Source organism: Melanerpes formicivorus, unplaced genomic scaffold (assembly GCF_026170545.1).
Source record: "Melanerpes formicivorus ecotype bairdi unplaced genomic scaffold, bMelFor1.0.p_v2 SCAF_5, whole genome shotgun sequence".
Lineage (NCBI taxonomy): Eukaryota > Metazoa > Chordata > Aves > Piciformes > Picidae > Melanerpes > Melanerpes formicivorus.
This window is the reverse complement of record NW_027142357.1, coordinates 3,454,779-3,526,867: the sequence shown is the minus strand read 5'-3', so window position 1 is coordinate 3,526,867 and position 72,089 is coordinate 3,454,779.

The following is a 72,089-nucleotide window of genomic DNA, read 5'->3' as shown; positions in this document are numbered from 1 at the left end:
TCCAGGCAAGTTTTGAATACATGTAGTTAGAAGAAGCTGAGGTTGTTAGTTTATGAAATCTTCATTTTTATTGGCTTCAGATGAGAAAAAAATGTGCACATATCGGACTAAATAAATGACAAGATACTGGTTCACAGAGTGATCACAAGATATTTGGTGAATCAACTCAGAAGGGCAAGGGACACAGGAAAGCAAAGTTTCATTTTGCATTTGGGAGGCTGAAGAAACTTTGAGTCATTATACTGAATATTATTTACCAGATTCCTTGTTAGTATATATTGACCTTGATACGATGAAGTCAATAAACTGTTCTTAACACTAACCCAAGATCTAACCATCTGAAGGAAAAAAAGATTCATCTGTAGAATTATACAGCATCAAACTGCTTTTTCACATTTGTCCTCTGTTCCTAAGGTCTCTTCCCACTTTCTGTCTTACAATGTTAACTGCCTATCCACTTTATTTTTAGCCTTTTATTATTTTCATCTATGTTTACGTGGAAAATCTGAAGATTTTCTGTCTTGGATGATGGGTGAAACCCAAATACAATTTTCATTAAGAGGCAGAATCCCACAAAGCCCTAAATGGAAATCACAACAGCTAAACATATCTATTTAACAAAACAACAATTCCCCAAGCTCATACTGTTGGCTTAATTCTCCCATCAGAATTCAGGACAATGACTTCACCAACTAAGACCACAGTAAGTGCTTCTAACATAAGTCTTTAAACTGACGATACCAAACTGGGAGGCTTGGCTGATATGCTGGAAGGCTGTGTGGCCATTCAGAGACTTCAGAGCAGGGCGGAGAGGAACCTAAAGAGGTTCAACAAGAATAAGACTGAGAGAGGATTTATTAAGTGTTTATAAATACCTGAGGGCTGGGTGACATGAGGGAGGGGACAGGCTCTGTTCACTTGCACCCTGGGATAGGACAAGGGGCAATAGATATAAACTACAGTACAGGAGGTTTCATCTCAACAGGAGGAGGAACTTCTTCACTATAAGAGTCACAGAGCACTGGAACAGGATAGCCAGAGAAATTGTGGAGTCTCCTCTGGAGACTTTCAAGACCCACCTGGATGCATTCTGGGTGGCCTGTGCTAGTTTCTTTGGTCTTGCTCTGGCAGGGGGGTTGGTTTCAATGATCTCTGGAGGCCCCTTCCAACCCCTAACATCCTGTGATCCTGTGACTGAACACAGAGGAGCCTATTCTGTCTGTGTTTATCCCATGGCTTTGCCACCTTATTTTCTCTTTATCTGTTCTTTTTCTCATTAAGTTTAGTTTTTTTACAGCAACCAGTACTCTACACCTCAAGATGTATTTCCATACCAATGGTTGACATATTAGCCCTGCTACTATTTCTTAGATTTTTCAGAGAAATTAAGAGGCTGTCTTAATTTTCTTTAAAAAAAAAAAACAAAGGCAGCTGCTGTTCTGGGTGGTGGAACACTGGAACAGGTTGCCCAGTAGTGGTTGAAGCCCCTTCCCTGAAGATATTCAAGGTGAGGCTCGACGAGGCCCTGGGCAGCCTGATCTAGTTGGGGATGTCCCTGCTGACTGCAGGGAGGTCAGACTGGAGGACCTTTGGGGGTCCCTTCCAGCCTGGACCATTCTATGATATGAAACAGGTAAAGCATAGAAGAGAAAGCAACTACAGAGACTTCAGGATAGCTGGAACCTAGCCTTTGCTTCAAAATCAGAGTTACATAACAAAAAACCAACCCAAATGTTTCATGTGCTATAATGCTGTAAATTCAAAGTGATTGCACCATTCCTTATTCATTAGCTCTCTCTGAGCTACTAATGCCCAATTAGTTACTCCTATAAAGAGTTATCATCTAAGACTTCATGGGCTCATTGATCACCTATTTGTTATTGAGCCATTAATGGAAATGATTGCAGCAATAGTCTCCTGCAGCTGCTGGTGGATGTGCAAGAAAATGCCACATCAACAAGAACGTGACTGAAAATAGGAAGCATTACAAAATGTTTGCCTTAGAACTTAGTGCTTAAGAACTTTTCATCATTGGGTAGGTTAAAAGACAGCTGTAAACTTCTGGGTTTCCTAAGCTTAAGCATCCTTTTTGAAGCAAAGAAAACACTGGGGCTGCTGACCCTGTAGGAAAGTGAAGTCACAACTACAGTAGTAGGTTCCTTTAGTACACAGAGTACTGTCCATTCTCCATAATCTTTTGAGGTTTCTTGAACACTGTTGATAGAAGGGACTAGGATACTGTTGTGCAATTCAGAACACAATAGCAGACTACAGTATCCATACAGATAAACTGAAGCCTAACCAGGATTCAGAGAGTTTATACATGTTGTGGTTTTGAAAATGCTACTTATATGATAATGGAATTCTATTCATCAAGGTGCTGAGCCCTCACAAATACAAGAGTTGTGGTGTTACTTCAGAAACAAAGTTTCTTGCTTAGTTCTTACCTGAAATTAAAATTCTGACATTAAAATGTAACCATGAAACACTAATCCTTCTTAAACAAATACTTCTTGACAAGGTGTATTTACATTAGTCACTGTAAGAGTCATTCTCTGTTATCTGTAAGAGATGACAAATGCTTTGCTAATAACCATGCCAAAGAAAATTATTCCTGTAAAACGTTTCAAAGTACCACAGTATACCAATGTGGAATTCTCACATCACATAGGATCCCTCACATCCCTCCCTTGAACAACACCTGGGAAGGAATAACCCCCTGCACCAGTACAGTTTAGGTATTCACTGGATGGAAAGCAGCTCCACAGAAAAGTACCTGAGGGTTCTTGGGAAATTACAAGCTCACCACAAGCCAGCAATCACAGCATCACAGAATCACAGAATTATTGAGGCTGGAAAAGACCTCTGAGATCATCATGCCCAGCCTGTGACCTAAGACCATGACATCAGCTAAACCATGCCACCAAGTGCCACATCTAAACATTTCTTAGAGACCTCCAGTGAGGGCGACTCCACCACCTCCCTGGGCAGTCCATCCCAGTGCCTAATCAGCCTTTCTGTGAGGAAGTGCTTCCTAAGATCCAACCTAAACCTGCCCTTGCACAACTTCATACGATAACCTCTTGTCCTGTCACTAGTTGCCTGGGAGAAGAGCCTGGCTTCCCCCTGACTACAACTTCCTTTTAGGTAGTTGTAGAGAGTGATAACTTCCCCTCTAAGTCTCCTCTTCTCCAGGCTGAACACCCCCAGCTCCTTCAGTCTTTCCTCCTTTCCTCATACAACTTTCCCTCCAGCCTGCTCACCATTCTGCCCCTCTACACTGCACTGGTTAGGCCACACCTTGAGTACTGTGTCCAGTTCTGGGCCCCTCAGTTTAGGAAGGAGGTTGACTTGCTGGAGCGTGTCCAAAGAAGGGTAACAAAGTTGGTGAGGGGTTTGGAGCACAAGCCCTATGAGGAGAGACTGAGGGAGCTGGGGTTGCTTTTTCTGGAGAAGAGGAGGCTCAGGGGAGCCTGAAGGGAGGTTGTAGACAGGCGGAGGTTGGTCTCTTCTCCCAGGCAACCAGCACCAGAACAAGAGGACACAGTCTCAAGCTGCACCAGGGGAGGTTAGGAAGAAATTCTACACAGAGAGAGTGATTGGCCATTGAAATGGGCTGCCTGTGGAGGTGGTGGAGTCACCATCACTGGAGGTGTTCAGGAGGAGACTTGATAGGGTGCTTGGTTGCATGGTTTAGTTGATTAGGTGGGTTAGATAATAGGTTGGACGCGATGGTCTTGAAGGTCTCTTCCAACCTGGTCTGGTCTATTCTATTCTATTCTATTCATTCTTGTCCTGCGGCCAAGTAGAGCAATGATGTCCTGGGATACATTAAGAATAGTCTGACTGCAATTGTTCTCCCCCTCTACTCTGCCCTAGTGTGACCACATCCAAAGTATTGTGCCAAGTTCTAGGCTCCCCAGTTCAACAGTGACAGGGAACTACTGGTGTGAGTCCAACAGAGGCTGCAAAGATGATGAGGGGACTGGAGTATCTCTCTGATGGGAGGAGACTGAAAGACCTGGTTGCACTGCTCCAAATTCAGTGACTGTGCAATACATTTACCAGGCTGACACAACCATAATGCAGTCTCCGACTGAACTTGGGGCGGAGAGAGACCCTGCTGCAGCACAGTCAGCTGCAACAAAATACAGCCATCTGGCCTTGGAGATGGCTGTGCTGGACCCATTAAGAATGTTCAATTGCTGCAGATTATTTCCTTCCTTTTTAGAGGTTTCATTAGTCAAAACTTCATCAGAGATAAATACACAGACTGCATGTCCAAAGCGATGACATCTGGAATACCAGAGATTTTATTTCTGGACAGAGGGACATGAAAGAAGAGCACATTAAAATGCTGATTGTTTTTACCCTTGGTGTGGGGCTCTATTCCTCATGCTAAAATGTTTATTGATGAATAGGTTGCCTCCCTTGTTACTTTCCTTCTGACTTTTAGCAGTTTGAATATACACCCCTGAATTTCTTATGACACTGTGCATCCAAAATTACTTCCAAAATCTAATATTAGTGAGATGCTTCCAGTTTGAATAACCTTCTTTAATTAAAGACTTATTTCCTCAAGGACAGACAAGGCAATCTTAATACATGGAGAGAAACTAACTGAAGAGACAAGGAGCTTGATAATGTATTTGAAGAAAATAAGTTTTGAATTACTGAACCAAATGGGTATCAAGGAAAGAATAAATGACTATGAAAAACTTACAATGATCATTTACTTATACATAGGCAAAAGGAGAAGAGTAAAAACGAGTATAAAATCAGGTGGCATGAAAGTATGCTTTCCTTCCTTAATTACAACAGCTTTTTTAGTCTCACACATTCTTTTCTTGTTCAGCTATGAAGTTGCTGGAGGAATCATAGAATCATATAATTGTTAGAGTTGGAAGGGACCAAAAGGATGATCTAGCTCCAACCCCTCCTGCCATGGGCAGGGACACCTCACACTAGATCAGGTTGCTCAGAGACACATCTAGCCTGGCCTTAAAAATCTCCAGGGGTGGGAGGTAATCAGTCTTATGGGATGGAATGGAGACTTATGGGTGGGATGGAATCAATCTTATTTGTGGGGGTAGTCCTGATTTACAGGTGAGGTAATACTGGAGTTCTGTTACCATGAAAAAAAATGTTTCAAAGCATGCAAGAAGTTCTTTCTGCATCTTTAGACCCGGACAAAACTGGTCTCACAATCTTGCTCACTACTGATGCAATATAATACAGATTTTGATTTGGTTTAGTGGAGTAGAGGGTTTGGAGTGAAAGAATCACAGAATGGTAGAGGTTGGAAGGGGCCTCCAGAGATCATCCAGTCCAACCCTCCTGCCAAATCAGGATCACCTAGAGCAGTCTGCACGGAAATGCACCCAGGCAGGTTTTGAAAGTCTCCAGAGAAGGAGACTCCACAACCTCTCTGGGCAGCCTGTTCCAGTGCTCTGTCACTCTCACTGTAAAGAAGATTCTCCTCATGTTGAGGTGAAACCTTCTATGTTCAAGTTTGTATTCATTGTTCTTTGCCTTATTAATGCACACCACCAAAGAGATTGGCCCCCTCCACTTGACACCCACCCCTCAGATATTCATAGACATTGATCAGATCCCCTCTCTCTTCTCTTCTCACAACTAAACAGCGCCAGGTCTCTCTCTGTCTTCACAGGGGAGATGCTCAAGTCCCCCTAATCATCCTTGTGGCTCTGAGTCGGACTCTCTCAGTAATGTTAATGTTTCTTGAACCATTACTAGCACAATATTGTGTCATTTTCTATTTAAAGGGAACATTGTGCCTAAGTTCTCTGCTATGTTTGTAAGTTACTAGATTGCTAATTGCTAAGTCTTTACAGTATGATTTAAAGACATACACTAAAGCAGGACTTGGAGACATACACTTCACTTTGGGGTCTGGCTTCATTTGTATAAGTACAAACCCCACGTAATTTAGGTTGGTGGAAGAATTGTTAACCATAACAAAGAACATGTATAAGGCAAACTAGAATGAACATCTGGGCTTTTTTGTTGTTGTGTTTTTTGTGGTTGGTTGGATTTTTTTTGATCCATAAGGATAGCTGAGCTGTCATTGTGCTGTATTTATGTTGTTACTCCAGCTGCTAGTAATTTTGGAAAGTATAAGCAAAAGTAATGTGATAAGAAAGAGAATGAGGAAATATTTGAGACTATATAAGGAGAGAAAAGAGTATTTAAAGTTTAGAGGAGAAGAAAGTGAGTCAAATTAATATAGTATCACTGCAGATTATCAAGATCTCACTAAAATACATTTTAAATCAATTATTTTGTATTGAGGCAATGCAAGGCAATTCACTTTCAATATAAATAATATATATATTATTTAGTATACCTTCAGTATAAATAATCAGGTCACTAAGGGTACTGTGGTGGGTTAACGCCCTTTTCTGAAAACAAAAAAAACAAAGCAGGGTGGAGGGCTTGTGGGTACTTTACCCTCCCTGCAGGGCGTTTCCCCCTGGGAAAGCTGAGTCTGTTCCACACCCCGCTCCCTGCCCAGCCAGGATGTAAAAAGCAGAACATCATAGCTGTTGGATCTCCTTTTGGCTCCTGCCTCTGCTGGATGAGAGCTACTACAGCTGCCCTCCTGCTCCTCAGCCACGTGGCCGGACCTGATCCTTTTCCCTGCTGCCTCCGCGTCTCCTCAGAGAAAGACTGGTTTTGTATTGTTCTTTTCTGTCCCACTCCCATCCACTCTTGTTCCTTGTCCTTGTGAACTTTTCCTGTTATTGTCATATATATATATAGTTTAAAGAAAAATTCTTTGCCTCTCTACTTCCGACTCCAGATTGTTGTTTAGTGGATTTGCTCCTTACCCCTTTTTTTTTTCTTTCCCTCTCTGTTTGGAGGGAGGAGGTGGGGGGGGGGGGAGTGGGGAAGAGATTGTCAGCCTTTTCCCATTTGAGCTTTTAACTCCCAGTTAATGCTCAAACCACTACAGGTACCAAAATATTAATATTAAAGATTTTGGAGACTAAGTAAAAGCAATTAAAAGTTAAAAAAAAAAAAAAAATTCCTTGTGAAGATGATGGAACACTGGAACAGGCTCCCCAGGGGGGGTGTGGAGTTTCTCTCTCCAGAGGTATTCAAGACCTGCCTGGATGTGTTCCTGTGTGATCTGCTCTAGGTGATCCTGCTCTGGCAGGCAGGTTGGACTAAATGATTTTTCAAGGTCCCTTCCAGCCCCTGAAATTCTGTGGTTCACACACCAATTGTGTCATTTGGGAATTGAGTGAGTTCAATAGCAACAGCTTCCTGATTACTATCACTATCCAAGGTCTGACTAAGTAGTCAGATAAAATAGGATGATTTTTTTCTATAATATGTGCGTTTAGAAAGGCTAATTTAAAAAAATCCATTGTCTGTTCTCATCACTTCAGGACTACTGGTTTCTTTGGCTTCCCCCTCCAAGGAAGAAGAGTAAAAATAAACTTTATTGAGCTACACTGATGCATCTGATTCCTCGGAAAGCATATATCATCCTAGCTTTGGCATCCACAAAGACAACTCTCTGAAAACAGGCAGCTAAAGTACATAAGTTAAACAAATATATATATAACATTCACTGAAATCATTTGGGGATGTTTCCGTTAACAGTTAAAACATACCTAAGTCTATGCTGTGACTAATTGCAGAGGAAGAATTCCTATTGTAGTCCCAAGAGTAGCTCACATAATGCCATTTTAGAGAAAAAGCATGCATGAGGGGAGCTCACATCACATCAAATGTTGATACACAATGCTAGCTGGTCACATACTCCTTATTGCTCACATGTCAACAGTCCTAAATGATGAATAGGAGACATTAATGTTTATAGCATGTATCCAGAAAGGAGATATCAAAATACATTAATTCTGTGAATTTCTAGGTTAACTTGATGCTGTGATCACAGAATTATTGAGGCCAGAAAAGATCTCTGATATCGTCAAGTCCAGCCTGTGACTTAAGATCATGACATCAGCTAAACCATGCCACCAAGTGCCACATCTAAACATTTCTTAGAGACCTCCAGTGAGGGCGACTCCACCACCTCCCTGGGCAATCCATCCCAGTGCCTAATCAGCCTTTCTGTGAGGAAGTGCTTCCTAAGATCCAACCTAAACCTCCCCTGGCACAACGTCATACCATGCCCTCTTGTCCTGTCACTAGTTGCCTGGGAGAAGAGCCTGACTTCCACTTGACTACAACTTCCTTTTAGGTAGTTGTAGAGAGTGATAACTTCCCCTCTAAGTCTCCTCTTCTCCAGGCTGAACACCCCCAGCTCCTTCAGTCTTTCCTCCTTTTCTCATACAACTTTCCCTCCAGCCTGGTCACCATTCTTGTCCTATGGTCAAGAAAAGCAATGGTGTCCTGGGATACATTAAGAAGAGTCTGACTGTGGTTGTCCTCTCCCTCTACTCTGCCCTAGTGTGACCACATCCAAAGTATTGTGTCAAGCTCTAGGCTCCCCAGTTCAACAGTGACAGGGAACTACTGGAGTGAGTCCCCAGTCTGGTCACTCTCCTCTGGACCTGCTCCAGCACCTCAAGATCCTTCCTGAAATGAGGGGCCCAGAGCTGCACACAGCTCTAGAGGTGAGTGATGCCACAATGTCTTGAAATTCACAGCATTTCTCATTTTCAAAGTCTGCTTGCTATCTGTGGACTACCTGTTCCACATAAACACTATGCAAACAGATGTGGAAGGGTATGTTTCACATAACCTAACTACCAGAAAAAAATGTAAATGTAAGCTTGTTTTACATCTCTCATTTAGTCAGATTCACTTTCCTTGAGGGAAGAAAGTGAGCAGGCAGGGCTGTTTTTTTTCCCCATTGTGAACGTATTGTGAATCTAGGTGCTGTAAAAGAAAAGGCTTTTCTCTATGAATTTTGAGGTCAAAGGCAAATTTTGCCATTTCTTCTGTCAGCTCTATGGGTTTCAAAGCCAGATAGCAAACTCCATTAGAACCATGCTGAAGAAAGTTTTAGTTAGATTTATTAACAAAGCCTTGAACTTATGAATGATTTATAACATGCTAATATTAAATCATACAACACTATTGAAAGAAAAGAGAAGAACTGAACTTTGATATAGAATCACAGAATCAATAAGGTTGGAAAAGACCTCAAAGATCATCAAGTCCAGCCTGTCACCCAACACCTCATGCCTACTAGACCATGGCACCAAGTGCCACATCCAATCCTCTCTTGAACACCTCCAGGGACAGTGACTCCACCACCTCCCTGGGCAGCACATTCCAATGGCTAACAACTCTCTCTGTGAAGAACTTTCTCCTCAGCTCAAGTCTAAACTTCCCCTGGCACAACTTGAGACTGTGTCCTCTACGATGTGGCTGACCTTTCTTCCTCTACTCTGAGCTGTGGAAGAGGAAAAAATATTGCAGTAATAGGACAGCAAAAACTGCAAATCAGAGCCAATTACAAAGATGCCATTCAGGATGACAGTAGATTAGCACCTGGCAATGTAATGACCAGAGAAGAGCAACAAGGCTGGGGAGGGGTCTGGAGCAAGAGCTACATGACAAGCAACTGAGGGCACTGGGATTGTTTAGCCTGGAGAAGAGGAGGCTCATGGGAGACCTTATTGCTGTCCACAACAACCTGAAAGGAGGTGGTAGCCAAGTAGGTTTTGATCTCTTCTCCCAGGCAACCAGTGATAGAATGAGAGGACACAGTCACAAGTTGTGCCAGGAGAGGTTTCGGTTCTCAGAAAGAGTGATTGGCCATTGGAATGGGCTGGACAGAGAGGTGGTGGAGTCACAATCCCTGGAAGTTTGCAAAAAAAGTCTGGATGAGGCACTCAGTGCCATGGATTAGTTGATTAGATGGTGTTGTGTGATAGGTTGGACTTGATGAGCTCGAAGGTCTTTTCCAATCTGGTTAATCCTGTGACAATATCTGACAATTGTCAAGCAGAATAGAAATAGATCAACAGGACATTTTATTTTCTTTTTTCTTTCTTCTTTTTTTTTTTTTTTTTTTTTTTTTAAATCTCTGTTGGCCCAGTTCAGATGGATTTATTCAGGACAAATAGCACTTTACAGTCCAGAGAGTCCTTCTAAAACTACATTTGTAACAGCACTCAGTTCTGCTCATCAGGAACAGAGAGGTCCTTCACCAAAGAATAAAAAGAGGAAACAAGAGATTGCCTTGTGGAAGATCTCCAGCTCTCTGAAGTAAACATAAGCATCTCAATCTTTATAACAGGTTTGTTATTTGGTAGGTATTGTTGGGGGCTTTTTGTTGTTTTTGGTTTCTTAAAACAGTATTTGCACAGAGATGTTAGACTATGAGTGGAATTCTTGTCCTGGCAGTTTTGCAGGCCATCTCGTGGCCATGGCATTCCATTGTTGTGCCTCAAAACAGTTTGTTTTGACCAAGGGACAAATTTTGACCTCACAGCTGTATTGGTCAATCCTGACACCATGGCAGACAGCAGCGCAATTTGGTTCAATTGAGGTAAGCAGCCAAATTCTACGAAACAAATTCCCACTCAAGCTGTACACGTCTGCTCACATTTAAAATTGAATACAGGATTATTTTATTGGTAAATAGGGATTTGATTATGCATGTAAAGAAGGCAGGCTTCAAAGCAGAAGGAATTCCCACCAGTAACCAAGTGCTGGCTCCCTCACAAGGCTAAGGTGACAATTCCAGCTGTTGTGCACCCATTAAACCAGCCCAGCACTCAGGGTTAATCAGACATCAGGTTATCAAATGAGGCAGATTTTGGTAATTCTAATGAAATCTCTGAAGAAACAGGGCTGCCATTTGCAACAGAATGTTATTATTGCCTTAAGAAAGGACATGAAGAACTTTATCCAAATTCTCAAGGTATCTTTTCCTGTATTGCATATGCAATCCCACAGAAGTCACTGAGAATTCAGTCGGGGGGGGTGAGGATAGATAGACAAGAACAATAAAACAAAAACACAGAGTAGAAAAGGGGGGGGGGGGGAACTTTAAAAAGAATCATAGAATCATTATGATTGCAAAAGACTTCTAAGATCATCAAGTTTAACCTTCTACCAAACACCTCCACGATCATTAGACCTTGTCCTGAAGTGCCACATCTATTCTGTTTCTGAACACCTCCAGGTATGGTGACTCTACCACCTCCCTGAGCAGCCTGGTCCAATGCCTGACCACTCTTTCAGTAAAGAAATACTTAATAATATTCAACCTAAACTTCCCCTAGCACAACTTGAGGCCATTACCTCATGTGCTTCAATTAGTTACCTGTGAGAAGAGGCCAATACTGGCCTCACTATGACCTCCTTCCAGGTATCTGTAGAGAGCAATTAAGTCTCCCCTCAGCCTTTTTTTCAGGCTGAACAATCCTGTCTCCCTCAGCTACTCCTCATAAAACGTGCTTTCCAAACCCCTCACCACTCTCATTGCCCTTCTCTGTACCCAATCCAGCACCTCCAATGTCTTTCATATACTGCAATGCCCAAAACTGGACACAGTAGTCAAGGTGTGGTCTCACCAGTGCCAAGCACAGGGGCACAATCATTTCTATCCTCCTGCTGGCCATCCTACTTCTGATACAGGCCATGATGCTGTCAGCCTTTTTGGCCAGCTAGGTACACTGGTGGCTCATGTTCAGCTGGCTGTTGACTGATAAAAGCATTGCTAGGTGCATATTGGGATGCTTCTAAAACACCAACTTCATGGCACAACTCTGTGAAGGATTTTAGATGTACTTTAAGATGACAGTCCTTTTACAACAAGCACACAAGTCCCTGAATGGTGGGGGTTAGAAGGGTCCTCTGGGGATCATCTAGTCCAAATCCTCTGCTAAAGCAGGTTCACCTAGATCAAGTTGCCCAGGTGGGTTTGGAATCTCTCCAGAGAAGGAGACTCCACAACCCATCTGGGCAGCCCATTCCAATGCTCCAGTACTCTCCTTGCAAAGACATTTTTCCTTACGTTCATATGAAACTGTGTTCCAGTTCGTGCCCCTTGTCCCTGGTCCCTTCAGTGGCCATCACTGAAAAGGGTTTGGCCCCATCTTCTTGACCTCATCCTTTAGGTATTGATAAGCATTCGTAAGATTTCCTCTCAGCCTTTTCTTCTCCAGGCTAAACAAACTCAGTACACTAAGTACAGTGATAGTTTTCACGGTTTTGTGGCTGAGCCATTTTTTTGTTTGTTTGTTTACAGATTCTTAGTTGCAATTCACATCATAACATCCTTTTAATCTGACTTATTTTGACTGCTTTAAACAATTTTTAGGTTCTCAGTGGAATGCTATATTGTTGAAGGCCCATGTGAAATCACATTCAATACCTCATTTTCTTCAGTAAAAACTGATCTTGACAAGAAAGAAACTTCACCTATTCACTGTGGTGTATCTTTGGAAACAACAGGTGATATAACTTCTTTTTGAGTATAAGCTTCTTGGTCACCAATTATTTTTCCAATGACTAAAGAAAATTATGCTATGAATCTTAAAAATACCAAACATTTCCAAAAGGTGAATTCCATGTTATACACACTGGCCTAACCCCTTTAGCTGTGAGCAGAAGCATTTATTGTTACAGGATCTAGTACAGTAGGACAGTGGCTAAGGGGTGATGTCCTTAGCAGATATTGCAATAGAAATAATGACCAGCTGACTCTGTCAAAGGCAGTATCAAAATAAAAGCAACTTCAGAAAATAATAAAACCTTTATATCATCATTCTAAAAATGCTAATGAAGAAATAATATACTTTCAATCTTGGGAATAAATGAAAATAGTACATCTTAATATTTATGTCAGTCTTCCTCAGAGCTCACTGAAGCATCGCATTAAGTGGGGGCCTTACTTTGCAGTGACAATATGTGGATGTGGAAAAGAAACTTGCTACAAGTCCAAATGTAAGTGGGTGGACAAGAGCATCTCTTCTGGCAAGCCTGGTGCTCACAGTGGTTGAGAGAGTTTCTCCTCCCCCTCTACTCTGCCCTGCTGAGACTGCATCTGGAGTATTGTGTCCAGTTCTAGGCCCCTCAGTTCAAGAAGGACCTCAAGGAACTACTTGAAAAACTTCAGTGCAGAGCCACAAAAATGCTGAAGGGAGTGGAATATCTTCCTGATGAGAGACCGAGGGAGCTAGGGCTCTTTAGCTTGGAGAAGAAGAGACTGAGAGGTGACCTCATTCATGTTTATAAAGATGTGAAGGGTGAGTGCCAAGAGGATGGAGTCAGGCTCTGCTGGGTGATGCCCAATGACAGCACAAGGGGCAATGGTGGAAGTTGAGGCATACAAATCACAGAAAAATTCAGGTTGGAAAAGACCCTCAGGATCACCAAGTCTAACTGATAACCCTACTTGACAAGGTTCACCCCTAAACCACCTCCCCAAGCACCACATCCAAACAACTTCTAAATACATCCAGGGTTGGCATAGGAAGTTCCATGGAAACATGAGGAAACATTTTTTCACTGTGAGGGTGCCAGAACACTGGAACAGGCTGCCCAGGGGTTTGTGGAGTCACCCTCTCTGGAGATACTAAAAACCCACCTGAATGCATTCCTGTGTGATGTGCTCTAGATGACCCTGATCTGGCAGGGGGGTTGGACTGGGTGATCTTTTGAGGTCCCTTCCATGCCCTAACATTCTGTGATTCTGTGAAAACCTGGCACCTCTGCTCTCTCTCTGTACCCTCTGGTGTGTCTTTCCCATTGCCAGAAGACTGGCCACATTTTTGTCTATATCCAGCCGGCAGCTCCAAGCCTTGCTTCTGTCACATCATAAGAGAGATTCTATTTGTGTCCCCAGCAGTGAACCACAAACTTTGGGAAGTAGCAACGTCTCCACAGCGGAACACGAGGCGCCTCTGATGAAATCACATTGTAATACATTTAGAAACCCACCGAGATTGATTGAAAATGCATGTGAGTGAGTGAAACAAGGGGGAAGGGAAAGAAGTTCTTTGTCACCTGGAACTGATTTACAAGACACTGCTGTGCTTGGTAACAAAACTAAGGTTTCTCAAACATGTAAACATTTCTCTGTGAACTGCTAAAGTCATAGGTTCCATTGTTTGCCGCTTTTTTGAGGGGCAATCAGGAGAAAGAAAGCTGCTCATCATCATGTCTGGGGAGACCTTATAGATGCCTTCCAGGACCTGAGAGGGGTCTGCAAAAAAGTGGAGGAGGGACTTTTTACAAGGGTTTGTAGGATGAGAGGGAATGGATTAAAGCTGGAAGAAGGCACATTTAGACTGGAGATTAAGAAGAAATTCTTTACAGTGAGGGTGGCAAGACACTGGAACAGGTTGCCCAGGGTGGTGGTGGATGCCACCTCCCTGCAGGTGTTTAAGGCCAGGCTGCACAGTGCCTTGAGCAACCTGGTCTAGTGGAATGTGTCCCTGCCCGTGGAACTTGGGTGATGTTTATGGTCCCTTCCAACTCAAACCATTCTATGATTCTATGTCATTGCAGAATAGAAAGTTTTTTGTCTTGGGCAGTGACCTACTTGAGCAGGTCAGCTACCCACTGCTTTCAGTAGGAACTCTCCAGGATACCCAATACATCATTAAACAGGCATTTCCCCCCTGTCATTCAAAATCCAGGAGTTTGCAAAACAGATTTTTTTTCCTTGATTGGGTACATTTAACTTCATGGCTGTTTTTTACAGCAGTAAAAAATGCTCAAAGCTAGATGCCAAAGGCAGAAAGCTGCTTGTTTATAGCTACAAGAAATGTATTTCAGCATGAGAAGTGAAGGGCCAAGTTGCATAATAATAGACTGTCAGTGATATTTCTAGATTCACTCAAACTAACTCCTTCCATACACAGGATCTCAGAGCATCACAGGATGTTACGGGTTGGAAGGGTCCTCAGGAAATCATCAAGTCCAGCCCTCCTGCCAGAGCAGGACCATAGAATCCAGTGCAGGTCTCACAGGAACCTAGTCAGATGGGTCTTGAAAGTTTCCAGAGAAGAAGACTTTGCAACCTCTCTGGGGAGCCTGTTCCAGTACCCTCATAGCGAAGAAGTTCCTCATGTTGAGGTGGAACCTCCTGTGCTGTAGTTAATATCCATTGCCCCTTGTCCTATCACAGGGTGCAACTGAGAAGAGATTGTTCTTTCCCTCTTGACACCCAGCCCTCAGATATTTATAAACATTTATTAAATCCCTTCTCAGTTTTGTCTTCTCCAGACTGAACACAGTTCTCTCAGCCTTTCCTCATAGGGCAGTGCTTCAGTCCCTTTAATCATCCTTATAGCCCTCTCTTGGACTCTCTCGAGTAGATCCCAGTCTCTCTTGAGCTGGGGAGCCCAGAACTGGACATAGTATTCCAGGTGAGGTCTCACCAGAGCAGTACTGTGTTGGAGTAATTCTACTGCAACTGCACTGAGAAATATCACTTGCATGAATTGCAGCTGTTGTAGTAGTGAAAGGGATATTTTGAAGTCTGGTTTACAGCCTAATGAATAGACCAGTGTTAAACAGCAAAGGGCAACTTTCATAGAAGCTTGAAGATGTGACCATGATCACTGTGGCATTGATGCCTACCCTTTCTCTCTATGTGTAATTGTGATCTGCCACATCTTTGTTATTTCCAATTTTGCTTGAACCTTCAATTTGGTTTCACTTGGTTTTATCATTTTTACTTGTGAGGCTGTGAGAAAGTAACTATATTCCAGTAAGACTGCCCAAGCTCATGCAAAAGTGTTTATCAATGCATGCAAAGACTCATCTGAAAACAGCTCTGCAATACCCACTAAACAAATGCCGTGTTTGCAGTCAAAGTTTGAGTGTTAGAGTCTTCAAAGGAGGACATAAAAATGATGGTTTGCAGAAATATAGGCAGAGTTCTGGCAGTCAAGGACAAGCATTAATTGTGAGAGGCTAAGAGAAAATAGTCCCTCTTCTTTCTCTGAAAAGCAGCAGCAAAAGCCTACCCTTGCTATTCAGTCCCTCAGGAAACATCCTTGTTGAACAACAGCTACAAATGCCTGGAGTTAAGTACCCAAATTTACTTACCAAGACTTGAATTTGGGTGGTGGAATGGCATAGGCTGCCCAGGGGGGCTGTGGAATCTCTCTCTTTGGAGATATTCAAGACCTGCCTGTATGTGTTCCTGTGTGGCTCTAGGTGATCCTGCTCTGGCAGGGGGCTTGGACTGGATGATTTTTCAAGGTTCCTCCCAACTCCTAACATTCTGTGATTCCATAAGCCACTAGTAAGTTTACTCCTGGCATAGACATTTTTGCTGTGTTGTTGTACTGAATCTGGTTGGCATGGAGTTAATTCTTTTCATAAGAGCTTGCAGAGCCTATTTTGTGACCAAAGCATTGTTGACAGCACAGCAGTGTTTCAGTTATTACTAAATAGTGCTTGCACAGCATCAAGTATCAGTGTTTCTCATCTTGCCCCACCAGCAAATAGATTGAGGGTGGACAACAGGTTGGGAGAGAACACAGCCAGGAGAGCTGACCCCAACTGACCAAAAGGATATTACATGCCATAACATGCTCAGCAATAACACCTGGGAGTGAGAAAGGGAGGAATCCTCCCAAAGCAACTGTTGCTGTCAGCAAGTTTCCCTTGCACAGAGCTGTGACAAACTCTTTGGACAGACACAAGCTGCATTCAGGAACCTGCTCCACTATGTATTTCTTTTTATGACTTCAATTATGTCACATAAGCAAAGCTTTATTAACTCAAAAGCACCAAGGACTGGAAAATTAAAAAAACCAAACAAACCTCTAATTAAAGCAGACTGGCCAAAGCATTTGAACACACAGTAATTTCCATTTTCATATAATTTCTTTCGGGGGAGAGACCCAAAGGAAATCTTCTGTCATCATACACAAGACACCTTCTCAATGCTGGTGGTGTCTTACTCTTTCTGGCTAAATATATACTGTCCTGCTATGATTAGTCTGTCCACACCCAGGTGGGAGGCATCCCAGCAGTCTATAAACCATCCAATTTTTTCCCCATGAGCAATTGTACATATTCTGTTTACCCCATCCATCCTTATGGCATCCTCACAAATCCTTCCAGAACTTACAGCACACAAAACTCCACTTACATCAAGTACATTGCCTGCCTTGAACTGCTTTGTAAGAAAGGGGTGTGGGGGGAAAGAATAAAAAGGGGGAGGAAAGTGAGCTGCATGACATGCAGGTCAACCTCTGCACCTGACAAGGACAGGAGCCAGCAACTAGGACTTGAATTTGCTGCTCAGAGGCAGCTAATGCCTTGGAAAGAGATTCCACCTCATGGATCACCCTCTTTAGTTAGCAGACAGGCAAATAAAATTTTCTTTGGAAAGGCTTTGAGCTAAGGGCACCAATATGAGCCTGTTTTGATAATATTGTCACAGGCACTCTACCAGATAAATTAAACAGCTGAGAAAATCCCAATCAGCTTCACACAAACACTGAACTCAAGCTGAAGAGCACACAGCCTGCTTAGCTATTCCAAATTACTTCCTAAACCAAGATTAAAGGCTAAGGATTATGACAATAGAGGATAAGTTACTCTCAAAGGAAAATCCCAGAGAAAGTCTTTTCAAGCCTCCTGTTAGAATCTGCAGACCTGGCCTTAAGGTAGGGCCTTTAGATAACCTATTTTAGGAAAAATTCCCACAGAGATTAAGAATAGGCTGTTCTTAGATCTATGTCTCTTCTAAAAACTCTGGACTACCCCTTCACTCATTTCTACAGCTTTTGAGCTGAACTAGTAAGACAGAAGAAACACATCCTCCAGGAAGACCTAATAACGACCTTTTGGTACCTGAGGGGGCCTACAAGAAGGATGGAGAGAGACTGTCTACAAAGGCCTGCAGTGATAGGACAAGGGGCAATGGCTTCAAACTAGAGAAGAGTATATTTAGACTGGATGTTAGGAACAAGTTCTTTACCATGAAGGTAGTGGAACACTGGAACAGGTTGCCCAGGAAGGTGGCTGGGGCCCCATCCCTGAAGATATTCAAGGTGAGGCTTGACAGAGCCCTGGGCAACCTGATCTAGTTGAGGATGTCCCTGCTTACTGCAGAGGGGGTTGGACTAGATGAGCTTTGGAGGTCTCCTCCAAGCCAAATCATCCTATGATTGTATGATTGCTTTCAACTTCAAGCTAGCTTTGTCTTTAGCCATACCTTTCTGTAACAACTTTGTACCAAGTCCAATGCTACTATGACCATCTGAATCCACAACTAAAGCATTTTCATGTGTAATATCTCCTCATCAAATACCAAAGCTAGGCTGCAGAAGCTGCTGTAGGAAGTTTGTACATCTCCCTCAGGCTATGATTACAATTTTGTATTGACAAAATAATTGCTATGCAGTGCAATTCCAGGATTCAGTTTATGTTTTCATACTATAATGAAAACACCAAACCAAACTGCGTCACTTTGTCCATCAAATCACATACAAGTATTTTCAGTTCATACCTGAAATCAATAGATTCACTTGTCAGGTTACCTTAACACTGAGCACCTGGATTGGGATCACATCTAACCCTTACAGGATGACATCTTTCCTGCCTTTTGTTCAGTGTATATTTCTTAATACAGAGCAACTTTAAAGAAAAATCAATGTGCAAATACAAGTAGTAAACAAGATGGGGAAAAAAAACAAGGCACAAGCAGGATTTAGTTCTTTCCAGGAAGATCTTGAATGCCTCTGTGCTAGAAAGCAAGGAGCAGAAGAGAGATAGTCTTTAGAAAGCTGAGTCTGTTTTCTCCCTGCTGCTTCTTGGAGTTTCTAGGCACTAACAACATTCCTCTTGCTGAGCTCATTATTTTTACTTAGGGTGCGACATGTTACAGCCTGAAGTAGGAGCTTCCAAGTGTGGTGCGAGTTTCTCAGTTATATTAGTACTGTAAGCTCTTTTTTGATGTCATTGAGAGAAAGAATGAAATCAGGATAGTACTAAGACTTTGTTAAAACTATGTATTTTGTCTTCTGGAGCAATTTTCACAGAATCACACAGAATTACAGAACCTTAGGAGTTGGAAGGGACCTCAAAAGATCATCCAGTCTATCCCCCCTGCCAGAGCAAGATCACCTAGACCAGATCACACAGGAATGCATCCAGGCAGGTCTTGAACATCTCCAGAGAGGGAGACTCCACAGCCACCCTGGGCAGCCTGTTCCAGTGTTCTGTCACCCTCACAGTGAAAAATTTTTCCTTATATTTCCATGGACCTTCCTGTGATCACGAGATGATTGAGTTCCTTGGGGACACAAGGAGAGGGGTTAGTAAAACTGCCACCTTGAATTTCCGTAGGGGAAACTTTGGCCTATTCAGGAGGCTGATTGATAAAGTCCCTTGGGATGCCACCTTGAAGGATGTAGGAGTCCAGGAAGGCTGGGCATACTTCAAGCTGGGCATACTTCAGGAGGGAAGTCTTAAAGGCACAGGAGCAGGCTGTCCCTGTGTGCCAAAAAATCAGGGAAGGCATCTGGCCTGGCTGAATAGGGACCTTTGGCTGGACCTCAAGAACAAAAGGAGACTCTATAGCCCTTGGAAGAGGGGACAGGTCTCTCATCAGGACTGTAAAGATGTGGCGAAGCTATGCAGGGAGAAAATTAGGAGAGCCAAAGCACAGTTAGAGCTCAACCTAGCTATATCTGTTAAGGATAATAAAAAAATATTTCTATACATTCATTAACAACACAAGGAAGAGTAGGGAAAATCTCCAGCCTTTGTTGGATGCAGAGGGAAACATAGCGACTAAGGATGAGGAGAAGGCTGAGGCTCTCAATGCCTGCTTTGCCTCTGTCTTTAGCACTAGGTCCAGCAGTTCCCTGGACACCCAGCCTCATGAACTAGAAGTCAGGGAGGGGAATCAGAATGAGGTCATCACAATAAATGAGGAAGTGGTCAGTGAGCTGCTATGTTGCTTAGATCGAGTGGAAAGTGTCCCTGCTCATGGCAGGGGGGTTGAAACTAGAGGATCCTTGTGGTCCTTTCCAATGCTGACAATTCTGTGATACATACATGGACATATGGCTAAAAGTCTCCCAAAGACCACTAGGTTTTGAGAGAGGGTTTAGTTGATTCATCATTCTTATGATGGCTGCAAAACACCAAAGGTTGTCTGTCTTATAAGAATGCTTTCTACTGGCATTTGGGGGACTGATTATTGATTTCTGCATCATAAATATGTCATTTGAAGATTAGCAAGCATTTCCTGCAGTAGAACAGTGATTTTGGTGATAGTCTTTACTTCCAGATTTATTATGGTGTGATGATACCTGAAGGGTGGTTGTAGCCAGGAGGGTCTCTTCTCTCAGGCAACCAGCACCAGAACAAGAGGACACAGTCTCAAGCTGCACCAGGGGAAGTTTAGGCTGGAGGTGAGGAGAAAGTTCTTCACTGAGAGAGTTGTTAGCCATTGGAATGTGCTGCCCAGGGAGGTGGTGGAGTCCCCATCCCTGGAGGTGTTCAAGAGGGGATTGGATGTGGCACTTGGTGCCATGCTTTAGTCATGAGGTCTGTGGTGACAGGTTGGACTTGATGATCTTTGAGGTCTCTTCCAACCTTGGTGATTCTGTGAATTCAGAGTATATAGGACTGAAGAGCAAACAGTTCATTTTTACTAAAACTGTTGATTTTCACAGATTTCAATGTCTCCTTTCTTGGGCAGGAAATATTTAATGAAAGCATGACAAACAGCACTGAGGCATTTGCTATCTAAAAAATAATAATTTCTGTGCCCTGTTTTATCATCTTTGCTTACTTTGGATAGGTTTGTTTCCTTGCTGATTCCATAAACAAGAGAGTTCCATAAGCAAGAAAGGAGAGGAGAGGATGTCACGACCTGGTATCCTGAGCCAGCCCTGGGTATCAGGGCAAGACATGCAAAGATTCAATAATTCCCTTGGAATAAATTAAAGTGAATTGCACCAAAAGGCTTGTTAGAGCCGGTGAAGATTCTCAGTAATGGCATGCAGCAGAGTGGACATGGGACATAAAAGGAAAGGAAAAATAGAAACACAGAGAGAGGAAAAGAGAGTTAAGAAGTCAGAGAAAAAGAAAGCTACCACCACTCCTTGGATCCAGTGATGTTTTCACAGGCATAGTCCAAGTCTTTCAGGGTGGGTGTACACCTGGCAAGCAGGTGGGGGGGACACACAGTCACACAATAAGAGGTGTGCATGAGTGAGGTGTGCACAGAGGGGTGAGCCCTCCAGTGCAACGTTTGCCATTGGCCTCTTCCTTGACACTGTTGCAGTGGGTTTTAAATATTTTAAATGGCTATTAAAGGCTATCAAAAGCACCATCCTGTCTCTTCAGATCAGGTAATGTCATACAGAAACAGAATCACACAGAAATATTCAGGTTGGAAAAGACCCTCAAGATCACCAAGTCCAACTGAGAACCTTACTCTACAAGGTTCACTCCTAAACCACATCCACAAACATCACATCCACACCACCTTTAAACACATCCAGGGCTGGTGACTTAACCACCTCCTTGGGCAGCACATTCCAATGTCTAATTTTCTTCTTGCATAGCTTCACTACATCTTTGTAGTCCTCATGAGAGACCTGTTTCCTCTTCCAAAGGCCATAGACACTCCAGCCAAAAGTTTCTATTCAGCCACACTGGATGCCTTGCCCGACAGGTCATTTTTCAGCACACAGGGACAGCCTGCTGCTGTGCCTTTAAGACTTCCCTCTTGAAGTATGCCCAGCCTTCCTGCACTAGTCACACTTGCTTTAAGACAACAGAGTCATTATGGGCATTCAGCTCTGCCCTCCCACATGCCTTGTTTTGAGATAATAGAAGATTGGGCTATAGTGAAGAACAACGTAACTTCTTCCCTCTGAAATCTTCCTTTTTTCATTTTTTCTCTTTCACACCTACTTTGTTCTCTTGGAAACCTTCTCACTGAGGATGGGATGGGGGGCAGGCACTCATCCTTTGCCAGGTTGATTACACAGTACTTCAGATCTGAAAGATTCTACTTGTAAGGACAAACAAATATCTGCAAAGGGGTTGCAGAATTGGAAGCCATTTAGCTTGAAATTGTGTGGGATGATCAATGAGATTAACTTTCCCAAACCTTGGGGGCGGGGGGGTGTGGAGGAGGGGGCAGCATTCCACTGATCGCACTAATAGTTGTTTTTAGACTACAGTTACCTCATTTTATTAATGCCTTACTAGGGTAACTAAGTTGACAAAGGGGGGAAATAAAGCATTAGAAACAGAAGCAACTGGAGAAGACTGGTATCTAGAAGTGACTATGTAATGGGTTGGGGCAAACTCCCTCCCCACCACAGGCAGAAACAACGACTCAGACAAACGGATTGCAAAAGTGATGGAAAGTTTAAATAGAAAAACAATTGAAAAACAAACACCAATGAAAGCTTTACAGAGAACCACAAGCACCGTGACAAAGAGAGAAATCCCAGAATATGCCCAAGAACATCCCATCCCCACCTGGGGGTACACCCAAACGCCCCCAGGGCTCTTTCCTCCCTCCCAACCCAGCCTTGGGCCTGGGCAGGCCCAAGGGAGGCGGCTCACACCATTTTACCTAGGCTGCAGCTGGGGACGAAAGAGGAAGTGAAGACCCCGCATGGACATTTTATAGGGGAGCAGGGCACTATGGGAATGGAATACCTGCCTGTGACCACCCCCTGGGCTGGGCCCACCCCTTGGGACCTCCCAGGTGTGTTCTGTGCAGTGGCATCCAGGCCAGCACCCAGCCTAAACCACCACAGACTACTACTGCAATCTGAAACAAACATAGAATCATAGAATTGTCAGGGCTGGAAGGAACCTCGAGGATCACCTAGCTCCACCGCCTCTGCCATGGGCAGGGACACCTCACACTAGCTCAGATTGCTCAGAGCCACATCCAGCCTGGCCTTAAAAACCTCCAGGGATGAGGCTTCTACCACCTCCCTGGACAACCTGTTCCAATATCTCACCACCCTCATGGTGAAGAACTTCTTCCTAACATCCAATCTCAATCTACCCACTTCTAGTTTTGCTCCATTCCCCTTAGTCCTATCACTATCTGACACCCTAAAAAGTCCCTCATCAACTTTCCTGTAGGCCCCCTTCAGATACTTGGAAGGCCACAATAAGGTCTCCTTGGAGCTGTCTCTTCTCCAGACTGAACAGCCCCAGTCCCTCAGTCTGTCCTCATAGGAGAGGTGCTCCAGCCCTCTGATCATCTTCACGTCCCTTTTCTGGACACCTTCCGGCACCTCCAGATCCTTCCTGTAATAGGGGCTCCAGAACCAGACACAGTACTCCAGGTGGGGTCTCACCAGAGTGGAGTAGAAGGGGAGAATCACCTCCCTCGACCTGCTGGCCACACTTCTCTTGCTGCAGCCCAGGATGTGATTGGCTTTCTGGGCTGCAAGTGTACACTGGTGGCTCATGTTGAGCTTCTCACCAACTAGCACCCCCAAGTACTTTTCTTCAGGGCTGTTCTCAAGCCAGTCCCTGCCCAGCCTATATCGGTGTTTGGGATTGCCCCAACCCAGGCTTAACTGAATTAACAAAACAAAACACAAAACCCCACCAAAAAAAACCTCAGAGGACACCTGTAACTGTATTTCAAGGTAAGGATAATATTCTCACAGAAATACTGATCTTTTCCAATCAATTCATTTCTATTAACTTATTTCCATTTATTCAGTAGTTCCAGGTAGCATGAACTACTCAAGCATGTAACTTCCTAAACATTTTTTGATGTTGCTGCTCCCATTCCCTGGAAAAATGCCATCAGCTTATCCAGCAAAGCTTACCAAAGTGTGAATGCTGTATTTTTTCCACACCTAAACACACTTCATAGAATCGCAGAATCAAAGAATCGTTTTGGCTGGAAAAGATATTTAAGATCATTGAGTCCAACGGTTATCTAACTCTGCCAAGTCTGGTGCTAAACCATATCACTTAGCACCACATCTAAGCATCTTTTAATCACATCCACAATATTTTTTTTTTAAGGGAAACATCATCAGAAAAGCAACATACTCTTTCACGTCCTGCAAATGTATAGGACATAAAGTGGACCTCTTGATTTGCAGATGAGAGGAGTATAACTGGGGAACATTCTGCAGCATCAGACTTCCATCTTCAAGGGATGCTAAACACACTGAAGTAGTTAAGTAATCAGGTGTTTGTTATGTTGACCACTCATTTCCAGGAAATTAATTCACAAAGACACCCTAACCCACACTATTACCCTTGGTGAAAACCTGAGTCTTGCTTAGAGAGTTAACTGCTGGTGGCATAATGAAACACATCCATGACATACCACTTCTTACCCTAAAAGCAAACACACTGAGCAAGAATTATCTAGCATATCTAGCATGCTCAGGTGGCCAGGAGGGCCAATAGCATTCTGGCCTGCATTAGGAATAGTGTGGCCAGCAGGAGCAGGGAGGTCATAGTGCCCCTGTACTCTGCTCTGGTTAGGCCGCACCTTGAGTACTGTGTCCAGTTCTGGGCTCCTCAGTTTAAGAAGGACATTGAGACACTTGAGCGTGTCCAGAGAAGGGCAACAAGGCTGGTGAGAGGCCTTGAACACAAGCCCTATGAGGAGAGGCTGAGGGAGCCGGGATTGTTTAGCCTGGAGAAGAGGAGGCTCAGGGGTGACCTTATTGCCCTCTACAACTACCTGAAGGGTGGTTGTAGCCAGGAGGGAGTTGGCCTCTTCTCCCAGGCAACCAGCACCAGAACAAGGGGACACAGTCTCAAGCTGCGCCAGGGGAGGTTCAGACTCGAGGTGAGGAGGAAGTTCTTCACCAAGCGAGTCATTCGGCATTGGAACGGGTTGCCCAGGGAGGTGGTTGAGTCATCGACCCTGGAAGCGTTCAAGGGGAGATTGGACGTGGCACTTGGTGCCATGGTCTAGTCATGGGGTCTGCGGTGTCAGGTTGGACTCGATGATCCTCGAGGTCCTTTCCAACCTAAGTGATACTGTGATACTGTGATACAAGCTGGTAGAAAGACTCTTTAAGAGTACAGCAATCACAGGCTTCTCTAATACACTGTAGAGAACATTGGCAGCACTTTAGGTGTTAGAGGGTTAGACTGTTGAGGATATTTTTACTGTGGTGAAACTGGGTTCAATATTGCATTTTGGTAAGGGCAGACACTTTGCATCACCACTATTCTGACCATCCCAGATGTTTGTTCAGAGATATTCAAACTCTTGCCCTACCAAAACTTTGACTCTTTGGGAAAAAAAGTTCAGCACTAAACCTTCACTTGTTAAAAAAAATAAATAAATAAACTAAAATAAAATTAATTGGCTCCAGAAAGATGTACTAGGACTAAGTTTCCTGAGCTGCTGATTCATCTTGGTGGAGCTCCATGCATGTGTTGCAAGTTCCAAAAACATCTTTCCTGTGTATACAAACCCTGGCCAAAGGCATTACAGAATCCAAACTTCAGCTAACAGCATTCAGAAGTGTTTTGCAAGCCTGAAACACTGCACTGCAAACTTGCCATAAGACAACATGCTTTGCCCACAATGCAAAGAGGAATCTGTAGTTTGAAAACATAAGCATGACTCTCCCCCCCTACCCCCACCCCCTGCCTTTTTGTGCCTCTTTGGGCACCACAACCATCTTCTCTAACAAGGATTTCCTGATGTTGTCTGCGGAAAATTCTTACAACATGCCAGTGCCACAACCCCTAGGGACAGAGCAAGGCTTAGCACACTGCTTCCAGACTGTCTGCAAAGACCAGATGGTTTTAGGGGAACATTTCCCACTGCACAGGCTACAGCCAACCCAAAGTTATATTAATGTATATGGAAGCAAGAGCAGAGCTCAGCTAGGCCCAGCTCTAGGACATGACAGTGACTCCTCCAAGTTTCCTCTCAAGTTCTCTCTAGAATAACTGAGTGTATGCTGCTGCCAAGATCTCAACTCTGCTACCTGGTTTTCAACTGTCTGTTGTTTTGTTCAGTTTTGTAGACTGAGGAACAACTTCACTTGAATGAGATCCCTTCCAACCCCGACCATTCTGTGATACTTGGAGCATGGCAAAAAAAAGGAGGGAAAGGAAAAAAAAAGGAGGGAAAGGAAAAAAAAAAGGAGGGAAAGGAAAAAAAAAAGGAGGGAAAGGAAAAAAAAAGGAGGGAAAGGAAAAAAAAAGGAGGGAAAGGAAAAAAAAAGGAGGGAAAGGAAAAAAAAAGGAGGGAAAGGAAAAAAAAAGGAGGGAAAGGAAAAAAAAAGGAGGGAAAGGAAAAAAAAGGAGGGAAAGGAAAAAAAAGGAGGGAAAGGAAAAAAAAAGGAGGGAAAGGAAAAAAAAAGGAGGGAAAGGAAAAAAAAGGAGGGAAAGGAAAAAAAAGGAGGGAAAGGAAAAAAAAAGGAGGGAAAGGAAAAAAAAAGGAGGGAAAGGAAAAAAAAAGGAGGGAAAGGAAAAAAAAAGGAGGGAAAGGAAAAAAAAAGGAGGGAAAGAAAAAAAAAGGAGGGAAAGGAAAAAAAAGGAGGGAAAGGAAAAAAAAAAGGAGGGAAAGGAAAAAAAAAGGAGGGAAAGGAAAAAAAAAGGAGGGAAAGGAAAAAATTAAGTTTGCATAACTGTACCTTGGTGATGGAAATAGCAGAGTTAGAAATTTCATGTGTAGAAAACTACCCACAGTTAGGTATTGAAAGACAGGTTAAGTCAGTGCAGTATTTTAATACTGTAAAAGTCTGAACTCAATACATATTTTAATGAGACATGCAAGAAAATTTCTGCAGTGAAACTAAGCTGTGGTTAAACTGAACGCTTCTGAACAGATTATTATGTATAGGCCTTTTATAAAATGTCACATAGTTTTCAGGGCCTTTTTCCTTGGTCAATAGGTCTTTTGACTACAAAAAAGGTTGTGACTGGGAAAGAAGTTTGTCTCATTCTTCTAAGCAGAAATCACTTATTCCATCATTCAGGCTATGCACTCGGGTCAGACCCAGAAGAAAATCTTTGCATTTAAATGGCTGCATGCGGAAAAGGAGAGTTCCCAGTGAGTGTGCCCAGTCCTCTGCCATAGTTAATTCAGTCACTGAGAAGAGCATTTTGTAGTAGTAAAGCAAACATAACTAAGCAGAATTAAAGTGAGGACCTCGTATACCATTTAGCTCTTAATCATCCTCTACCAGGGTTTGGATTTGACATAGAGCTGACTAAAGAGATGGATCATTAAAAGATGCAGGGGAGGTTGGCTTTAAGAAAATAACAGTAATAAGGCATGGAGAGATACTTATTACTCCCTCTCTGGAGATATTAAAAACCTGCCTGGATGTGTTCCTGTGTAATCTGCTCTAGATAATCCTGCTCTGCTAGGGGGCTTGGATTGGATGATCATTCAAGGTCCCTTCCAGCCCCTAACATTCTGTGATTACTAAATATATGTATTTGCATCTGATTAATTCTGGATGTTACCATTTAATGTTTAAATAATGTTTAAAATGGGCAGTCTCTCTCCACATTCTTTCTTATCTGTTAACCACAGTTTTATTTTTCAGAATCATGGAGTTGTTTAGGCTGAAAAAGACCTTTAAGATCATTGAGTCCAACCATTAGCTTAACACCTGCTGCTGTTAAACCATGTCCCTCAGCACTATGTACACATCTTTTGAATCCCTTCAGGGATGATGATTCAGACATTTCCCTGGGCAGCCTGTTCCAGGGCTTGACAACCCTTTTGAGGAAGAGTTTTTTCCTACTGTCCAAACTAAACCTCCCCTGGTGCAACTTCAGGCCATTTCCTTTCACCCTATCACTTGTCACTAGGGAGAAGAGACCAACACCCACCTTGCTCCACCTCCTTTCAGGTACTTGTAGGGAGCAAAAAGGTTTCTTTTCAAGCTCTTTTTCTCCAGACTAACCACCTCAGTTCCCTCAGTCACTCCTCACAGGACTTATGCTCTAGACCTCTCACCAGCTTTGTTGCCTTTCTATGGACCCACTCCAGCATCTCAATGCCTTTCTTGTAACGAATAGCCCAAAACAAGAAGATAACTTCGCTGTGTAAGTAAATTTTGAATATTTCTTTTCCAAGGTATGAAAGCTGCACACCAGATTTTTGCCACAGATTATCTTCTGAAGCTTGCAGCAATGTTGTTTTAGGCATCTTAAAACACGATGGGCATTTTTTACTCTAGTTTTTCTGAGCACTGTATGCAACCTATGACTTAATTCTCCTTTTTTTTTTTTTTTTTTTTTTTTTTTTATTAATGCAACTAACTCAGCCAGAATGTTATGTGAATAAAGTGTTTTTAATGCAATTTCTCTTAGCTAAAGAACCTATGTCTTTTTGTGCTAGTGTTTTGTTTGGCTGCATTATTCACCCTATACCTAGGAATACTTCATTACTTGGATTGCCTACGTATAACCTTCTGTCCCTTGGCTACTTTCCTTGTTTGGAAATACCTTGTCAAGACATCTGGGCTCATGGCAGATATTTTAGCCATCTGATACATAAGGATAAATTCAGATTTTGTAACCTCTTAGTGGCTGAGGATAACACTTTTTTTTTTCTTTACTGCAGCAGACAATTAAAATGCAGAACTGTTTGAAACAGAAAATAAGTCAATTTTTCATCCCTTGGTATTTTCCATTGCTGTGTTTCTGCCCTATGGAAACTGGAAACCTTTCTTTGTAAAGCAGAACAGAGTAACACTCATAAAATATACTATGCCAGCAAGACAGTTCTCAGTGTAATGTTTAATTGATGACTGAATGCCAACAGTTGAAAACTGTTTTTGCAGCAGAGTTTACCATGGGCTGGACGTTAAATATTACCTAGAGTGATTCCCGCTCCCCACCCCCTGCTGAAGAAACACAGACAGAGATAGCCAAAGCATTGCTACACAGATCATGCCTCCATCCTTGAGCACAAAATTATGTTTAGAGTAAAATTCTGATCAAAGTCACCTAAAACCCTCCAGAATTATAAAAACCCCTTTCCCATACTTCATTTTTTTCCATTTTGAAGCAAATGCATATGGCTAGAGCATGCCTTTAGTGCACAGTATTGTAGCGGCACCTTCTGAACTGACAAAAGGAAGAGCTCTCACCCACAAGAAAGGAAGGGGTTCACCAAAAAGTGAAGAGCAAATCATAGTGCATGTAAGGATGATTATTAAATATGACCAACTGATAATTATGTAGACTTAGCATGATACAGAAGGGAAAAAAATGCAGTACACTTATCACTCATTATTGTATATAATTAAGAAGATTTTCTTTTAAACGACTGATTAGTCTAGTGCTGTCAAACAGAGATGACTCACAGAAATGTAAGTGGTTACAAGAATATTGCAGGAAGATAAGTTCAGTGTCATCTACTGATAGCAAATCACCCAAACTCCTAGAATATGTAATGTGAAAGAAGATAAATCATGCATCTGGACCCATCTCACATACTAATCTACTCTCATCTGGCCTAGTAATTGAATTACTTCACTCCTCAGAGACCCACAGCATTCTTCAGGTCAAGAATAGTACAGGGTTTTCAAACTGGTTTGTTGCAGCACTACGTAAGATTGACACAAGACTCAGATTCAGGGTTTTTTGTTTATTGGTTTCTTAATAATTTTGAATATATATATACACACACACATACACACTCAGGAAATTTAAGTACAAGAAGAGACCCTGAAAAATGGAACTGCTCATAGCAGCAAGCTTGAGGCACTAAAGTGGATCACCCAAACACAGCCTTAAGAGTACATTTACATTTTAATTTCTCAGTACTTAAAATGAAATTATAATTTTATTTAACAGAAAACTAGCTGGGAGCTCCCCTTACACCCTGTTTCATAACTGTGCCAGAAAATAAATACAAGATATTTAATGTGATAAACAGAGCAGTGCCACTTGCATGATGGATTAAACAACAGCTTGACTTCTAGGTAAAACTGGTTATTGTTCCAGCAAGTTTATGTCACTCTTAGTGAGAACAGTAGAGTTCCCCAAAAACCAGTTAGCAGGTAAAGATCTTCCAAACTGTAATAGGAACCGGTAACTTGCCTGGTTTGTTGGGAAGTTGCCTTTTGAACTCCAACTAAAACTCTATAAAGAACTATGAAGAACTTCTTCCTAGCATCCAGCCTAAACTTCCCCTGGCACTGCTTGAGACTGTGTCCTCTTGTTCTGTTGCTGGGTGCCTGGGAGAAAAGACCAACCCCCACCTAGCTACAACCTCCCTTCAGGTAGTTGTAGACAGCAAGGTCTCCCCGAGCCGCCTCTTCTCCAGGATAAACAACCCCAGCTCCCTCAGCTGCTCCTCCTAGGGCTTGGGCTCCAAACCAGCTTTGTTGCCCTTCTCTGGACAGGTTCCAGCAACTCAACATCTTTCTTAAACTGAGGGGCCCAGAACTGGACACAGGACTCAAGGTGAGGCTTAACCAGTGCTGGGTACAGCGGCAGAATGACCTCCCTGCTCCTGCTGGCCACACTGTTTCTGATGCAGGCCAGGATGCCTTTGGCCTTCTTGGCCACCTGGGCACACTGCTGGCTCATGTTCAGCTGCTGTCAACCAGTACCTCCAGGTCCCTTTCTGCCTGGCTGCTCTCCTGCTACTCTGTCCCCAGCCTGTAGCACTGCATGGAGTTGTTGTGGCCAATGTGTAGAACCTGGCACTTAGATGTCTTAAATCTCATGCCCATGGACTCTGCCCATCTGTCCAGCGTGTCAATGTCTCTCTGCAGAGCTCTCCTACCCTTTACTACCTTTTAACAGATCAAGACCTGCCCCCAGCTTGGTGTCATCTGCAAATTTACTGATGATGGACTCAATCCTCTCATCTAGATGATCAATAAAGAAGCTTACCTCCAGAAGCAGGCAAGCCCTGGAGAAATCCAAGAAAGCTTAAAGAAATATTTGCAAAAATTTGAAGCAGAAGTGTTAACATGAATATAGATTACATGGACAGCATTCCCATGAAAACACCCAGGTCAAGTGAGGTTCCTTGGTTTGGGCTCACAGATTAAAAGCAGGGCGTGAACCATTTCATATTCCTGGACTTACAAACTCCCTCCTTCCCTTCCCAACCAAGCCTTCCAAATTTATCTGGAGAGCAGATATTTTTCAGAAGTTAGTTTTATATAAGACATTAACAAACAAACAAGAAAGACCAACAAGTGATCTTGAGGCTGGAGGAAATACATATACCACAAAGAGAATTTGGCAACCCTTCTGTTGTCTGGGTCTTGTTAAACGCTTGCTGGCATTCATGCCTGTGTTGTACAGAGTCAGGTGCATCCTTCAACAAAAGCAAAGCCAAAGTTTCTTTCAGATAAATTTATGGCCAGAGGCTCATGCACAGAATTTGCTTGTTGAGCTTTTTCTCAGAACTGTTGGAATTAGATGCCTGTTATATAAATGATGCAAACAAAAAATAAATTTGTTTGTGTGTATACAGCAGAGGATTCAGACAAATAGCTCTCCGTGCTGCAGAGGCATTCCTCATACTCTGCACTCAGGATTTTAAGGACAAGGTCATCTTTGTTCTTGTTATTTTGGCAATAATAACCCTGTAACCTGACATTGATTTCTTATTGCACAAATAACCAGGTTTTGTGCTTAGACTTCTAGTATTCTTATTGGTAGACTGCTCCAGAAAGGTTTTAAAGCTTCCTTCTATTCTCCAGATTAAAAGAACTTTGATGCAGTTTATACACTTCTGTGCCAAACTTCACTGATAGCGGGGGGGGAAAAAAAAGGGTCCTTTAACAAAAAGCTGGCAACAACAGTTGCCAGGAGGGACCTTCTCAATCTTCAGTTTTGTAGCTGGAGAACTGCAGAATCAATCAGGTTGGAAAAGACCTCAGAGATCATCAAGTCCAACCTATTACTTAATACCTAACACCTCACGACAACTAAACCATGGCTTCAAGTGCCACATCCAATCTTTTTTTGAACACCTCCAGGGACAGCGACTCCACCACCTCCCTGGGCAGCACATTCCAATGGCAAATTACTCTTTCTATGAAGAACTTTCTCCTCATCTCGAGCCTAAACTTCCCTTGGTGCAGCTTCCCACTGGCTGCCTGGGAGAAGAGACCAACCCCCACTTGGCTACAACTTCCCATCAGGTAGTTGTAGAGAGCAATAAGGTCCCCTCTGAGCCTCCTCTTCTCCAGGCTAAACAACCCCAGCTCCCTCAGCCTCTCTTCATGAGGCTTGTGCTCCAAACCCCTCACCAGCTTTTTTGCCCTTCTCTGGACACGTTCAAGTATCTCAGCATCTTTGTTAAATTGAGGGGTCCAGAACTAGACAAAGTACTCAAGGTGTGGCCTAACCAATGCTGAGTACAGGGGCACAATGACCTTCCTGCTCCTGGTGGCCACACTATTTCTGATGCAGGCCAGGATGCCATTGGCCTTCTTGGCCACCTGGGCACACTGCTGGCTCATGTTCAAAATCCCAAGGTCTTTCCAGCCTCTCCCAGCCTCCCTTAACATCTCTGTAATCCTTCACTGCGTGTATTTAATAATAATTCTTCGTTAAGGTCTGTGTCAAAATGGTCTGAGGGCACTAACGTTCTAGGTAATTTCCAAAAGACACTTTGTACAATTCCACTCGTACATCTCCATCAAACCCCTGCTTTCACAGGCTGCAGCAGGTGTGCCTGAGGAGAGCAGCAGGAGAGGAGTAAGGAGAACGTCTGATGCCTCAGCTTCGAGGCAGAAGAGAAACTTTATCAGATGAGGCAAAGAGCAACCTTCTCCTTCAGCCCTTGCTCATCCCCCCTTACCTCCCCACCCGAGATCTCCAAATTGATTTTGGACTGTGAATCGCCGAGGTGAGCAGCTGCATTGCCGTGTACGGGGAGTTCCCCTCCGAACCCAGGAAACTGAGGGATGCCCGCGGCTGAGGGCACAGGAGCAGCGGCAAGCGACCTACCCAGCACGTACGGAAGCCGCCTCCGGGGAGCGGTAGCAGCCAAGGCGCGCAGGGAGGGAGCCGTCACTCTGCCAGCTCGACCAGGGAGCGATGGCATCCGCCCGGCAGGAAGCCAGGGACGGCCTCGACGCCCTGCGGCCGCTGCAGCTGCTCAGCGAGAGCTCCGTCGGGAACATGCTGTCTCCCCCGCAGCCAGACTGTGCCCAGCTCTTGCAGCAGCGAGCACAGTTGCGGGAGGTGCGCCCAGGTACAGAAACTCCCCTGCATAGTGACAGAGCTCTGGGAGAAGCGTCAGGGAGTCAGCCAGAGAGATTATTGGAATTACAGCCTGTCTTTCCTGGAGTTAAGAAAAAAACATAGGCAACACCTTCCTGGTACATCTTAACCTTGCATTGCATCTATAGAAGGACTAGACTTGAAGTTGCTCTAGCACCAACATCCTGCTTTCCCAGCAAATACCACTGTTGCAGCCACTGTTCTGAGGGAAGCTGCTGGATGCATGCAGAGGTCATGATTCCTTAGCTGACCAATCCCTTAGCACGCTGCCTAGAGCACAACAGCAACATTCCACATGAGCCAAGAACAACATCCTCACGTTGGCACCCTTGGATTGGAACATGGTGCAGAAGTCACCTCCTTGACATGCTGGCACCTCTTATTGGTAAAAGATTTTATCTTACAGAGGTGGTTGGGTTTTACTGGTTAAGGGATTGATAAAGTATAAAAGACAGCCATTGTGAGCAATAGTCATGCTCTCAGGTTAAGGACTTAGGTAGGAATGGCTTTGGTTAGGGCTGCTAGGGTCTTCTGCTTTTGTAAGTTAGCTAACTTCTGGCTAGGGCTTCAGTGCAGGGATGCTGTTAGGGATATGCTCAGGACTTCTATTAGCTGCTTTGTCTGTTAAGGGCTTCCAGGACTACTGTAAGTGGGACTCTCAAAAGAAACCTCTCCAGCTGCTGGGCTCTGCTTTTGTCTTCTTTAGGCAAGCACTGCTTTCCCAACAGGCCCTGCTGGGCAGATGGGGAGCACTCAGCAGAGTTCAGTACTGTGGTCAGATTGGACCAAAGACACTGTAACCTGGAGGTGTTCCCAGCAGAGCAGTGCTAGGACCCATCCAGCACAGAGACCAAAGCAAGAGACAGCCCAAGAGCACAAGCATGATGAAAGACAAAAACACTGCCTCCCTCTGACCGTCCCTTCTGATGGAACTTTGGGATGAATGTTTCATCTAATGACCCTGGCCCTGCTCTGCACAGCAGAGTTCCCATTCTCCCACTGGAGCTAAGGGTGGCAGCTGCATGGAGGAGAACCCACAGCCAAACTTCCTCCCCTGGCACACGCGGAGCTGCAGCAGGGGCTGGCTCCCTCCAGCAGACACATCCCTCACAGGAAGGGCACAGCTCTGGGGAGGCACAGGCAGGTAATACTTGAATTTTCTTCCTGCAGCAGAATACTACAAAACTTTATCTGCTTTGAGAGACCATTCCAGCATCACACTCCATACACTGCTGCCTAGGTGCCTAAGTGGGCAAGGATCAGGATCTCAGGTAGTGATAGGACTAGGGGGAATGGAATGAAGCTGGAGGTGGGGAGATTCAGGCTAGATGTGAGGAGGAGGTTCTTCCCCATGAGAGTGGTGAAACCCTGGAATGGGTTGTCCAGGGAGGTGGTCGAGGCCCCGTCCCTGAGGGTGTTTAAGAGCAGGCTGGATGAGGCTCTGTCCAGCCTGATCTAGTGTGGGGTGTCCCTGCCCATGGCAGGGGGGTTGGAACTAGATGATCCTTGTGGTCCCTTCCAACCCTGAATGAAACTATGAAACTATGAAACTATGAGACTCTCTAATTCTGGGGATTCTATAATGCATAATAAAGGACTTCTGGGAGGACTTCTGAGATTCTTTGCATTTTTGGAATGTCATTGCTATTTGGCAATGTAGTTTGTGCCTTCATTCATCACCCAATGTATCCTGATTAGCTAGAAGAAAAACAACATACCACTTATATTGATCTTCTGCTAGGATTTACTTTTACTGTGTTTTGTAGACAAAAAGGGCATATTCATGACAGATAAGACATGAAAGCAGTTATTCCTTAAAGCCACATCACTACAGCAACAACTGAGCTTTGAACCTTGGTGTTGAGTTCTGCACACATTGTCACCAGACTTTCTCAAAGGGATAAACTAGACCATTAAAGCACCAACGAAGTGCACACAGAATCAGGGAATTATTAAAGGAATTATTGGAAGGAACCTTAGAGATCATCTACTTCAACCACCCTGCTGTGGACAGGGACAACTCTCAACTAGACTTGGTTGCTCAAGAACTCATCCAGCCTGGCCTTGAACACCTCCAGGAAGAGGACATGCACAACCTCTCTGGACAACCTGTTCCAGAGTCTCACCACCCTTGTACTGAAGAACTTCTTCCTAAAATCTAGTCTAAGCCTACTCTACCTCATCTTAAAATCATTCCCCCTTGTCCTATCACTAGACACCCTCATGAAAAGTCCCACTTTATCCTTCCTGCAAGTTCCCTTCAGGTATTGGAAGGCATCTAAAAGATTCCCCCAGCAGCTTCTCTTCTCCAGGCTGAACAACCCCAGCTCCCCTCAGCCTATCCTCATACCAGAGGTTTTCCAGACCTTGGATCATCTTTGTGGCCCTTCTCTGGACTTGCTCTCATAATTCCATGTCCTTCTTATGATGGAGGCACCAGAACTGGATATGGTATTTGTGGTGGGGCCTCACAAGAGCAGAGTAAAGGGAGAGAATCCCCTCTCTTGACCTGCTGGCCACACTCCTCTTGATACAGCCCAGGACACAATTTGCCTTCTGGGCTGCATGAGCTCACTGCCAGCTCATGTTGAGCTTCTCATCAACCAACACTCCTAATTATTTTTCTTCAGGGCTGCTCTCAACCCACTTTGCACTCAGCCTGGATTTGTGCCTAGGATTAGCCTGCCCGAGATGTAGGACCTTGGACTTTGCATTTGTGCAAAGTGAAATGGTATTTTCAATTCAACTCAGTGGAAGCTAGATTATTGAATTCAGTAAGTCCAGAGACTGCATCTTAAAGGATGCATTTAATCTAAAAGCATGCGCTGAATCATATTGAAGTGTTTGAAGTGATGGACACTGCCTGGCACAAACACAGCAGATTGTGGATGCTTCTAAATCAGCATTATCAATGTCTTGTCTCTTACATTCAGACCTTGCCTTAGCAGAACCACTTGCAAATTTCAGTTGGTAAGTGGTCAAACAAATGTGGTTTAAATCTGTTCAACAGTACTGTGAAGACACTTGTTCAGAAGATAAGCAGCCTTTCATCTCCCTTAGCTGAAGGATGTTGAGCTATGGAAAATTTAAGGCAGCACATACTTTTGGTCATGGTTTGTGTGTTTAGAAGATGTGGGTGGGGGGGATAAAAAAATACTTATTTCCAAAATAAAAATCCATCTTTTGGGATGTCTGCTTAGCCCTAATTCAGGACAGACTCTTGATTTCACAAATTACCTTAAACAACCTAGAAAGACATTGGTTTCTCCGAAATGAAACTGTGTCAAATCCATTTGTGTGAAGAACAACATTTGGCGCTTCTTTCTTTTCTTCTGTTCCAGAAGTAAGACCAGCTGCTTTTCAGAACTGGTATGCCAGCAGACAACAGAGGTTTTCTAAAGTATTTTATAGTTCTACTTTTCCTATAAATAAAACCAGAATCAAATGTGGAATACATACCTAACATACAAAACATAGCATTTTGGTGGGAAATTCCTTAATATTTTTTACAGATTCTGTCCCACATGGTTATGAAGAACTTCTCCTTTGTGATAGGACAAGGCACAATGGCTTCAAACTAGAAAAGAACATATTTAGATTGGATGTAAGGAATATGTTGCCCAAGGAGGTGGTTGAGGCCCCTTGCCTGGAGATATTCAAGGCAACCTGATCTAGTTGAGGATGTCCCTGCTGACTGCAGAGGGGGTTGGACTAGATGACCTTCAGAGGTCACTTCCAACCCAGACCATTCTATGACTTTGAAGCTGGTGTGACAGCAGCATGGTATTGATTATCAGCAGCAGATTTAACTCAAGCTGTTTGGCAGCAGTGTTTAGATAAAATTTTGTTGATGTTCGGACTCCAAGGCAAAAAGAATTAATCAGGATTCAAACATTCTTCTCCTTCCCAAACATGTACTAAAGTAAAAAGCTCCCAGAAGTTTGAGCTGCTGCTTTCTCTGCAAGTTGATGCCTCCCTTTCCATGTCTTGACCATATGGGGACATCACAAGGGTGACGACCTGGTAGAAAGCAAAGGTCAGTAAAGTTTTTTGAGGACTTGAGTTGCTAATAGAGGGCAGGGATGTAGGACTCCACTTAAGCAAAAAAAAAAACTAAAAAACAAAAAACAAACAAACAACCAACACACAACACCAAAAACTCTGACAATGATGTCTTGTGTTGCATGGAATTGTTTCCAGGAGGCATTTAAGAAGAATATTCTGTGTGTTTACGCTCTACTGGTCTCCATTAAGGAGCTTGCTGTAGTTCTGATTTGTAGCATGTTCATATCACTGGTATTTAACTTCAAGCACAGACCTTGTTCACAGAAGAGAGGATGAACAGAAGGGCAATCTTTTCTAATGCTGCAAAACCATATACGCTTGTCCAAACATCCGGAAATTAAAAGAAATCAGAACTGAAATGTGTGTAGCAGCTGCTCTGTGCATTCTCAGAGCATGTGGGGGATAGCTTCATGAAGAATGTTACAAGTTGGCACTTTGGCCTATAATGGTCACAAGCTGCAAACTTCAAAAAGAAAATGGAGAAAGAGGAGCATCGAAGTAAATGTAACTGATCTCTAGAAGGCAGGCTTTGGTAAGCCTAGAGAGCTGGCATGTGTGCTCTGACAGAAAGTATCACAGTATAACTAAGGTTGGAAGAGACTTCGAGGATCATCGAGTCCAACCTATCAACACAGACCCCATGACTAGACCATGGCACCAAGTGCCACATCCAATCCCCTCTTGAACGCCTCCAGGGATGGTGACTCCACCACCTCCCCGGGCAGCACATTCCAATGACGAATGACTCACTCGGTGAAGAACTTCCTCCTCACCTTGAGCCTAAACTTCCCCTGGCGCAGCTTGAGACTGTGCCCCCTTGTTCCGGTGCTGGTTGCCTGGGAGAAGAGACCAACCTCTTCCCGGCTACAACCACCTTTCAGGTAGTTGTAGAGGGCAATGAGGTCACCCCTGAGGCTCCTCTTCTCCAGGCTAAACAATTCCAGCTCCCTCAGCCTCTCCTCATAGGGCTTGTGTTCAAGGCCTCTCCCCAGCCTTGTTGCCCTTCTCTGGACACGTTCAAGTGTTTCGATGTCCTTCTTAAACTGAGGGGCCCAGAACTGGGGACAGTACTCAAGGCGTGGCATAACCAAAGCAGAGTACAGAGGCACAATGACTTCCCTGCTCCTGCTGGCCACGCTATTCCTAATGCAGGCCAGGATGTCATTGGCCTTCTTGGCCACCTGGGCACACTGTTGGCTCATATTCAGGTGGCTGTCGATCAGTACCCCCAGGTCCCTCTCTGTTTACACAAACCCAGGAAGAAACAGAGTTGGATTTGATGATCTTTGAGGTCTCTTCCAACTTTGGTGATTCTCAGTAAGGTAGACAAGAAAACAGAAGGCTGAAATAATTGAGCATCCAAGTAACAAACTGGGATAAAACCTCCAGGGAGTCAGTTACAAGAAGACTATTGAAGCCTGGTCCAATATTCCACCTCCTTCTGTCAATCTTCTCTTAAGAAAAAAGATATTTAAAAAATCAGGAACAAGTAGGTAGCTAAAAATCAATCCCAGTACAGAGAAGGTGCTATACTGAGGTAAGCAGAATGTAGCAGTTTAAATAATACTTAACTACAACAAATGTTTTCAAAAAAGGAAATATCAGGTATTTGGAGAATTGGCTCATTATCTCAAAACCATTAACAATTACCTTTGAGAGCTGGTAGGAAACATGGAAGGCTGAAAAAAGGGCAAATAGAGTGCTAAGCACTTAATATGATGCATGTGAGAACTCAGTTCCAGGAAAAACAAGCAAGTCTTTTAAGCCTATATGCACAAAAGGAGCTGAATAATATCTAACCTGGAATTGTCAAGAATGGGGTGTAGCCAGTCCAGCATTTGAGAATAGTCAAATATGCTTTGTGGATAATGGAGAAATCTTGATTTTGATCAGGTTTGCCTGTATTTCAAAGAAGGGAAAAAAAAATCTTTGACAAAAATTACCTGAGAAAAGGACTGGAAAAGCAGAATCTCATTCTGCAGGAAGAAGGGCAAAGTATTCCACCTAGGAAGTCATACTTCTTTCAGACAAGCATATGTGAGCTCTGTCCTCTGAAGAAGGGATGCATGGGTGTTATTTTCCATCAAAAATGGAATGGATCTCATTGATATCATACTACCAAGAGAGGACAAGGAGAGAAACAAAAGAATCACAGAAGGTTAGGGCTGCAAGGGACCTCTAAAGATCATCCAGTCCAATCTCCCTGCCAGAGCAGGATCACCTAGAGCAGATCACACAGGAACACAGCCAGGTGGGTCTTGAATATCAAGAGGGACACTCCATAGCCCCCCTGAGCAGCCTGTTCCAGGGCTCTGGCACCCTCACAGTGAAAAACTTTTTCCTCCTGTTTCCATGGAACTTCCTATGTCTCAACTTCCACCATTGCCCCTTGTCCTGTCAGCGGGCATCAAGCAGAGCTTGATTCCATCCTCTTGGCATTCAGGCTTTACATCTTTATAAAGATGAATGATGTCACCCCTTAATCTCCTCTTCTCCAAACTAAAGCGCCCCAGCTCACTCAGTCTCCAGAAGGAATATGCTCTACTTCTTTAATAATTTTTGTGGCTCTGCTCTGGACTCTCTCAAGCAGTTCCCTGAGGTCATCCTTGAATTCAGGCGCTCAGAACTGAACACACTATTCCAGATGTGGCCTCATGAGGGCAGAGTAGAGGGAGAGGAGAAACTCTCTTGACCTACTAACTACACCCCTCCTAATCCAGCCCTGAATGGCATTGGCTGAAAGACATCAAGATGTTTAAAGGAAAGAAAACTTTTATAGGGGGCACGTGCTGGGTTGAAGTTTCCATGGAAATGGAAATTAAATGTGAGGAATAGTTATGATACAGCTTCTCTTATCCTAGACGTTTATCCAATTAATCTGTTTAGAATAATCTTTTGTTTTCCTTTTTATACCCAAGAGTAGTTTATTTATATTTTTTCCTGCTCAAAATCTGCAGCTAAATTTTAAAGGCATAGCCTAAAACTACCACAACACAGAAATGGTCTTTAAAGACAGGAAGACAAAGTAGAACACATTTTCCATGTTCACTGTGAACAGAGCAAGAAATGGCAGGCTTAAAGAGGGGGAAAACTGGACTAGATAACATCATCTCATAATAAAGACAGCAAAGTCATGGAAGAGATTGCTTGGAAAGATGGTATAGACTTCAACACCAGTAAGACCCCTTGGGGAAAACAAAACCAAACATGAATCTGTCCAAAGTGACTCAAAAGTGTTAGATGATCTGTAAAGTGCCTCCTTTTTATCCCCCCTGGCATTCAGAGAAAGTTGTGTTAGGGACTATCTAATCACACATATTATAAGTTAATGATGATAATTTAAATTGATGATAATTTAAATTGATGATAATTTAAACCTACACTACCAAAAGTACTCCAGGATGAAAAGGGATTTTCCTGTTGGATTTATTTAGCTACTAAAACAGAGCAAACAGAACCATCACCAAACTGACCAGTGTGTTGAAAGTATATACGTGCAAACAAACCCACTAAGGTTTTCTTTCTTCCCTTTGAATGTAGCAAAAAACATGTGGAAAGCTATCAAACCAGGCTGGTGCTGATCTCTTCTTACAGCTCATTAGTGATAGAACAAGAGGGAATGGTCTCAAGTTGCAACTGGGTAGGTTTAGACTGGGCATTAGGAAAAAATTTTCACAGCAAGAGCAGTCAGGCATTGGAATGGGCTGCTCAGAGAGGTGATTGAGTCACCAACACTGGATGTGTTGAAGGGTCATTTGGATGTGGTGCTTGGGCATATGGTCTAGGGGTGAACCTTGTAGAGTAATCAGTTGAACTTGGCGATTCTGAGGGTCTCTTCCAACCTGAATGCTTCTGTGATTCTGTAAGCAGATGCTATGAGCACACCAGTAAGTAATTTACAGCAAGTTGTATTCCCTCCAAATATACAGACTTCTACTCTAATTCCTTAGAGCTGAAATCTTCCAACCATAAATTCATTGATCCTGTAGGATATTAAGAGCTAAATATTTTCTGCAGTCTCTTCCACGTTATTTGGAAGTAACCCTGTTTTGGAGAAAAGCACTGGAAAAAATATAAATGTTTTTAGTGTAGACTTGGGAACCTCCTTCCTTCCTTGGGCTCTTTCTCTAGCCAGTTCTCCCAAATTGTGCTGAAAGCTAAAAATATCATACTGACAACATCAACTGTCCAAATGGAATTAGGTGGTGGGATTTGGCTACACTGAGCAAGAGAATTACCTATGGCCAGAGGAGTTTAAAGGGATTACAGAAGAGTGGGAAATTCTCATAGCACTCCTGTGAAACAGGCACAGTCTTGTGCAAGAAAAATACTGCTTGGGGACTAAGAGAGGCCACAAGGAAATCCATGGGTTTTTAAGAACGTAAGCTAGTAGAAAAACCATTCTGGCTTCTAAATTTGAAAGCCATTAGGCCTTTTGAAAAATCACTCAGTTATGGCTTCTAAAGAGGCTACAGAGACTGTTTAGGAACAGCCATTTTGCTTTGACACCAGATGAGGATTTATTTGGCATATTTTTGCGCTAACATATTTCTTGGATTTCTCTCACGTATAAATATGTCAAGACTTAATTTTACTATAAATGCCTGCGATGAGGACATAGGATTGCAAACACTGTGTCCAAGAAAACAATATGCTCAGCTTCTAACCAGCAAGTCTGATATCAATCTGGAGCTACACCACATGAACAGAAGAGACATTGACACTTTGCTGCTGTTCTTTTTTACTTGAAGCAGAGGTGTTCTTTGCCCTTCAAGTCCCAAAAGGAAGTAAAGGACAAAATTTACTCCACACACTATTGGGAACAAATGGAAAACATGGACAAAAGGAATATATTTTGACCTGAAAATTAGAATGTTTTTATATAAACAGTACAAAGTGTCCAGGAATTTTTAGTGCAAATCTTTGTCTGATAAAGCTACTTACCTGTAATTTCCTTCCTTCTCTTGCAGTCTAATCACTCACCCCAGTCTAATCTAATCACCCCAGTGATGATGATGATGATGGTAAAAACAGTTAGACTTTGCAACACAAGTTAGACTGCACCTGCATTGGGCTGCTTGCATTATGGGAGGGAGGTAAGAAAAGTCAAACCCTCAAGCCTGCAACTAATTTAAACTTCTGATGACTGAAACACCATTCTGCTATTTTATCTCCTTGCAGCAGACAGCACTTTAGCCTGGAATATTAACCTCCCAGTGCTGCAACTGCTCCAAATTAATTGGAGAATCAAATCCTTCAGTTGGCATCATAGAAAAATCAAAAACCATTCAGGCTATTTCAATGTCACCATTTTACACTGCTTTTCTTTCATTATCTTGGAAGAGCAAAGTAGTTGATTTGATGTCTGTTTCAAACTTCACTGTGTTCTTCAGCTGCAGTAATAAACATAATAAGGAACATTCACTTTCTTATTGTTTTCAGGATGAGAAATGGTTTGTTCTGTTAATCTTCAGAACTCCAAGGTCTCAACATCAGGAGTGAAAGAAAATGCTACATAACTTCCACAGCTGGCACACAATGACACAAATAAAACTTTCTTTTTTCCTCCAGTTGATTTTTCTGCTGGGGAAGTGTTATGTAGACTACATCATCTATCACCTTATCCCTCCAGGATTCTAGCTAAGGATTTCTATCTTCATTCAAAATTAAGGAAGTAATTTCTTTAACCATATGACTGTACAAATAAATGAAGTGTAATTTTCCCCTTTGAGGAAATCTTAGCTACCAAGGCTGACTTCATTTTAGAAATCTCCCAGATCTGTAACTAAATATATTCCAGACTAGTCCTTCCCTTATATTTTGATCTTTAATCCAAAAAGCACTACAGGCTTGGAGGAGAGGGGCTAGAAAGTTGCCTAGTGGAAAAGGACCTGGGGATGTTGGTCAGTAATTGGTTAAATATGAATCATTGTGTGCCTAGGTGGCTAAGAAGGCCAACAGCATCCTGGCTTAGGTTAGAAATACTGTGGCCAGCAGGACTAGAAAGGTGATTGTCCTCTGGCACTGGTGATTCCACAGCTGAAATACTGGATTAAGTTTTGGGCCAAGAAAGACACCAGGGGAGGTTTAGATTGGGTATTAGGAAAAGTTTCTTCCCCCAACAGTTTGTCAAGCCCTGGAACAGGCTGCCCAGAGAAGTGGTTGAATCATTATCCCTAGGGGGATTTAAAAGTCATGTAGACATGGTGCTGAGGGACATGGTTAATGATGACTTGGCAGTGATGGGTTAACAGTTGCACATGATAACCCTGAAGGTCTCTTTCACCCTAGATGATGCTATGATTCTATTGATGGTGAAAATGTCAATTCACAGTTGACTGAGGAAATCCTAACTCACACCAGGATGAGTTTGCCACCTGCACATGTTGAAGACACTGTATTCTTGCACTTAATAGCTACTGTGAAGTCAGAGTGAACTTCTACCTTAGCTACAATTTTCAGGTATTCTCAAATGCTTGTAATAAACAAGTCTCTAACTGTAGACAGGGCATTAACCTTACTAACTAATGAAGCAAATTTCCTTCCCCCTGCTCTTCCCCATCAGGTCTTTAATCAGACTGGGTTTGCAATATGGACTTGGTCCCTGATTTCCATTCTCAGATGTTAATTTTACAGACACTACTGAGCACACGGAGAGAATGGTTGGGATCAAACCAGAAAACACTTCTTCTGCTGACACAAAAAGCCATTCATTTTTAATTGACTGAGAAATCCAATCATTTCTAAACCTCTTGTTATGCTTAAAGTCCCCTTTAATTTTGTGTGCAAGGGTCCTAGCCATATTTTTTTCCCCTCATGGCATGGAGAGCTGAAAGCTTTCAATGATCAGTATAATATGAGCCATATTCAGTCTTCCTGGCTTAAAACCTTACCTGACTCGATATCAAGAAAAAGAAGATAAACCCCCACAAAGCTGCTTCAGAATTCAGAAAATATTAGAAAATTAATAACTGAAGGGGAAGAGTCATCTGTGATTGATCCCAGTGTATTCTTCTGCAGAAACAGAACGCCTCTTACTTTCCAGAACTCAGAGACTGAAGTGCAAAGTTCATAATTTTGCTTTTGACCTCATTCCCTCAGCGCTGATTCTCACTAATGACTGTCCCAGTGTTATGCTCAACAGATGAATAGTCATCCTTGTGCCAAAAATATTCCACTGGGGGTTGTGGTATGAGCTACAACACTGACTTGTGCACTAACCAACTCTCATGCATACACTTCCAGAATGCCTCCACCACACATGCAGCATTCCTGTGCTCTGGTTCAAACCACACCCCTCTAAGCATCAACAATGATACAAAAATCCACGTAGACCACAGTAAGTATTACAGGATTGCTGCATAGTCATAAGAAGGAACCATAAATAAGATTTAAGAGCTACAGTTACATTTACCCCTGTGTACGAGGACATTATGTAACCTGATGCAAAGCAAAGTCTTATTTGTGTACGGGGAAAACTTCCTAATTCAGGGGGCTGAGGATTTGGATGGAAGAATCCTACAGGGCTAAGAAGCACACAAAATCCAGGCTATGTCTGGAAACATGATGCTAATGGTTGCTGTACACCATTTAAGCATAGAAAAGTGGCAGGAAAACATGTGATTTCCATCTCTATCATGCTCCAAATCCTAAAGGGAGAAGTGCTGGAGGAAGAAATCACTCATGCTTTTTAATTTGTTAAAGTTGCAATGCAGAACAGAGTTAACTCAAGGCAAAGGTCAAAAGTCTCATTTTATCTCACCAGAACATACACTACTCTCCAGGGGAAAATCCTTACTCCAGAATACAGTAACAGCAATAACCCTGCCATACACGAATCAATCTAATCATTTTGTTTTCACATGAAGATATCAGAAAGGAATTTCATTAAAAGTGAAAAAGGGAATCCTCCATTACTAGAATCTGACTTTTCATTCCAAAAGGACTGTAAATTCCATCTTATATTTATCCCAACAGAGCAAAACTGCTCTTGGCACCTCCAGTGGTGCAATATCTACACCTACACATCTACAATTACACCTCCATTTCACTGAAGAAAATTCCTTCACAGTGGGTTTTTTATTTCCTTGAAGTTAACCAAAAGAAAGCTATCTAACAGGAAAGAAAAAAAAAAGTGAAATATGGGACTGAAACAGACTAGAAATCCAGACTCTAGAAATCAGTAATTGAAGAAGAGGTGGCTTTGAATTCCTCATGAGGAAAAAAGTTACAGAATTTATTTTAACTGCATTCTCATAGTTACATTAATGGCTATTCAACGTGTTGAAACAGAGAGGAAAGAAATACTGAAACTTCATAATGTTTGGAGATGTTCCTTCAAAAGTAAAACTCACCTTTAACAAGAGGAAAGTCAGTGAATTAAAAAAAAAAGATATATATATAGTGTTTATCATCTGAGTTTATTATGCTGTGAAGGTAAACTCCTTTACTAAAAATCACAGCACAGTCAGACGTTTCACCCTACAGCTCAAGTACTTCTTACATTATTTAGGGCTGTGTTTTCATACCATAAATGCAGATAAGTTACACATAAAGAAAAGTTTTCATTGCAACTATTCACAAGAGCTGTTACTCAGACCTCATTCAAGGCTTTAAACCTACAGAATCCACAGGAAAGTTTAGCATCTAGGTGCTCATTTCTTTAACCATTCCCTTAGCACTCAGATTGGTCAGCCTCTCACTGACTTAGACCAGCACTTGGCCTAGCAGGAGTCTGGACTTCACATCACTTCACTCCACTCTACATAGTTGAGACACCACTTTACAGCATCAACCATATTGGAAAAGACCTTCAAGATCATCGTGTCCAACCTATCACCCAACACCATCTAATCAACTAAACCATGGCACTAAGTGCCTCATCCAGTCTCTTTTTAAATACTTCCACTGATGGTGACTCCACATCACAGCTTCCCTAGTAATTTTCATGTTTGTCAACACACAAGTCAACTTGAATCAAGACCACAACAAAAAACCCTTGCAAGTTATAAAATCAATTAAAATAAAAATATTACCTTGAAGGGTGAGGAGCCCACTCAGGAACAGGGCCAAAGTAAACAAATCTAGCCTTACTTCATGCTTCCTGACCCACAGCCCTCTCTTCCTGGGATCAAAGCCATTGTCTTAGCACCAGTTCCTTCTCTTCCCTTGGCAGTTGGCCCTAATTGCTTGATAGATCCCAGCTGCTTTGATGTCCTCTCCTCTTAACTCAATCCTCCCCAGTGCTGCAGCAGTAGTTACACAAATGAGGAGGGGTCGTTATTCACACACCTGGTTCCAATTACCTTTCCAATAAGCAGAAGATAATTAAATGTCACAGCAAAAGAATGCAGGAAAAACTTCAGAATGTTTTAGTGTAATCAGACCTCTCTAAACCCTGAGAAGTCAAAATCTCTGAGAAGAAACATTTTACGTAAGTCTGGATAGAGGGAACACACACTGACTTAACCCAGCAGTCAGAAGTTTCTAGAGCAGCTATGTTCCCTTCTTCCCCATCCTCCCCCCCCAACAGCAGCATTATTATTAATAGCAGATATGTCTTATCTAGACCACTCCTTGCTTCACTGTCCCTCCTCTAGCAACTGTGAGAGGGACACAGAGAGAGGCAAAAGGCAGGGGGAGGATTTTCTTGTTTGGTTTCACAGCTTAACAGGTAGTTTGAGATTCAGAGCAACATAAGCAGGCAAAAAAGAAAAACAAACAAAACCCAAACAAACACCAGAACAAATTACACACACAAACTAAGGCAGAATCTGGAATAACAACTAGTTGCCATGGTATGTGTGATGTGGAGACACAGAACATGACACAAGTTACCTTCCAGATGGTTTGAATACACCAGTGGATTATTGTCCTTGAGATGGATAGGCCTATATCACAGTCAACAGTTCCTACTCAGTGGAAAATTATGTGCTAAAGAGTTCTACTAGCTGCAGTAGAGTTACAGAGAGTTGAAAGACAGCTGTTTGGGCACAAGCATGGTTTTGGCAGCTCTAGATCTGCTGCTACCTGAGAAGAATAATTTGAACAAGCCTCATTGTTACATGAGGCTTGTTACGTACTTGATTGGTGCTGGACAACCCATATAGAAATACCCTGCTGGATTTTCATGTCTCCCCTTTTTCTCCTATGCCACTTTTTAAACTTTGATATTTGCAAATTAATTTCAAAATTGAAAGATCCAAAAGATTTTTACCTTGAGATTTCCTTTCCCCCTTTCTTTCTTTTCTTTCTGAAAACCTGGATAAAAGTGACAAGTATAATGAATTCCCAGTAATCATACCCTGTTGTAGAGCTATTAGAAAGCATGTGCCATATCACCTCTTCAATCTGGAACTGAAATCGGGGAAACCAGATCATAAGATTTGAAACTCATACAGCACGTGCAATGCCCATAACATATACTTCCCATAGTCTATTAAGAGACTGGTACAACACTAGTGTCCTTCTGTAAGCTCTGAAGTGGATCACAGGATGTTAGGGGTTGGCGGGGTCCTCTGAAGATCTTCACATCCAACCCCCTTGCCAGAGCAGGACCAAAGAATCTAGCGCAGCTCATACAGGAACACATCCAGATGAGTCTGGAAAGTCTCCAGAGAAGGAGGCTCCACAATCTCTCTGGGGAGACTGCTCCAGTGTTCTGTGACCCTCACAGTGGAGAAGTTTCTCCTCATGTTGAGTAGAACGTCCTGCGCTATAGTTTATATCTATTGCCCCTTGTCCTATCCCAGGGTGCAACTGAGCAGAAGCTGTCCTTTCCTTCCTGACACCCAGCCCTTAGATATTTATAGACATTGATTACATCCCCTCTCAGTCTTCTCTTCACAAGACTAAACAGCCCCAGGTCTCTCAGCCTCTCCTCGTAAGGCAGTGCTCCAGTCCCTTAATCATCCTTGTAGCCCTCTGCTGGACTCTCTCAAGTAGATCCCTGTCCCTCTTGAAGTGGGGAGCCCAGAACTGGACGCAATATTCTAGGTGTGGCCTCACTAGGGCACAGTAGAGGGTGTGGAGAACCTCCCTCAATCTGCTGGACACACTCCTCTTAATGCACCCCAGGATCCCATTGCCCTTCTTGGCCACAAGGGCACACAAATCAGTTTTGTGCTCTGTGAAATACAAAAGTTGACTTATTGGTTTTAGCACCTTAAGATTGGCATGAATATGAAACAATATTTTAACAGTTAACATTTTAATAGTCACATTATAGATGCAAATTGAGTTCTCATGAACAATTACAAATGAAATTATATAGCCAAATTAGCAATTTATTTAGAACTGTGATCAAGGGAGCCAGTGGTATCCTGGGGTCTATCAAGAAAAGTGTGTCCAGCAGGTCTAGGGAGGATCTTCTCCTCCTCTACTCTGCCCTGGGGAGACTACACCTGCAATACTGTGGCAGGTTTTGGGCTCCCCAATTCAAGAGAGACAGGGATCTGCTGGAGAGAGTCCAACAGAGAGCCACAAGAATGATTAGGGGACTTGAGCATCTCCCCTGTGAAGAGAGACTGAGAGACCTGTGGCTGCTTAGTCTTGAGAAGAGAAGAATAAGAGGGGATCTGATCAATGTCTATCAATAGCTGAGGGGTGGGTGTCAAGTGCAGGGGGGCAATCTCTTCTTGGTGGTACACAGCAATAAGACAAGGAACAATGGCTACAAACATGAACATAGAAAATTTCACCTCAGCATGAGGAGAAACTTATTTACAGTGAGGGTGATGGAGCACTGGAGCAGGCTGCCCAGAGAAGTTGTGGAGTCTCTTTCTCTGGTGGCATTCAAAACCTGCCTGGATGTGCCCCTCTGTGGACTACCCTGGATGATCCTGCTTCTGAGGGGGGTTGGACTGAATAATCATTGGAGGTTCCTTCCAACCTCTAATGTTCTATGATTCCATGAATTTACCCTGAAACCACAAATGACAACTCCCAGCACAGAATCCTTAGTCCACAGAGACAGATCACAGTTTAGTGACACAGAACCAAGTATGTCTGACTTTATGTGGAGTAACCTCTATATTACTATAAAATTACTGGGTATAACTTTTTAAGCCAAATCAAAGAATTACAGATACTTCACAGAGTATATAGGGAGATGGCTATTAGAGTAACTGCCCTTATACAAGGCCATACAGAACCTGTCCAAATATTGTCTTACTGGAAAAGTGCACCAGGGCAAACCCTAGAGATGAAGTAATAGGGTAAGCCAGCCAAGGTTTCTCTTTCCTAGCCTAGTGATGTTTTTGTCACAGATGTAACTAATGACACACACTGGTGGAGCAAACGTGGAAAAAGAAAACTTTGCACAAGAAACATTATACTTTTATTTCCCTTGCCAGGCATAAATTGATTCCATATACCATTACCACAGATCTTGGGAATACTCTGTTCTGTGCACACAGATACTTTTGCTGGCACAGATGTTCTGTGTTCTAGTTGCACTGGTTCTACTTAGTATTGAAACTACTTGCTTCAACTTCTGTGACTAAGATGAAGGCTCAGCTTGCACCACTGTAAAAGTTAGAGAAAAATCACTGCAGCTCCCTTGTCATTTTTGTCTGTCCCATTTTTCATTAGTTTGAAAAGAAATGGGAACTTGCCTGTATGAACTACTCACCCATTTTCAAGAAACTCTCTAAGCCACTGGGCATTTCAGGCTGTATCCATTAATTTGGAAGATATTTGAGGAATATTGAGTAGAAAGAGAAAAGTGCATCAAGATAACCAAACTTTTTTCCCTCCTTTCAGCAAAGGTCTTGTTCAAAGGAGAGTTCTCAGCTTCAGTGCATGTCAGTGCTCTGTTTTAATACAAAGTCCTTAATGAAACTAGGGTCAGAAACTTTTGTCTTGGGTTTTTGTTGGGTTTTGTTGTTGTTGTTGTTTTGGTTTGGTTTTGATTTGTGACAATAAGCTGAGCTAAAATGCCTCCTGTGCTCAGAGGGCACTGCAAAGCTTTGCTTTCCCCTTTCCCTTTGCCTCAAGGTTCCACATAACTGATTTTGACCAAGTGTTAGCTGCTATGTCCAACTCCCAGAAGTTTTCCTGAACTATGGTTATTCCTGGTGATTCATATGTCTGAGAATCTTACTGAAAAATAAACTATTGGAACCTTTAAAATAATTAACTTGGCTCTTTCAGTGCACAGGATCTTTTGAAAAGATTGCAAGGAAGGGAGAAATGTAAGAGGAGTGGAGGACTGGACTGTGTGCTTGTGGAATCCTGGCACTGGGAGAGCATTTGTCTTCATCTACTTACTCTGGGGCCAGACACAGAAAGCCAAGGGCAACTTACCTCCCAGATGCAGTGACTAATGATGTGTAAACATATCAAAGAGGTCTCCTCTTTTCCAATAAAATTGAGACCAACATAGTTTTTTGCTTCAAGAGAGTGAAGGGAATATTGAAAACAACATCAGTGTACAGAAGGCTTGCCCTCTTATCTAAACTGCTCAGTACCTTTGCAAGAAACCTTTTTAATGTAACTTTCCTTTGCCTCATTGCACATGAACACAGGGATTCAGCCTGTCTACACAGAACTGGGTTTGAAGCAGGGTAATAATCAATAAAGACTCAAAACTCAGCACATCTGCTGCTAAGCTAGCTGCTGACTCACTCAGGGAGGTTAGCAAACTCCTTAATCTCTTCCTAGTTCTGTTTATTCACCCAGAAAATTAAGGATAAAGTCATAATTAGTGTTTAGAAAGCACTCTGGAAAAAACCACACAATTACTTCCTCATGAAAAAACCTGAATCATGTATTTGACTCTGGGCACCACCAGTACCCTTGTGCATCCTCCTAGCTCAAGGACCTATTGTTAACATGTCTGGGAGACTCAGATTGTTGCATATTGTCCTTTACTTTCTCTGAGGTGGGGCATTGTCCATGCTACGTTATACACTGGCCTGCAAACAGTGACAATAAGGTGAGAGAACTTGCATTATTCCTTTGAATGCAAATCTGCCTATCAGAGTATCCAGAATGGAAAAAAACCCAAACCCTGAATCTGCTCTGGAGTCACATGCACAGCAGGCATTTATCAAGGAGAAAAGAAACTTGGATTGAGTGCTAGGAAGTGAAAATGTTGATAGCCTGAGGCTTTTGACTCTCTGAGAACTGACTTTAATTCCTCCAGGAAGCAATTGACCACCGATGTAGAGATTGTTGTCTTGAATCAATAGCACTCAAGTTTCAGAAGTCAGGTTTGGTAAAAATGAAAACCAAAACCAACCAAACAAACCAAAAACTGAGAGGCAGTGAGGGTTTTTTTTTTTCCTACTGAAAATTATTCATTTTCTTACCTCCCAGTACAAACTGTGTTCTCTTTCACAACCTCAGTAGAGGTCCCATTGGCCGGACACATGAGTCCCATTCTATAGAATACAGTACAATAGCCAAGTGCTTTCTTAATAATAGCTGTCAGCTCCTACTTCTCCTGCAGCATGCACTCCTTGTCCCAGGTTTGTATTACTCAGGCTAGTTCCCCCCATTCCCTGAAACCTGAGGAAATCTGCCCTCAGATTACACTAGCTGCAGTATTTATAGGAGTACATAATGGTTGAACACAAAAGGGAGTTAGATTCATGAGTTTTGTCTTTCAGTAGTTATTTGGAGCATACCTCTTGTGTGTGCATTCTAAAAACCAGACTAACATTTACTCATCTCCATTTCCCCTGCATCAGTACTCCCAAGCCTTCTTTTGACTGTGGTTGGCTACTTGAACTTCTTGCACGTAGTCTGAATTGAATTTCTTTTTCTCTCTTTCTGACCTTTGAGGGCAGTGTTCTTCCGTACTCCTGGCCACTGCATGCTCTCCCTCTGAGCCTTTATGTCCTAGCAATTAGACTTTATGTCTGTGTTGCCCCACAAGGGACATTCCATTGCTCCAAGACCTGCCTCTGGGGAGGCTGGGGGAAGACTAAGACTTCCTCTTTTTTTAATTCTTTTCTCTCTCTCTTCTCCCCCCCCTTATTGTCTTAGGCACATTCATTTACTCTTAAGAACCGACTGGCTCAGTGATGTGTCTGTAACCAGCATGTGAACACCAAAAGACAGGAGGCACGTTCACATACTCTCAGGGAATCTTCCATTTTGTTTCTGTTTTGTTTCCATCTTAACAGAAAACTCAATTAAAAACAGTAATAACTACACTAAACCATCTCCTCTTGCCAATGCAGTGAGTCACCAGGACTTTCCATAATAATAAGATGAATAAGCATATTTTTTAAGGCTTTTACAGTTGACTCTGCTTGACAGAAAATGGGAGCTTTGACACTACTTCTAGATCTGCAGTCTTCAGCTCCTAGTAAAACATGGGTTTACATCAAGCTTGTTCCTGTGGATGATAAGGGAGTTTGTGCATTTTTTCAATCAAAACTGATTATTGTACATCTTGGTCTTATGAGTCAACACAGCTTTTTAACTAAGCTGCCCTGTGAGATAGCATCTGCAAGATGAAAATGAGAAACAGCTGTATCGCAGGGCTGTGCAAAATAAAAACCTTGTTTATGCACTGTATGGATACACACATGGTGATCCAGGGATATTCCCCAAACTACACCAGCCTCCTGAAAATTAAAGGCTACCATCTCTTGCATTAATTTTTATGTTGGTTCAAAACAAAATGTGGGTGTATGGTCCAACTGGTCTGTCACTGGGACAGACACAGCATGCAGTGGAAGCCCACAGCACTGCAGAACTCTAGCTCTATCTCTGGCAGCACTTGACAGGGATTTCAGTGCAGTATTTCATGTCACTGGAAAAAGTGAGGAGTGGAAATGTTAAGTTTGCTCAAAGTAGGTTTTCTCAGAGTAACTGTAGAACTTAATACACCTCTGCTTTTCTTAACATAGAATTTCCCACAAACTGAGACGATCATGCTTAGTAACTCCTTCAAGCACTTCAGATAAATACAGTTTCTATAACAACAGTGAGAAGAAAGGAAGGGAATCCAATAGTTTGAGGACTTAACCCATATATATAAAGGTTTTTCATAACTTCTGTAAATTAACAAGGAATCAGTGCAGTTAAAGTCCCAGGACAACATGCTCTTCACTACCAATAGCAGTGAGCAAAAAACTCTTTGTACATGTTGTCATTAAGGAAAACGTCACGTCACTGGAATACAGAAAACAGTATTTCTTTTGTTTTTAAAAATCTTTTCTTCCCCCTTCACTCCCACATGTGAGCTTTATATAAGCCACGGGGCAGCAAATACAGGATAGAATACAGAATTAACCAGGTTGGAAAAGGCCTTCGAGATCATCGTGTCCAACCTATCACCAAGCACCATCTAATCAACTAAACCATGGCACTAAGTGCCTCATCCAGGCTCTTCTTAAACACTTCCAATGATGGTGAATCCACCATCTCCCTGGGCAGCCCATTTAATGGCCATTCACTCTCTGTAAAGAATTTCTTCCTAACATACAGCCTGAACCTCCCCTGGTGCAGCTTGAGATTGTGTTCTGTCACTGGTTGCCTGGGAGAAGAGACCAACCCTCACCTGGCTACAGTCAGCCTTCAGGTAGTTGTAAACAGCAATAAGGCCTCCCCTGAGCCTCCTCTTCTCCAGGCTAAACAACCCCAGCTCCCTCAGCTGCTCCTTATAGGGCTTGTGCTCCAGACTCCTCATTTCATATGGATTTGAGAGCTAGGCTGGCTTTATGGACCTTTTCAAATTTGAAATCCATCTTGAAAAGTTACCAAAGTCCATAAGAGGGTGGCAGAGGCCCTGGTAGGACTAGTCAGAGGTGCTGCCTGGTTTCTAAGGGTACAAATTATAACAAGATACTCTCACAACTGCTCATTTTAGTAATGCCACATTCACAACGTGGTCTTTTAAACATGTATGCAGCAGCATGCCACACAGGGAGCTATCACAAGCTGCCTGTTATTTTGTGCTCACATTCCTGTTTTACATTTACAGTGCCTGGGGCATACAAAATTTTCTATGCATCGTTCTTGCACCTCATTGTTACGATGCTGTTTACTTCCACTTGCAGGCAATCTCAGAACCACAGAAACATTCAGGTTGGAAGAGACCCTCAGGATCACCAAGTCCAACCAATAACCCTACCCTACAAAGTTCACCCCTAAACCGTATCCCCAAGCACCACATCCAGATGACCTTTAAACACATCCAGGGTTGGTGACTCGAGAGTGGATGAAGCTGTTAATAGAGGAATAATATTAACTGACTTTTGTCTCTGAATATTCTCTCTGTTAACTCCCCCCACACATCCTAGTTTAGTCCTATTTGTTATTATACCTTGGCCTTCTGATTTTTATAATCCAGACAATTCAGACTGGGAGTAGAACATTAAAAGATATGAGATTAAATAGATATCAAAATAATTAACTGTGTAATGTATTCCACAGAGCTATAGCATGCCTATAATAAGCACACATAAATTCATTTTGATGAATCATGTTTAGTACAGAGGTAAGTAGGCATGTAATTAGCCCATTCATTTCATGTTTCTTCACCTAGTAATACTGTAATTTGTTGGGGATTCTAAAAGCAATCAAGTTATTTCAGCACAATTTAATTTAAACCTTGTGTATAATTTACTGCACCAGATGTTGTGATTCTGTGAAGGCACTGAAATTCCTACTACCCCTCCAGCTCAGCCTCACTAACATCTGCCCCATTTCAGCAGGTGGAGAAAAAGCCGCACAGCACTTTCAAACTCAGATTGAGCAAAGCTCTGGATGTACAGATACACAATGCATCCTTTCCTGATGGGAGAGTGTATTAGCTGATTTTGAGGACTCACAGAATTACAGAAACATTCAGTTTGGAAGAGACCCTCAGGATCACCAAGTCCAACCAAGAACCAAGTCACCCCTAAACCATATCCCCAAGCACCACATTCAAATGATTTTTAAACACATCCAGGGTTAGTGACTCAAACACCTCCCTGGGCAGCACATTCCAATGCCTGACCACTCTTTCCATTAAATTTTTTTCCTAATGTCCAGTCTAAACCCACCCTGCTGCAGCTTGAGGCTGTTCCCTCTTGTTCTATTGCTAATTACCTTTGAGAAGAGACCAGCACCAGCCTCTCCACAACATCCTTTCAGGTAGTTGTAGAGAGCAATGAGGTCTCTCCTCAGCCTCCTCTTTTTCAAACTAAATAGCCCCAGCTCCTTCAGTCACTCTTGGTAAGATTTATTCTCCAGGCCCTTCCCCAGCTTCCTTGCCCTCCTCTGTACTCACTCCAGCACCTCCATCTCTCTCTTGTATTGAGGTGCCCAAGCTTGGACACAATACTCGAGGTGTGGCCTCACCAGAACTTCCCTACACCTGCTGCACATGGCATTTCTAATATAGGCCAGGATGCCATTTGCTTTCTTATGCCATTGGCTTTCTTGGCCGCTTGGGCACACTGCTGGCTCATATTCAGCTGCCTGTTGATTAGAACCCCCAAGTCCCTTTCTGTCAGACAGCTTTCCAGCCACACTGCCCCAGGCCTGTAGCATTGCTTGGGGTTGTTATGACTCAAGGGCAGGACCTGGCATTTGGCCTTGTTTAAGCTTCCTTTTGGAAACCTCTGTTTAAACAAGAAGTGAAACAGGAGCCTTCCACTAATTTAACCTTTGCAATGGCTCCAAAACATGTATTCATTTGTAAGCTATCACACAGATTTGTTTTTCCAGGATGACCTATTCTCTTTTTTCCACAAGCATTTGTTTCTTCACCTGTACCTATTTCCTTTCACTCCACTGTGCTATAGAACATCACTGTCCTGTTACAAGAGGGAATTTTTTTCTTATTCATGACTCAGGACCTGAACCCAACAGTTCAGATGTAAGGCAGGAGGAGAGGTGGGAAGCCAATCTATTTCTGAGGCATTTCAAAACACCAAGGCACTACATTTGACCTTTACTGCTCCTAATAAAAATTAAAATATTAAATAATTTTCCACTTGACCATACCAAATCTGCTGAGATTTGCATAGGTAGAATTGGTATTTTGACCAAGGACATCTCAGATATGTGCTGGATATTAAAATGGGAGAGAAAGCCAACTTGCTACAACTCATTGTGCTCCCAACAGATGTTTTGTTTTGATAGCTGTGTACATCATAAGAAATGCAGAATAACCAGTTTGCCTTGAAGACTGGGGATCCTTCAGGGTCATCTTGGCAGGCTCCTTTTTTTGTCCCCAAGGAATTTGGCATGTTGCAGAATATCCTGTCATGTAATTCTCACCATATGAATACTTGCACCTTAGAAATCTATTTAAGCCATTGTGGCTGTGCAGTTTAGGAAAGTCTAGTATGTCCTCAGGAGTGTGAAGTTATGGTCCATTTGGTACACTGGAGGGAAGAGATGCTGAGATGCCATCCAGAGGAACTTGAACAGGCCACAAAACCATGTCCTGAAGTGCCCTGTCTACATGGTTTTTTAACACCTTCAGGGGTGGAGACTCCACCAACTCCCTGGGCAGCCTGCTCCAATGCCTGACCACTATTTCAGTAAATAAACTCTTCCTAACATCCGGGCAACCCCCCCACCTTGGTGCAATTTGAGGCCATTTCCTCTCATCTAACACTTGATACTAGGAAGAAGAGACCGACCCCCACCTCACTACAACCTTTTAGGTAGTTGCAGAGAGCAATGAGGCTTGAACATATCACAGAAACATTTAGATTGGAAAAGACCTTTAAGATATCAAGCTCCAAATGAACTGAGCAGAACTGCAAGCAAGCCAGTGTTGAACCTATTGTAGCTGAAAGCCACACTTTGGAAATGCAAATCTATGCTTAGAAAACAAGCTGCACCATCTGAGATAATTAGGTGCTCTGATGTCAAAATGTTTAGTTCACTTGTGGGAGTCTGAGTAATACCTCAGCATCCCATTGGCTTCACAGTAGGCAGTTGTCAAATAACATAATAATTCTATATTTTATGTAGTACCTGACAAGATCACAGTCAATAAAGTACAGGTCACACACAGGAAATTGCTTTTTAATGAGCAAGCTCAATCCTCTAAACAGAAATCAAGTATATGATGTTGTAATCAGAGACCATAGGAAAATGTAAATGCAAAAATCAACTAAATGAGTTGGAAAGGCAACCACTTTATCTATAATTTAAACCCTTGACTTTGCCACCTCGCAAGCTCATCCCAATATCCTTTTATCATGCAGTGTGTAATTAAAAAATGTCTTCTTTCCCTTCCAGCACCTCATTATTCACTTGTAAAGAACAGGTGTGGCAACAATGATAGATGATAAAAACCAAAGCAGCATCATGATGCTGCTTCATTACTTAGAAAACAAACAAACAAAAAATTACTAGTTGTAATGAATACATTGATTTAGTAAAGATATATTGCTGTACATTTTAACCTTTTCAGTGTGATAGCCTCCATGTGTCTGCTAAATGCACAAGAATCACAGTACATAAAAGGTTGGAAGGGACCTCCAGAGATCCTCCAGTCCAACCCCATGCCAAAGCAGGATCACCTAGGGTAGTCCTAACAGGAATGCATCCAGGCAGGTTTCAAATGTGTCCAGAGAAGGAGACTCCACACCTCTCTGGGCAGCCTGTTCCAGGGCTCTGTCACCCTCACTGTAAAGAAGTTTCTCCTCATGATGAGGTGAAATCTTCTATGTTCCAGCTTGTACCTGTTGTTCCCTTATCACTGCGTACCAAAAAGACATTGCCGCCCTCCCCTTGACAGCCACCTGTTGATCAGATCCCCTCTCAGTCTTCTCAAGACTAAACAGCCCCACATCTCTCAGTGTCTCTCTTCATAGGGGAAGTGCTCAAGTCCCCTGATCATCCTTGTGGCTCTCCATTGGACTCTGTTCAGCAGGTCCCTGTCTCTCTTGAACTGGGAAGCCCAAAACTGGGCACAGTATTCTAGGTGTGGTCTCCCCAGGGCAGAGTAGAGAGGGAGAAGATCCTCCCTAGACCTGCTGGGCACACTTTTCTTGATGCACCCCAGGATACCATTGGCTCTCTCGGCCACAAGGGCACATTGCTGTCCCATGGAGAATTTGCTTTCCAGCAGGACTCCAAGGTCATTCCCTGTGGAGCTGCTTTCCAGCAGGACAGGCCCCAACCTGCACTGGTGCTTGTATATAAGAATGATGCTCATCTGGGCAATAGTCAATATAGATGTCCAGCAGTACAAACTCATTCAGTAAATGAAGTCTCCTGACAAGGATCATGTTTCAGAAGCTGAAATAACTGATGATAGGAACAGAAATTTGATCACAACCTGGAGAAGAGCTGTTCTCACTTCAAGCAAGGGGATGAGCACTGTAGCTGGCAGCTTCATAGAACCTTTCCACTTTTCAAGTATTGTTTTATAGTTACAAAAGTGATTTCTCTTCTAAACTAGAGAAGAAAGATGACTGTGTGGCTGTTCAAATCACAGCATTGAAAGACATGAAAAGACCCCAGGGTATTTTACTTAAAAGTTGTTTTGGAGGTTTGATTATTTCTTCAAGTCACATGCATCCACACATAAAAGCAGCAGGAAATAGAGTCCACCTTGCTGGAGCAACTGGGTTGCAACTACAGGCAGAGCAGTATAGACCTGTTTAAAAGAAGCTGACATTTTTCAGGTGAGCACCAAATCCCTGTGTGTCAGCCAACAGCTGTGGCCAGATTTATGGTGGAGAGTGTGCTAAACGTATGACAAAGCCAGAATAAATTACTCTGGTATTCCAACAAATGAGAAACTGTGATTTGATTTGTGCCCAAGTCACATTTGTCTCCTGGTGCTTCTCCATAAAGTATACAAGTTATAAACTCCCCATGATGAAGTCAATGAGCTTATCATTAATTCCACTAGAAGCTAGAAGATAGAAACTAAGTCAATGAATATTAACCTTCTGTGACTGAGAGCCATGTACATACAAATTTTGTCTCTTCAATAAACCAGAAGCTCTTTTTATGTCAGGAACCTTACTTCTACACCAAACCAGCTCTGATTCCTCTCTGCATCTGCCAGATTTCAGTTCGGTAGAGTTTTAGTGAGGCAAAAGAGTTAAACAGGGACAACAAAGCTGGCAAAAGGGTCTAGAGAACAGATTTTATGAGGGGCAGCTGAGACAACTGGGGCTGTTTAGGGAAAAAAAGGCTAAGGGGAGACTTTCTTTCTCTCTGCAATTCCCTGAAAGGAGGCTGGAGCAAGGTGCAGGTTGGTCTCTTCTCCCAGGTGACAAGAGATAGAATGAGACGGAATGGCCTCAAATTGTGCCAGGGAGGTTTAGAGTAGATATTAGGGGAAATTTCTTTACAAAAACAAAACAAACAAACAAAAAAGACTAAAACAGCCTGCCCAGGGAAGTGGTGAAATCACCATCACTGGAAGTGTTCAAAAATTGTGTAGATGTGGTGCTGAGGGACATGGATTAGTGTTATGTTAACAGTGGGACTTGATGATCCTGGAGGTCTTTTGCACCCTTTACAATTCTATGAGTCCATTCCTACTTTTATGCTTCCACTTCATTCAGAATCCACAGGTGGGTTCAGTGGGTTGCCCAAAACTAATTGACAGTAAACTACTCATTCAGGGAGCTCAAACCTACAAATAACTTTTTGTAGTTCTTCCCTCTCTACCTTCTTGATGTATTCATTTGTCAGCTGTAGGCAACAGTATGACCATATTTATGAATAATTTCATTGGAAGCAACTAGAATCAATAATTCCTTCACACGCCTAATAGACACATTCATGCCTCTTTTCCCCTTCCTCCTGTACCTGATTGTGAGCTAATCCAGAGCTGCCCAACTTAATTTAACACAAATGATGCATAAAATTTGTTCCAGTTTCCCTGCTTTGTGTTTGGATATGCATTTAATGAGCATATTCAAACGCATGGTTCTGGTGCTGCCTGTCCAAATGTGTGTGACAAACTCAATGTTTTTAAAATGACTTCATGGCTGGGAAATCTTTGGATTCCTTTCCAGTTTTAGTTGAAGTTTCTGTCAATGCAAGTCAATTATTTGTCAGAAATCAGTTTTTGCCTCATTTTAGGTGAACAAAGAAGTCTGTACTTCAGTAGCCAAGAATCGTGGAATCATTTCAGTTGGAAAAGACTTTTAAATCATTGAGTCCAAACATTATCAGCCCAGTGTGGTGCTGAACCATGTCCCTGGGCACCATATCTCTGCATTTTTTAAACACTTCCAGGAATGGGAACCAACAACCTCTCTGGGGAGCCTGTTCCAGTGTTTGAGGACCCTTTCAGTGAAGAAATTTCTTCTAATAACCTGGAGAAGAGGAGGCTCAGGGGAGACCTTATTGCTCTCTACAACTACCTGAAGGGAGGTTGTAGACAGGTGGGGGCTGGTCTCTTCTCCCAGGCAACCAGCACCAGAACAAGAGGACACAGTCTCAAGCTGCACCAAGGAAGATTCAGGCTGGATGTTAGGAAGAAATTCTTCATAGAGAGAGTTATTGGCCATTGAAATCAGCTGCCCAGGGAGGTGGTGGAGTCACCATCCCTGGAGGTGTGTAGGAGGAGACTTGATGGGGTGCTTGGTGCCATGGTTTAGTTGATTAGGTGGTGTTGGATGATGGGTTGGATGTGGTGATCTTGAAGGTCTCTTCCAACCTGGTCTGGTCTGGTCTGGTCTGGTCTAGAGGCTGTTTCCTCTTGTCCTATTACTTGTTACTAAGGAGAAGAAATCAGCCCCCAGTTCACTAAAGAATCACAGAATATTAGTGGTTGGAGATCCAGAGATCATCTGGTCTTACCCCTCTGCCAAATCAGGATCACCTAGGGTAGGGTACAACCTCCATTTAAGTAGCTGCAGAGAGACATAAGGTCTCTGAACAAGGACTTGCCAAAGAACTGCTTCTGATCTGTAAATGGGTAGAGTGCTTTATGGAAACTAACTTTGAGATACACTTGATAATATATAAAAGCCAATAGCTTTGTATCAGCAGTTTTTGATTGATACTTCAGGACAGTTATTTGACATATTAACTCAGCACATTGTGATACCTTTAACAAAACAAACAAACAAACAAACCAACCAAAACACCTCCTCCCCCCCAAAAGAACATTTTTCATTTAGCTTACCTTTCTTTTTCCCCCCACTTGCTAAATGGAAAATGATATGTAAATTAAAACTTTCCAGGTATGTTATTTGAAATGTTTACACTTTCATCTTTGTTTTCTCCACCAAGTGAAGATCTGACAGCTCAGTTAAACATCATACATATTAACTCTAAATATTAACTAGTTTAGGATTAAATTGCTCTTAAGCCAGTGATTATATAAAGACCATGTTTAAAATATGAAAAAGCCAATAAAATCTGATGGACCTCTTGTAGGCCAGAGTTTTCCAGTCACATTTTACAAGCTTCTTGGTTCTAACAGGTTTTTAAGCTGATAATTCATATACCACAAATTTTCATCTATCAGGATTTTTTTTTTTTCATATCTAAAGGCTATATAAAAACTTATAGGTTAGGGGCTGCCCTGCTGGAAAGCAAGTCCATGGAGAAAGACCTTGGAGTCCTGCTGGAAAGCAAATTCTCAATGGGACAGCAATGTGCCCTTGTGGCCAAGAGGACCAATGATATCCTAGGGTGCATCAAGGAAAGTGTCTAGGGAAGTTCTTCTCCCCCTCTACTCTGCCCTGGGGAGACCACACCTGGAATACTATGTCCAGTTTTGGGCTCCTCAGTTCAAGAGAGACGGGGACCTGCTGGACACAGTCCAATGGAGAGCCACAAGGATGATTAGGGGACTTGAGCACTTCCCCTATGAAGAGAGACACTGAGAGATGTGGGGCTGTTTAGTCTTGAGAAGACTGAGAGGGGATCTGATCAACAGGTGGCTGTCAAGGGGAGGGCGGCAATGTCTTTTTGGTACGCAGTGATAAGGGAACAACAGGTACAAGCTGGAACATAGAAGATTTCACCTCATCATGAGGAGAAACTTCTTTACAGTGAGGGTGACAGAGCTCTGGAACAGGCTGCCCAGAGAGGTGTGGAGTCTCCTTCTCTGCACACATTTGAAGCCTGCCTGGATGCATTCCTGTTAGGACTACCCTAGGTGATCCTGCTTTGGCATGGGGTTGGACTGGAGGATCTCTGGAGATCCCTTCCAACCTTTCATCTACTGTGATACTGTAATCATAAACATGCATCTCAAAGTAATAATGTTGTGGTTTAAGGCAGGTGGGCAGGTGGAAACCTGACCCCCGTGGAAGGGGTCACTGGGTCGTGTTATTCCCTCCCATTTCCTACCTACCCTCTGCTGAAGGGGGATCAAGCTGCAGCCTCACGCTCTTGCCTTCCCGCTTCCTGCCTGCCTGCAAGCTGCTGACCCTGCGGTCGGGCCTGCTGCCACATGGTCCAGGCCTACCTCCACCTGCCGGGGCCTACCTCTAGGGAATCCTTTGCCATCCAGTCTCCAGTTTTGTCTATACCTGAATACATATCCTTCCCTAATACCTCTGTACATCCCTTTTCCCTACAGACCTTTTATTTTTTGTTAACATTACATTTTAAACCTTGAGTTTGGCACGAGTCTTTTGCTTCCCCCTTGCACTTCCCCTGCCTGAGGAGGAGGGAAACCTCCATTCTGTCCTGTGGTTTATTTGCTTCAAACAACGACAAATAAAAATTAGCTATTTACATTGAATATTAAACATGCACAGAAAGCCTCTTATGCCCAAATCAACCTCTCAAGCTTACTTGATCACGGATCTGGTTGTCAGCTGATGAAGATGTCACCGTGAGCTGGCAATGTGTGCTGGCTGTAGCCTGCAGCATGAGGCAGGGGACTCTGCCCCTCTGCTCTGCTCCTGGGAGACCCCCACCTGGAATGCTGCATCTGGCTCTGGGGCCCTCTGGTAGTTTTAGGCTATGCCTTTCAAATTTTGTTACAGATTTCAAGCAGAAAAGTAGAAGAATAGTGTGGCCAGCAGGAGCAGGGAAGACATTGTGCCCCTGTACTCAGCACCAGTTAGGCCACACCTTGAGTCCTGTGTCCAGTTCTGGGCCCCTCAATTTAAGAAGGACATTGAGACTCTTGAACGTGTCCAGAGAAGGGCAAGGAGGCTGGGGAGAGGCCTTGAGCACAAGCCCTATGAGGAGAGACTGAGGGAGCTGGGGTTGCTTAGCCTGGAGAAGAGGAGGCTCAGGGGAGACCTTCTCACTGTCTACAACTACCTGAAAGGAGGTTGTAGCCTGGTGGGGGTTGGTCTTTTCTCCCAGGCAACCAGCACCAGAACAAGAGGACACAGTCTCAAGCTGTGCCAGGGAAAGTTTAGGAGGGAGGTGGAGTTGCTGTCCCTGGAGGTGTTCAAGAGGGGATTGGATGTGGCGCTTGGTGCCATGGTCTAATAGGCATGAGGTCTGTGGTGACAGGTTGGACTTGATGATCTTTGAGGTCTTTTCCAACCTTGTTGATTCTATGATTCTATGAAGTCACTATTGGGTGTGGAAAGGAAAACTAAAGATAATTCTAAACGATTCCATTGGAGAGATATCTACCATAAGCGTGGCTGTACCAAAACAATCTTCCCTCTTCTGATCTCTTCTCTGCTCACTTTGTGCTCTGAAGGAAGACTAATCTGCTTCTGCTTGACCTTGGCTGTGTTGTTTTGAAGTCTAACAGCCACTTACATTTTCCCTGCTCTTTTCTCCCTTTGGGATGGGGCAGGGTGGGGCCGGAGGGGTGGGCAGAGGGACACTTTCCCTGGTATCTGACCAGAATAGAATAGAGTTAACCAGGCTGGAAGAGACCTTCGAGATCACTGAGTCCAACCTATCATACAACACTATGTAATCAACTAAACCATGGCACCGAGCACCCCATCCAGTCTCTTCCTAAACACCTCCCCCACCTGCAGTACTGCATCCAGTTCTGGAGCTCCTATTACAGGAAGGCTATAGATGTGCTGAAACTTGTCCACAGAAGGACCACGAGGATGATCAGAGGGCAGAAGCTCCTCTCCTATGGAGACAGACTGAGAGAGTTGGGGCTGCTCAGTTTGGAGAAGGCTCCAAGAAGACCTTATTGTGGCCTTTCAGTATCTGAAGGAGACCTACAAGGAAGCTGGTGAGAAACTTTTTAGGAGGTCAGGTAGTGACAGGACTAGGGGAAATGTATCCAGGCTAGAGGAGAGGAGATTTAGATTAGACATTAGGATGAAGTTCTTTGCCATGAGGGTGGTGAGACACTGGAACAGGTTCTCAAAGAGGTGGTAGAAGCCCCATCCTTGGAAGTTTTTAAGGCCAGGCTGGGTGTGGCTCTGGGCAACCTGATGTAGTGTGAGGTGTCCTTGCCCATGGCAGGGGGGTTGGAACTAGATGAGCCTTGAGGTCCCTTCCAACCATGCTAATTCTGTGATTTTTTTTCTGAGTGAGGAAACATTATGAGTGCCTGGCTCTTGTTTTGCGTTGAGGAGGAAACATCATGGTGCAGCTTTTCTGGAAACCTTTTCAGCACAGACTGAACAAGCTGGGGTAAAAATTATTGGGAAATACATTTTCCCTCTCTTAAGAAAATGAATCAAACTGCATACTCCCAAATACTACATTTGGAGGCTGGAACTAGAAGCATTGTTGAATGGGATGTGCTGTGAATAGCAATATTTAGGCCTTCAGCCTATTTTTGGATATTGGTCACTGATAACCATCAACTGAGGCTGCAGGCTGCCAAGTAGTACACTTCAATGCCATTTGCCTGTGATGGTTTTTGCATTACACTTAGAAACACTGCTGGGAGAGATACCATACTGCTGGCTAGTGATGCAATGTTTGCAAATACTGATTCAGAAATGGAGCAAACAGCAAAATGCCTCCAAGCAAGCCAAGACTATAAAGTATTTGATTTCCCTGCCTCTCTGGCTTCCCCATTCCTGCCTGAAATCCTGTTTCACCTCTAATAACAGGACTATGCACTTCATGTATGTATCTGAATTTCCAGCTGCTCCTAGCCACGCTTTCTGTGAATCATTCCTGGATGTGAAGAGATTCTAGGGGCAGGGACATAACGCTGATCCTACCCATTCCAAAAGCTCTTCCCCATCATCCTCTCTGAAAACATGCGAAAAACCTAGCTGCCAATTTTCAGGGCAGCTTTTGTGAGAAGCGCTAAAGATAAAAACACTTTGGCCACAGTAGAAAGGGGAAAGCAGGAGCCAGTATTGTACTCCTGCACCACAGACTGCTGTGGCTACTTAGATTTTCCCTTACCTTTTGTTACTCAGAGCTCATATTGGAGTATCTCTGATGAGCACAATGCTCCAAGGACAGTCTGGAGAGAATAAAGGTTGACTTCCTCCTTTTGAACTGAGCCTCCAACTAGCAGGACTTCTCACCAATTTACCCAGATAAGAAAAGTGTTTATTATCCCCAGCATCCCAAGATGGTTCTCATAGATTTGTTTCACCTGTACCCTCCAACAGAGCAGCCTCTTTAAGCTCTTTGAAGTTGCTGCACAGTCTCAGAGCTGGACAGAGGTTTCTAGCCTTCCTGGGCAGCTCCAGGTTTTGGTGGAAGAGCCTAGGTCACACAAGATGGAAGTGTAGCCAGCACTGGTGCCTCCCATCCAGGTCAGACATCAGCTGCAAGGCAGCAGCCTCAATGACCTGGAGCAGTTTCCTGCTCCACAGTGAACATCACAAGGCATCACAGGGCATCACAGCTAGCTGTTCCCAAGATACCCAGCACCCTGAACTGGAAGACAGTGGGGGGTTGTGTGTGTGTGTGTGCAGAATAAGACCTTCATAATAGAAGAGGAAATGGTCAGTGACCACTTACACATAAGAGTACTGAAGGAGTTGGAGGGTATGCTCACCAAGATGCTTTCCATCATTAACCAGAAGCCCTGGCTAACTAGGGAGGTTCCAGTTGACTGGAGGATATCAGATATGACACCAATCTATAAGAAAAGCCAAAAGGAGGATCTGCAGAACTACAGACCTGTCAGTCTAACCTTGGCAGCAGGGAAGCTCATGGAGCAGATTGTCCCGAGGGCCATTGCACCAGGGGGAGTTTAGGCTAGACATTAGGAGGAAAAAAATCACTGAAAGGGTTGTCAGGCACTGGAATAGGCTGTCCATGCAGGTGGTTCAGTCACTATCCACATAGATGTGCTGCTTGGGGATATGGTTTAGTGGTGGAGTTGGTAGAGTAGGTTAATGGTTGGACTCAATGATCTTGAAGGTCTTTTCCAACCTAAATGATTCTATGATCCTATGTCATTTAAGGACATTGGATGCTATTTTTTTAAGAAGACTTACCTGACCACCACTCTCACCTACTCTTTTGGATTATTTTTGTCTCCTTCATCACTTATGGCCACATAATGACTCTTTTCACACAGATTTAAAATCAAGGTAGGTTGTCCCAATTTATCCAGCCAATGAAACAATGAGATTAATTCACAAGAGAGAAAAAAAAAAAAAAGAGGATCCAGTACAACTCCTGCAAGCAACCACTGCAGCAGGTAGCAGCCACAGCTGAGTTCAAATTTAGAGGGGTCATTAACAGAACAACAGCATGAACACAGCACTCACAGGCTTGGAACATCTCCCCTCGTTCAAGATGAAGCAATGCATGCCTAAGAGGGTAGCTCATCAGTGACAGGGACTGCTCTGCCTCCAGCTAGGACCATTACTGCTGTCCTATGTCCCAGCTCCCCTCTGCCAGCCCCCAGTGGAATCCTCTGTGGAAACTCATACTGAGATCCCTGAAGATTCAGGCTTCCCTTGATGCAGAGGACACCCCAGTGCAGGTGGTAGCATTTGCTTCTCAAGAACATAAAACAAACTTCAAAAGCCCTGGGAATATTCCATGTAAAAGCTGGGTAAATAGGTCTTGGTGTGGGAATCCTTTTATCACTTACCATAAAAGAAAATAGCACCAGTGAGAGATGTTGCAGGTTTTTTTATGATACAATAAAGAGCAATTTATTACTTTCTGAAATATAACATTACCTTTTTATCTGACAGTATGTGTTCACCACATCAATGGTGGGTCATTTTATAGAGGATTTAATGGTGACTGTTGAGCTCATGCTGCTTAGGACAGACAATCGTTGCCTTTCCAGTTTTCCAACCCTTTTGGGGGGGGGGGGGGGGGAGAAGGTAGAGGTATAGCAAAGAGGATAAACACCACTTCTGCCCATCCTGTGAACTCAAGCCATGTCATTTTCAAAACCTCAGTATCTCCACTGTTTTAAAACTACTTTTCCTTTTTCATGTTACAGTTTCATTTTCCTAAATTCAGAGATAATATTTTTAATATCTGTAATTAACTTTACATGTTCTACACATATAGTTCTTATTTCTTCATAGTTTACATCATAGAATCATAGAATGGTCTGAGTTGGAAGGGACCTCCAAAGATCGTCCAGTCCAATGCCCCCTGCAGTCAGCAGGGACATCCTCAACTAGATCAGATTGCCCAGAGCCCTGTGGAGCCTCACGCTGAATATCTCCAGGGATGGGGTCTCAACTACCTCCCTGGGCAACCTGTTCCATAAAAGCTTCAAGCCATAGCTTGAAATGATTTCTTATGTGGGACTTAATTTCTGATGAACTTGGGATTCCTTCTCCAATAGTCATTGACATCAAATCCAAACAGCGAATGTAGCTCAAAGCCACCTCATCCAAGCATTCGCGAAGGCCTTGATACGTTCTAAATGGTAGAGAAAATAGGAATGACACAAACAAAAGAAGTGTTAGCCTCAGTTATTTCTTCACTTTAGCCTGACTTGAGGAAGCTTCACACAGTCCAAAAGCACACAAAAATCTTTCATTTATTTTCTATTACAGGCTTAATATTCTTTCATAAAAAGCAGGATAAAGTAAATTCATTTTAATCACCAACCCCATTAAATTTTTTTTTAATTAGGGAAACAAGCCTAGAGCAGGTTTTCTAGCTGGGAATCTTAGAGCTTCTGGTCATATTGGGATAATATCCTGGAGTAAAGGTATATGGCTAATGGTCCTTTTGGTACGCTCAGCACTGTGAAAGGCTGCCAGCCCATTTTGGGAATAGTCTGGAAATCCATTTTATTTTCTGGATTTAGATCAATTTACTCCACTTTTGCCCTTTTCTCTTTTTTTTTTTTTCTTTTTTAATGCCATTAGGCTGAATGTTGTCTGAAAGGTTAATTTAACTGTACTTGATCCATATTTTTTGAAAGTTGCCTTCCTTCCCATCCATTTTGGACAGCTAGCAGACATGAGTAAGCAAATACTTCTGCTTATGGAAAAGTTACTTTTATGGCTACTTATAACTTACAGTCTCCTAACTTGCAGTCAAGTATTCAAGACCTAGTAATGCAACACAACAGGTCTGACGCATGCTGAGCATTCCTCACTTTCCCTGTGTGTCTGTCTCCTGCAGTGAAGAAGCCATTAAGCTGGGCTGGTAATGACCAAGTACAGTTCTGTACTACCTTCTGCATTTAAGAATTGAGTCCCATTGAATCCTTGTCTTTTCTCTAACAAAATCTTCATTTGTAAACACATGTCCAGCATCAAAATCTCAAAACTCAGCTCTCAAAACTCAGGGTCTGACATTAAGCCTCCCTACTGGGTAACTAACAGGAAGTGTCATTTCAGACTCCCATATTGGAAGGAGAATTTATGAACAGCTTCGTAAGATGAAAATGAAAAACTTCTGCCTACTTAAAACAGATTAAATAAATAATAATAATAAAAATCCTCAGCTGTAGATGCAGACTTTATGCCAGTTTTTTACCCCCACGAAGTTGCAAGGAGAAAACGAGTGCCAGTTACTCATCATAAGCCTTGGATAGTTAAGTGTATAACCTTGGAGCTGATCAGGGTGCATGTTTGCTTTGACAAGCAAGCTGCTTGCTCTTCTGCCAGTAGAGCCACTAGAAATAGCTTTTTAATTTTACCACCTGTGCAAACCTTACCATAAATATAAAGCAAAAATTGTGGCAGAACATTTTTAGTGCTTTATTAAGCTCACTATGACTCAGTCAAAAGAATACAGAATTAACTAGGTTGGAAAAGACCCTCAAGATCATCAAGTCCAAACTATCACCCAACACCATCTAACTGACTAAACCATGGAATTGAGGGTGTCTCTTTTTAGACACTTCCAGCGATGGTGACTCCACCACCTCCCTGGGCAGCCCATGCCAAAGGCAAATCACTCTTTCGGGGAAGAATTTCTTCCTAACATCCAGCTTAAACCTCCCCTGGTGCAGCTTGAGACTGTGTCCTCTTGTTCTGTCACAGGTTGCCTGGAAGATGGGACTGACCCCCACCTGGCTACAACCTCCTCTCAGGTATCTGTAGACAGCAGTAAGATCTCCCCTGAGCCTCCTTTTCTCCAGGCTAAACAACTCTAGGCTGTTCATGGTGTGAAGCAGGGGCAAGTTCAACAAGAGAAGCCCCCTTGTTCATAAATATCTGAGGGCTGGGTGTCAAGAGGGAGGGCACAGCCTCTGCTCAGTTTCACCCTGGGATAGGACAAGGGGCAATGGATATAAACTGCAGCACAGAAGGTTTCACCTCAACATGGGAGGAACTTCTTCACTGTGAGAGTCACAGAGCACTGGAACAGACTCTCCAGAGAGGTTGTGGAGTCTCCTTCTCTGGAGACTTTCAAGACCTGTCTGGATGCATTCCTGTGCGTCCTGCACTGGATTCTATGGTCCTGCTCTGGCAGGGGGGTTGGACTCAATGGCTTTTAGAGGTCCCTTCCAACCCATAACATCCTGTGGTCCTGTGAACATGGTTTAGTGGGCATGATGGTGTTGGATGGACAGCTGGACTTGATGATCTTAAGAGGTCTTTTCCAACCTTGAATAATTCTGATTCTGTGATAAATTCTAATCGCGTTGGGCCGTTAATGTGGGCCATAAAACAGTTAAATATGAGCAACTGCTATGAGTAATACAGCATTACAGAATATAGTATTTTAAAAGAAAAAGTTTTCCAGACCAAAAAAGTGTCATGTTGTAGACAGTTGGCTATAAAGCTCTAGTGGGTAGTTGCATGAAGGAAAAAGGAATGCAAAGCATCAAATAGGAAATGTTCTTCCTTTGTGGAGGTAGACGGTGCTAGCTAGCCACATATATCTCAATACTGACACTTCAGCCAGCTCCAAAACACTGTCCTCACTATGAAACCTAGCTGGGTCTCTGGAAAGCACCATGGCAAATTTAGCATGTTACAAATTATGCTTTGGAACTTTGTAACATAAACCTTCTGGCAGATCCTTAAAAATCTCAGCCTTTTTGTTAAAAATAATAATAATAATAATAAAGAAGGCGTAAAAGTCTCCTTGACGATGTGCAGCATTGGGCCTGACAACAAAGCACTGCTTTTGTAAAGACATAGGAGTCTTGAAAGAAATGCTTCAGAAGTGTTTCCATGTCACGAAGCTAACTCACCTGACTCCCTTAATTTTAGGGCAAATAGGCATTTGGTATGACTAGAGTCCTTTATGGGGTTTGGATTTTCTCCACAGCCCATAATGATATTAATTCCTCCTGAACCAAATTAATCCCATTTTCATTTCTCTCAAGGCCCTTAGGTCCTTCCTAGAGGAAACATATTTCTTTGTTTTGGCTTGTCAATAGACACCTATTATTTTAGGGTAGAGTTTTCAATGGAGGCATTGGAGATGGAAAGGACTGACTTAGTCATTCAGGGCTGACTTAGTCACAGACACAGACTTGCAGTCCAGCCCATTATCAAGTGACCTTGTTTTTGCTGTATTTCCCTATGTTGCTGTCTCCTGGCACTTATAGGGAAATTCCCTTAGGGTTTACAATGGAGTCTCTTGTCTCATATTTTTCCTTCTGTCCTTTGAGCAGTTGTCCCTTACTTTCTTCTGCATGGTTTCATCTTTGAAAAGTATTATTTGGTACATTCAACCAAACCCCTGCTTTTCATAGAAAATAGTGGTTTAAGTTGGAAGGGACCTTAAAGATCACCCAGTTCCAATCTCCCTGCCATGGTGGGGGTTCCACTAGACCAGGTTGCTCCAGGCCTTATCCAGCCTGGCCTTGAACACATTCAGGAAAGGGGCATCCACAGCTTCCTTAGGCAACCTGTTCCAATGTCTCACCATCCTCAATGTAAAGAATTTCTTTGTAATATCTAACATGGAAAAGTCTTTTTTTCCCCTTGAAAATAACTCCCTTTATGGCAGAGTTGTTGAACAGAAAGATTCACCCCTTCTCCTTACTGCAAAGGGAGATTTTGAAAGGAGGTTGCAGCCAGACAGGGATCAGTCTCTTCTTCCAAGGAAAAAATGATAGGAAAAGAGGAAATGGCCTCAGTCTTCACCAGGGAGGTCCACATAGGACACCAGAAACAACTTCTTTCAGAAGGGCTGTAAAGCCCTGGAACAGATTGTCCCAAGAAAGTGGTTGAGCCATCATCCCTGAAGGTATACAAAAGCCTCATAGATGTGGCACTGGGGGCATGGTCCAGTGGTGACCTGGCAGGGCTTGGTCAATGGTTGGACTCAATGATCTCAGGGTTTTTTTTTCCAACCTTAACGATTCTATGATTTACTGAATGCCTGCATTGTTTAAGTGCTGACACAGGCATGCATGTTGCAAGATGGGGTTTTGCAAAACTGAAGAGACCTACCCTAATGATCAGTAAGAACAGAAAGATACTGAGTTTTAGCATTGCAAGAAAGTTCAAAGAAAGCTGAAATACAGCAGCAGACAGAACTAAACAAAATAAAATAAAAGAATAATTAAAAAATTTAACTACAACAAATAAAATAAACCCAAAATAAATTAAATAAAATAACATACATTTTAAAAACATTAAAATGAAAAATAAAATAAAATAAAAAAAAAATATACAGGATGAATCATAGCTCTTGGATCTGGTTTGGGCTCGCTTGAAGACAGCAAGAGAGTTTCTCATGAGATTTCT